Raw genomic sequence first — 72,089 nt, forward strand, 5'->3', positions numbered from 1 at the left:
GTAAAATTGTGAAATATTATTACAATTTAAAATAACTGTTTTCTATGTGAATATCTGTTGAAATGTAATTTATTTCTGTGATCAAATCTGAATTTTCAGCATCATTACTCCAGTCTTCAGTGTCACATGATCTTCAGAAATCATTCTAATATGCTGATTTGACACGGAAGAAACATTTCTGATTATTATCAATGTTGAAAACAGTTTTGCTGTTTCATATTTTTGTGGAAACTGTGATCCATTTTATTTTTTTTAGGATTCTTAAATGAATGAAACGTTCAAAAGAATGGCATTTATTTGAAATAGAAATGTTTTATAACATTATAAATGTCACTTTTGATCAATTTAATGCAGCCTTGATGAATAAAAAAAGTATTCTTTTCTTTCAAAAAAAAAAAAAAAAACAGTTGAATTGACCCCAAATATTTAAATGTCAGTATAAAAAAGACAGACTTCACCTTTAAGATGATGCAAGCTCATATAAGTTTACGAATGAAAGCACAGCAGCTGGTGTTTGATTCGCAACACAAATCTCATTATTTAGCATTCAAGCATTCAAATTTACTTTGGGTTTGCAAATACAAGCAGTCCACAAACTGACTTCATCACCCAGTCATCATACAGTCGAATAGAAAGCATTGAAAGTCACACAGACTGGCCTCACATGCCCCTTATTATTGACAATAAACCATCATAAATGACAGAAAAAAAAAAAAATAATGATAATGTGCACCGAGCTAAACATATATTTTAGCAAGTGTTTTGTATTATCAGTCATTCTGGTAAAAAAAAAAAAAAACAACCAGCGTAAATGTCACTGAGTCTTCATTATGGCTCAGACCTCATTTTCCTCAGACGTTTGTTTAATTAGTTCAGGGGAATTTCTGTCAGTGAAAGCCTACGCCTCTGACTCAGTTCATCTTCTCATTCATTTGCTGTGCTTCCGTCATGTGGTCAGTCTGAGGCCCTGAGGACTCACAACCTGTTCTTCAGCACTGTCTCACCTCTCTGTGGTGCACTAGATTATGTACCATACAAGGTCACATCAGCACAAAAGCCTCAAAACTTAAGCTAAACCCACTAATTTTTACGTCACAGTGTGGCGACGTGTTCCTCAATTATGGCCGTTAGATGATGAAATCGCAGCGATTCCACGTAGCATAGTGTGGTTGACCGATCAGCCCACGCTGCTGATGTGACGGTATGCACTTGTGAAGACCACAAACATGAAACCCAGTCGAAGCGGAAGGAGGTGGTTTGTGTCAGACCTCTTACATTCTGCTGGTGAAGTCCAGCATGTGGTCTACTACTGTAGTGTTATCTAACACTAATGCAACGGATGCAGTGAGACACAAAACGTCCAAACAAATTTAAGGGTAACAATTTCATTGATGTTCAACAAAAAAACCCACATATAAATAAATGATAAAGCTTGGCTAAATGAATATTAGATCCCTTCTTACAAAAGCGCTTTTTTGTAACTGAAATGATCACAGATCATAACTTAGATGTGCTCTGTTTGACAGAATATTATGATACGGCTGTAAATAATTTTTTTGTATTTATCAGAAAGGTATATTCTGTTCTAAATTAATTCTGTAATTAATTTTTGATAGTTTTTTTGGTGCACAGATAATTTAGCCAATTTAATTTGATTTGCCAGCATTTGAAATGCTAATTCTGCTGTTATTTATTTGTTCTTTTTTAGTTTTATTGATCCAAATATACATTTTCTTCTATATCTTTGTGTGACGTTCTGTACATCGTGGCTTCTTTTAATCATTTTACGAATGTTTTACAAATGTTACGAATCCACATTGCTTTTAATTTCAACTTTAAAAAAATTAAAAGGCTTTGTCTGTTTCCTGAGTCATTTGACAGGCACTTTTGGTCGCTTTATTAGAAAGTTGTTTCTGTGTGCTGTGTGTGACACACACACACACACACACACACACACACACACACACACAATTTGACTATCAGTCGACTATAGACAAGACTTGTCAATTCTTCTATAACTATGTAAATCTGTAGTCAGGGACACTCCTAGCTGGAAGAATGGTGGATCTGCACCTAGAGACCAGCCCTGAATGTCAGCAGAGACCATGTCAACTAGAGACAGATCCTAGAGTCTAGAGACTAGAGAAGTCGGCCATCGGCACAAGACCACAGGAACCTGTCGAGTCCTCTGCACAATCTGACCTGTGTTGCAGCCTGGAATTAAACCACGGCATGCTGGTTTCTTCTGGCCAGAGGAGAACCAGCCCCCCGACTGAGCTTGGTTTCTCCCAAGGTTTTTTCTCCATTCTGTCACCGATGGAGTTTTGATTCCTTGTCACTGTCACCTTTGGCTTGCTTAGTTGACTGATTGCACAGACACTATCGGAAGAGAGCTGAAGTGGATGAGGATATCACTGAATCATCAACACTGACTATTGCTGTAAAAATGACTGTTTGTTATTGTCCTCTTGCATTATCAGCACACGTTTTTCCTGTTTGACTCTGTAAAGCTGCCTTGACACAATCTGTATTGTATAAAGCGCTATCCAAATAACGGTGACTTGACTTGACTTTTCTGTGACATTAGATTATAGCATGACATAGACACATAAAATATGAAAAACAACATAGACACATAAAATATGAAAAACAACATAAAGGTGTATCTTAAACATATTTTCATGTGCTGTGATGGTTGAGATTTCAAACAAAACAAAAATCAAAAGAAAATATTGTAATATTTTATTCTATTCACCGTGTCCAGGTTTTATTTCCACAAAATCAAATAAGAATTTATAATTATATTAATATCATATTTTATTTATACTGAAGATAATTTCTTACATTTTTTGATTTAAAGCCTTTTTTAGTTACTTTTTGTTTTTTGTTTTTTGTTTGTTTGCAGTGCATTTTTTTCTCACCAATTCTTGACATAATTTGAAAAATATATTTCTCATTACTTATTGCAAAACAATAATGATATATTGTTTGTATAGTGTTAAAATTAAAAATAATAATAATAATAATAATTGTGCAAAAGTATTTTTTACTGCAGTACAGTATAATATAATCAGAAAAGTCAATTGTGACAATCAAATTGTGAATTTTAAAAAAGTAAAAATAATAAAATAAAATAAAATAAAATCTTCAGATGCACACTGTAAGGAAAAATCCATAGAAAAATCCGTAATTGTTTGTCAGGACATTATCCGTTGAGTTTACACGCATTTCTTTTAACCCTAAAACACAATGCAATGCTTAATTCAAAATACAGGTAAAATACCTGTGCAAGAATTAATACAGAAAATTCCTTCATATTAATACAGTACATTGGCCCCTATTTTTACAGACTTTTATTACATTTACATTTACATTTAGACATTCAGCAGAAGCTTTTATCCAAAGCGACTTACAAATGAGGACAATGGAAGCAATCAAAACCAACAAAAGAGCAATGATATACAAGTGCTATAACAAGTCTCAGTTAGCTTAACGTAGTACACATAGCATGTTTTTTTTTTTTTTTAAAAAATCATGTAATAATATAAAAATAAAACAGATAGAATAGAAAAAAGCTAGTTTTAGAGGCCTTTTTTGCTTTTGTTAATTGAATAATAAATAAAAAGAAAACAAAGATAGTATACAAAAAGATTAGAGAAGCAATCTTTTTTGTTTGTTTGTTTTTAAGAAAACAAGCAATTAGTAAATAAATAGAGTGCAAGTAAGGGGCAAGTTTTATTTATTTATTTATTTATTTATTATTTATTTTTATAAAGAATAGAATTAGAATAGAGAGTGCTAGAGTTAGAGGGTCAAATAAAGATGGAAGAGATATGTTTTTAGCCGATTCTTGAAGATGGCTAAGGACTCACCTGTTGGGACTGCAGGTCATTCCACTCAGAGTGCGTTTATGAGAATATGCATCACAATAATATTGTTATAATACAATAAAATGTTATATATGCTTTATTTTATTTATTAGATTTGCTTTATTTAATAGTATTAGTTTTCTCAAGGCAAAATATAATTTCATTTGATTTTGGGGTGAAATATGACATTTGTTGCTCTGAGACTATATGCATAGTTGTTTAGACCATGTGACGATGCATTAATCAATCGCTAATGAAGAATTAGTGTGTGGGTGTTTCCATTTTCATATCTATAAATATGTTGGGGTTAAGTTTCACAGCATGATAAACACAGAAGCATCTAGAAGGGGATTTCTGTACATCTTCCCCTTTCTAATGGTAAAGTGGAAAGATCTAAACTTGATCTTAAGGCTGCACAAAGCAAAGCAAAATATCACAAAGATTCCTCTAGTTTATGTAAAGCATTTCAGATTTACTGATGAGCTTTCTTCCTGATGTGCTACTATTCACATGTTTTAAAAAAACTACCCAGAACACCCTAGCAACAACCTAACAACCACAGAAACACCCTGGCAGCTGCATAGCAACATAGCAGATAAATAATATAAATTGCCATGTTTAAAAGTGCTAAACTGAGTAATAAATATCTGGTGTGATGTTAAATATGAAAATAAATGTAATTTGGTTCTATTGATAAAATACATGTCTAATATATGCAAATTATGTTTATTTTCATATATTTTCTTATATCTGATGTATGTTTTATCAGAAAAAAAACACATTTAATATATTATAGTTAACTAAAACTAAAATTAAAACCATAAAAAATGTGTTACTTGAAATAAAGTAAATGTTAAATAAAAATAAATATAAAAAATCAACTATTTACCAAGCCAACCTTTGTCATTTTAATTTAACTTGATGTACTAAAATAACTAAAATTCCAACTGAAATGATAGATAGATAGATAGATAGATAGATAGATAGATAGATAGATAGATAGATAGATAGATAGATAGATAGATAGATAGATAAACATTTTTGTTACTTTAAAATAAATGTTAACTGAAATAAAATAAAATATTAAAAACAACATTAACAACATTTCTCATTTTAATATAGTTTAAGTTCATGTACTAAAATAACTAAAACTTAAAAGTGAAAGAAAAAAATTATAAAAACTATATAGACATTTTTAAACCACAAAACTAAAACTTTAATTTAAAATTAAAATGAAAAATAGAAAAATAAAAACTAATGAATTAATCAAATATAATAGTATCTCAGAGATAGTAAAATAACAATGCAAAACTCAATTTTAAATATGACAATTTATATGAAATGAATTACTATTTTAATATTTACTTTATATCAACGTAATAGGACCGGAATTGAGAACTAAAACATCCTAGTAAATGCATAGCAACACAGTACAAACCTCTAGAATTATGGTCTTTTCGCTATAAAAGCTCTTAAACAATGTGCAAACCTGCAAGAAGCCCATAGAGACGGCTGGTGCTTTTTAACAAGTGTTTATGCCGTTAACCTGCAGCAGTTTCCCTTTGACCTGTGAACACTGATTGATGAGTCCAGGAGCCGGTTAGTGGATTCGTGACCTCTGATGCTTCCGCCATGTGAGGTATGGCAGCCCGAGTTAGAGTGACCTTTGACCTTTATGTAGAACATTCTTCCCTTTGCCCGTTTCAAAACTTAGGAGTGTTGGAGTGTTGGACATTAGCACATTGATAATGCTCAAATAAGCATAAAATTACACAAATATTGGGTAAAATTGAGAGTTCTAAATTAGAATTTTAAATTTTAAATGCTTTTGCATTCTAAAAATCGAAGGCATTCTAAAATGCTTTAGAATTCTAAAGTCTTGATGGTTGCTATGATGCCTTTAAAATGCTGTCTAGGTAGGCAGCGCACTAGGTTTGGGAACGGAGCGTGTGTGAGTTGATTTATTGAAATCATCATGAGTGTTTTACAGCATGCAAAGCAAGTGAAATATTGAAGTTGTCACTGGCCTTTTAAGGCTTTAACCAAAACATGTCATGGTAGAGAAAATAACCGTGATGCTATCCAGAGAGGCCCGTTTGTTTGGGAGTTTGACAAAAAGCCCCATTGGGTCAGCGGGCAGCCCGAGCAGAGAGACCCATGGTCCAAGCAGGGGAATGTGATATATTGTGGCAGGAAGATTAAACCAGACCAACGTGGCCTCAAGCCCAACCGACCAGCAAGAAAAACAACGGCCAGAGAAGAACATACGATGGGGGAGGATGAGAAACACACAGAAATCTTACAGTCACACTGAATACACGGCCTGCCAGTCTTCATTATTAGCACCGTCCACATTTTAGAGTAATAAAAGTCAGCAAAACTAAAAAATAACAAATATTGGAAGTATAAAACCGATTGTCAAGCATTTAAGTAGCTTTTAAATCAAAAAAGTCATTTAAAAAAGTTGTTCATCCAATAATAAATATTCAGCCTGCATGTTGTTTTGAACCCATTTGCTGTTTCTATTTAACAGAAAAGCAATGTTAAACCTAGCACAATGCATTATTTTTTAACCTGGATGCTAATCAAAATGAGATTTGAGAGCTTGATTTTTGAGATTTATGGCATTAAAAACTTGGAATATATTTATATAAAAGTTGGGGGTTAATGAGTTTTTTTTTTTTTTTTTTTTTTTTTTTTAATTAATGCTTTTATTCAGCAAGGAAGCATTAAACTGATCAAAAGTGACAGTAAAGACATTTATAATGTTAAAAAATATTTCTGTTACAAAAAAAGAAAATTCTGCTTTGATCATAAGAATAAATTACAGTAAAAAATATGTTCAAATACTAAACAGTTATTTAAAGATTAATATTCTAATATTAATAAGAGATTTCTTTCAAAAGCATAAAAACTATATATTAACATTGAATTATAAATATATAATTTCACAAGATTCTAATATTAATATATATATATATATCATTATATATTATATATCTATATATATAATATATATATATATATATATCTATATTAATATTAGAATGTATAATAATATAATATATATACACAATTTTATATTAAATGTATATGTATATAATATTTAATGATGCTGTTATATTGAGTTTTGTCCTATTTTGAGCTTAACAGACAGTAGTTTCCTACTTAAAACTTTTGTTTTATAAGATTCTTTATTTTCATTAATCACGTTTATTTATTTTATTTTATATATTTTAAATATATTTGTTTCATATTTCAATATATTTTTAAATTCTGGAACAACATGTTGGCAAGTATATAATGATCACATTTCTTATTTTTGGGTGATATAACAATTATAAAAAATAAAATAAAATCATACATGACTGTCTGTTACAGTTTAGCACAAAGCCTAATTAAACTTGATGAAGTGTCACTTGTTCTGAATAAGTCACAGAAACAAGGACAACTCTTGTGTTGCCATCAGTCTCATGACCTGGTGTCAGATCACAGTGATTTACCATCTTTTCGCTTTCTCTCGTTCTCCTCTGTTCCTCACAGTCTGTCTCTGTGACAGTCGCAACGTCCCTCCGCCGGGACACGTCCTACATGCTGGACCTGCTCCCGTAATCTGCTTCCACTGAGCTTGTGTCTGGAGAATAGGAGACACCATTGTCCTTCTCCTCCACCCATAGTGAAACTCATTTTAGCCTGGAGAGATGGGCTGTTATTTGCTGTCCTGGTTTTTCAGTCTGGTGTGCATAAGTGAAATAAACAGTGGTGGCTGGCCTCAATAAATGTCTCAAAATGAAGTCTGATCTGTTTGTTAAATGACTACACAAATATCTTTTAACTGCATTCTTAATGACTACACAAATATCTTTTAACTGCATTCTTAATGACACATCTAATTGGAAACGTATTGCATCTAATGCAGTGCTACGTGCTTCTGCAGAGACTTCAGTAAAAGCCTTTTTCTTAAAGCTATAGTACACTAATGAAACATTCTGCCATCATTTCCCTGTTTGTCATTCCAAATGATTTGTCTTTCTTCCATGGAAATACAAATGAGAGTGAACGAGGACAGGTGACATTAAACTCCAACAGGGACAAAATGCATCGTAAAAGAGATTCATGCAACTTATGACCTTGAACTTGGACATTCATCGTAAGAATCCTGAAAAACAAATGTATGATGCTTTCCACAAAAATATGAAGCAGAACAACTGTTTTCGACACACACACAAAAAAATGTTTCTTAAGCAGCAAATCAGCATATTATTATGATTTCTGAAGATCATGTGACACTGAAGACTGAAGAGTAATGATGCTGAAAATACAGCTACGCATCACAGGAATAAATTACACTTCAAAATATATTCACAAAGAAAATATTTTAAATTGTAATAAAATTTCACAATATTACTGTTTTTACTGCATTTTTTTAAAATCCAATATTTAGATTTTTTTAGGTTGTGTTGTAAAGTAACCAAAATCCAACGTTAAAACAACGTCAAGTTGACGACAAATACTGATGTCAATCAAAAATCAAAATTCTTAATTAAATTTGGCGCTACCTTGATTGAGGTTAATTAACTATGGAAGCCTGTTTCCGCTACTGAATAAAAAAAAAAAAAAAAAAAAAAAAAAAAGGTAATTGCGACTTTTTATCTCAAAATTCTGACTTTTTTTTTTTCAGAATTGTGATATAAACTCGCAATTCCGAGTTCCGCAATTCGGTCAGAATTCTGAGATAAAAATTCGGTCAGAATTCTGAGATAAAAAGTCGCAATTGCCTTGTTTTATTTTTTTATTTAGTGACGGAAACGGGCTTCCATAATTAACAGATAAAAACGGTAATTGAGGAAAAAAATAGACTTTTTTTTCTCGTAATTGCGAGGTTTATTTAGCTCATAATACTCAGAACTGGGAGAAAAAAGGCAGAAAGCCATGTACTCTTCACTGTTTAAATTCCTCCCTTCTGCAGAGATGTTTAATTCAAGCCCTGCCAGGTTTTTACTCAACAACCTCTCATTCTTACACAGAAGAATAGCTCACGGGTAGCATTACAGTTCCTGCTCCTCCTCTGGTACAGTAGGCTGATCTCAGATCACCGCTCGTTGCCATAGCGCTGCCTGACTCAGTTCGGGCTCACATAGGTGGGCGTTCATCAGTCCCTCTTTCAAAATCACTGCAATGAACAGCAATGAATGCCGTTTCTTGCGTCGCCGAGCACCTTTAAGGGATAATGCGCGGACGGTGACCTTTGCGCGACGGTACAAGACCGCGGATGCCAGACACGGAGCGTCACCTGCGCGTCCGATGCGTAAAAGCGCTCAATGACAACAAAAAGAGCGCACTGCGGTTCCGCCGCGCTTCATCTGAATCTGGAAATTAGGATTAGGAGGTTGTTAGGTGAAGCGAATCGCCCCCCTCTGTTGGCTCGGATGAGGGTCTGACGTGTTCCCGGGGGATTTTCAGTCGCTGTACAAACGCTGGAGACACACATACACGCGCTCTCAATGCTGCTATGACTTCCTGCATGCGTCCATACTGTGACCTGATTGCTGTTCGCATGCTGCTGCTGCTGCTCGTGCTCGTGCTCGTGAGGTCCGATTCGGGTGAGTTTTGCTGTCGATCGTAACCCTCTCACAGCGCGTTTCATTGTTTTTCCCCTCGTCACGGTGTAGCCGGACGCATCCTAAAATCGCGAACTCATGCCAATGAATGGAAATGTCAGTGTTTACACGCGGGGCAAGTTGTCACGCGGTTTATGGCTCAAGAAAAACAAGGTTTCGAGTCAAAACTTTGCTCTCCCATAGAGGTTTTTATGTTGGTTTAAAACATATTCCAGTATAATTTTGGGTAGTTTGGTTTGGTGACATGTGAACAACTTAAACCACACTATATTAGGCTATACATTGAAAGTACATTTTAACTGAAATATTGTCCCAAAAAACAGTAATTTTCATAAATGTCTAGGTTTTTATCAGTTTTTATTGTTGGCTTTTATATTGTTGTCATTTTTCCCATTTAGGCTGTTTTCCAGCTGCTGAAAAGCATTCATTTTCTTATAATACATTTATATGTTGAAGATGATGCCATTAGTTTTGTGTTAGTATTTCGTAGAATTCAAACACAGGTATTTTACTGAAATCAGTGTCAGTAACCAGCAGGTTCCTACTGTGACAACTTGCCCCATATTGTATATAGTGACTGTAATGGGATTTTCCTGCTGAAAAAAGGAAGAAAAGAAAAAAAAAAACATGGTTTAAAAATTGCTTAAAATTGATATAGCTGGTTTTAGCTTATTGACCATCTGGTTTCCCAGCCTTCCCAGCTAAATAATTGGTCAAAACCCCTCTTAAACCAGCTGGATCCAGAACAGTCTGGAAAACCAGCTAAAACCAGCCAACCATCTTTTTTTCCCGCAGTGTATAAAAGAAAATTTATCTAGCATTGGTGCACATTGTGCACATTAACATCTTCCAGTTTTATCTATTTATTTTAGCTTCTCACAATTAATATTCTGATTGACATTGACGTTCAGTGCCATGATTTGTTCATCTTTCTGAGACAGTTTCTTTCCAAACAGTGTGCTGTTCTGTCCTGACAGGGTCTGTGTTGGACACAAAGGCCCGCTGAAGATGTGAACGCTTGCTCATTCATGTGTAAATCTCTGTCTCTGTGTTCAGCGGAAAACCGATGCTTGTCTTCCCTCATCTCCACATGTGAAGACTGTTTGAGACGCGGCCCTGAATGCGCGTGGTGCTCTCAGGAGGTAATGTGTGTGTGTGTGTGTGTGTGTGTGTGTGTGTGTGTGTGTGTGTGTGTGTGTTTGTGAGCTGCTATTGTTGTACCTCGGCACACTGCTCAAGGTTTATAAGTGTGTGAAGTGCTCATGTTTAGTCTTTGAGTGATAAAGCACTGAAGCCCTAATCCCCAGAATGCACCGGTGATCGTGGGAACCCATAAAATAGAAATGCGGAAACTGCTGAATTGCCCATACACTCCCAGAAAAAGGTACAAAAGCTAAATATTACACATCTTTGTACCCTATTTACCCCTGAATGTTACATATTAGTACACAAAAAGTACATATTAGTAAATAAAGTGTGCATATTATTACTTTTTAAAGGTGACAATTTTGTACCTTTTTTCTGAGCATGTAGGAAAGACAAATTGCACATGAAATCTCTGTAATATCTCAGTTGGATACCAATGAGGTTCATCTATTATTAATTTGTGCCTATTTTTTTTATTAATGTCATAAACATCTGAGACCAAGTTAATGTTAATGAAACTGCATTTAGTCTCTTGAGCTATGAGTGAATACATTCTGAGCAATTACAACTGTTATTTTTAACCCAGTGTTGTTAAACTAAAACACAATAAATAAATAAATAACAGATAAAAATAATTGAATTTTTTAAAAAAAATTGAAAAGTTGGCAATAAACTGAAATAAGTTTAGGTACTATTAATTAAATTAAATAATATTAAATAATATTAAATAAAATAAAAATATATTAATGCTATATAGAAATGTTTATAAAAAATAAATATGGAAAATAAAAATATAGAATTAAAGCTAATTCAAAATATTAATGAATTCATTTAATAGTATATAAATAATAGAACGAATATTCAAATAAAATAAAGCTAAATATAAATCTAAAAAATATAAATGATAATCACATAACAAAATTACTAAAAATTAAAATGAAAACTGAAAAGATAAAATTAAAAGCTAATTGAAAATATTAATACATACTACAATAGTATGTAAATAATACTAAAGTAACACTGGTTTAACTGGGGCAAGTATTTGAGAAATATTTACGTGATTATGTTAAACACATTCCTTTGTGTTTGACATTAATTTTTTAATTTTAAATCAAAAGGGAGTCCTTCCAAAAACGAGTAAATCAAATACTATATTGCTTGTTTTGGTTTAGTCGAGCCTGCAACTAAAATTTTAATAAAATAAAGTTTAAGCGTAATAAAAATAAAAAAAAGTAAGGTTGCATAACAAAATGAATAAAACTTAAAATTAAACCTAAAAAGACTTGTCCATTAAAGTATGGTTTTGTTTGGTCAGGCGTTAGTCAGTCAGTTTATAGAGTTTTAACTTTCTCTATCACTGATGTGTTTATTTTCTTGGGATGAACGATTAATTTAAATGCTTTCTTTGTAAAGAAAGTCATGCGTATTCCTGGGATTTAAGGATTTAAGAATTATATCCTGGTTAAGAAAATAAGTTAATTAAGTCAATGCAGTTCTCGGCACCACTCAGACTAATCCCTGAATGACATCTCAGCAACAATCTCTGAGCTAAAGAGCTTTTGCTCGCTCTGTGTACTTTAAACAATGCCACCCTACACAGCAGTCTCCTTGCTTCTTTAAGCAAGCAGCATTTGCGGCGACCCTTGACCTGCTGATGGTTTGTTTACCCTGACAGAGGTTCCTGGACGGGGCTCATGTAAGTCAGCGATGTGGATCTGTGTCTGACCTGCGAGTCCGGGGCTGTGAAGAGGCGTTCATCGAGAACCCAAATGTGAAAGTGGAAGTAAACGCCACTATCAGCAGCACACAGGTGTCACCGAGAGAGATTAACATCCACCTACGACCAGGTAACATCTGACCTCTGTAAACCACTAAACTGATAAACAATCGGCCTAGCAACCACCAAGAACACTTTAGCAATGCCTTAGCAACCCCAAACACCTTCAAACGACAATAACAACCCAAAACACTTTAGAAGCCTATTAACAACATGCCAACATAAATGCAGAACACCTTGACAACCTCATAGCAATGCCATGGCAACCACCAAGAACACTGTTCCAACGCAACCCAAAACACCTTAGACCCACATAACAGCGTGCCAACATAAATGCAGAACACCTTAGCAACCGCATAGAAGTTCCATGGCAACCACCAAGAACACCCTAGCAATGCCTTAGCAACCCAAAAAACACCAAAAACAACAAAAAAACCACATAAGGACGTGTCAACATAAATGCAGAACACCTTAGCAACCTCATAGTAAAGCCAGCCATGGCAACCACCAAGAACACCCTAGAAATGCCTTAGACCCTATCAACACTGTAGCAGCCCAATACACCTTAGAAACAACAACAACCCAAACCACATAACAGCATGTCAACATAAATGCAGAACACCTTAGCAACCGCATAGAAATTCCATGGCAACCACCAAGAACACCCTAGAAATGCCTTAGCAACCCAAATCACCTTAGAAACAACAACAACCCAAAACACTTTAGAAACCACATAACGACATGTCAACATAAATGCAGAACACCTTAGCAACCTCATAGTAAAGCCATGGCAACCACTCAGAACACCCTATCAACACTGTAGCAGCCCAATACACCTTAGAAACAACAACAACCCAAACCACATAACAGCATGTCAACATAAATGCAGAACACCTTAGCAACCACATAGAAATTCCATGGCAACCACCAAGAACACCCTAGAAATGCCTTAGCAATTCAAACCACCTTAGAAACAACAACAACCCAAAACACTTTAGAAACCACATAACGACATGTCAACATAAATGCAGAACACCTTAGCAACCTCATAGTAAAGCCATGGCAACCACCCAGAACACCCTATCAACACTGTAGCAGCCCAATACACCTCAGAAACCACAACAACCCAAACCACATAACTGCATTTCAACATAAATGCAGAACACCTTAGCAACCGCATAGAAATTCCATGGCAACCACCCAGAACACCCTAGAAATGCCTTAGCAACTCAAAACACCTTAGAAACAACAACAACCCAAACCACATAACAGCATGTCAACATAAATGCAGAACACCTTAGCAAAGAAAGTTCCAACGCAAACCAAAACACCTTAGAAACCTATCAACACTATAGCAGCCCAGTACACCTCAGAAACCACAACAACCCAAACCACATAACAGCATGTCAACATAAATGCAGAACACCTTAGCAACCACATAGAAATTCCATGGCAACCACCAAGAACACCCTAGAAATGCCTTAGCAATTCAAACCACCTTAGTAACAACAACAACTACCCAAAACACTTTAGAAACCACAAAACGACATGTCAACATAAATGCAGAACACCTTAGCAACCTCATAGCAACGCCATGGCAACCACTCAGAACACCCTATCAACACTATAGCAGCCCAGTACACCTCAGAAACCACAACAACCCAAACCACATAACTGCATTTCAACATAAATGCAGAACACCTTAGCAACCTCATAGAAACAGAAATGCCATGGCAACCACTAAGAACACCCTTGCAAAGCAACCCAATACAACATAACAACGTGCCAACATAAAAGCAGAATACCTTAGCAACACCTTGGTAACTGCCAAAAACACCTTAGGAACCAGAAAACAACGTGCCAACATTAATGGAGAGCACCTTAGCAACGCCATGGCAACCGCCAAGAGCACCCTAGAAAAGCAGCCCAAAACACCTTAGAAAGTACATAACAATATGTTAACATAAACGCAGAACACCATAGCAACGCCATGACAACCAGAAAGAACTTTGTCATTAAGTGTAAAATTCTACATATAGTATTGTGATGATGTAACTTCCTGTGGTAGGTGGCGAGGCGACGTTCGTGATTGAGGTGCAGCAGCTGGAGCGCTATCCTGTGGATCTGTACTATCTAGTGGACGTTTCGGCATCCATGCAGGATAATCTGGACCAGCTGAAGACCGCGGGCCTGGCTCTGTCTCATCAGATGAAGGAACACTCCAGCGACTTCAGAGTCGGCTTCGGCTCGTTCGTGGATAAACCGGTTTCTCCGTACATCGACGTGCACCCCTCCAAACTCCTGAACCCCTGCAGGTGAACACACCCGACATAAAACTGCAGCAAAGCAGCCCATAGCAAAGAACAAATGCAAACAACTCTATATACTAAATACACTTAATTTTTGACTCGTATGCATCTACTTTTTATTTTGGAAAGGGATTTTAGGAGAAGCATGAAGTTAAGTTGATACTTGAGACCTTGAGTTCTTTTGTAAATATTATTACTGAGTATTGCTGTGCACTTAATGCTTCTAAACTGAGATTGGCGCAGAATCACGCAGCTCAGTTTTTTGGATGAGAAAAGATTATTTTGTCCACATTGTCCGGATTACATCTCTTGTGAAACCTTTTGTTGTCTTTTTATAAAGGACATCATTTTTATATCTTTGTTCCCTGGAAGTTCTTGACCTTAAAAACAACTCGCTGAAGTGACACTGCCAACAGAGGCATCCAGAATGTTAAAACTATATATTTCATTTTCTATTTTTAATAAACTGGTATAAACAAAATATGCATGCTTATGACAGTCGAGTTACAGTTGAGTATTTACTTTGTCTCATATGTTTCTCTTAAAATTCTTTCGAAAGTAAACAGACAAATTCATCAGCTATGACGAAATTGAAAAATGTTTGTGCTCGATTGATCACAGTGTTGTTTCAGTCTTATTTATATGCTATTATAGTATTTATTCATTATTATTGTTACATTTTCTGTTTTTATTTTAATATAAGGTAAGCACATTTAAGTACTAAAATTACTAAAACAAAATAATAACTAAAATAAAAATAAACAAAGAAATAATATAAATACTAAAAATTAAAAATTATTAATATTATTTACTAATTTTTAGTATTTATATTTTTATTTTAGTAATTTGTTTTAGTAACTTATTTGCTTAATAATAATAATAATAATAATAATAATAATAATAATAATAAGTTTTTTGTTTTGTTTTTGTTTGTTTTTATATTTTAGTCAGGTAAGCGGTTTAATATTATTAATAATAAAATAATAAAAATAATTAAAAAAATTATAATTACTAAAAAAAAATTACAATTACTTAAATAAAATAATAAAAATAAATACTAAAAATAACAAATAAATAATAAAAAATAAAAATAATTAATATATTATTATTTACAAATTTTTAGTAATTATATTTTTATTTTAGTAATTTGTTTACTAATTTGTTTTTATTTTTAGTATTTCAATACAACTTTATTTAATTTCAGTTTTTGTTTTAGTAATTTTAGTACTTATTGTCATTATTTTTTTTTTTTTTTGGTTATTTTGTTTTGTGCTTTGTGTGTCATTTTTATTTGTAAATATTTATCTGTAGCGCTCATTTCTTTTTATTTCAGCTTCAGTTTTAGTAATATTAGTACTTCAGCTAATTTTATTTATCAGAGAGTTCCCAAGACAATGCATCTAATATTTGTTTGCATTTTTTAAGTTTAAGTTTTTTATCATATATTTACGTTTTATTTTATTTCAGCTTTATTTCAGTTACCAAGAACGATTTTTAACAGTTTTAGTTAATATCAAGACGGACTGATCTCTTCTGTAACTCTAGATCAGAAGCAGGAGACAATACCAGCTTTCTCTCTGTGTCTCTGTTCAGCAGAAACAGATGAGATATTAGAGCGATCTGATGTGTGATTTGTTTTTCCTATGGGAAGCTCTGAGTGTTCTAGTGTGTCCCAGGAGGGTAATGCCGTCCAGGGTATCCCGGGCTGCATTCGGCGGTGATCTCATTGTGACTCGTGTGGGAATCTGCAGTGGATGACGTGCTGTAAATCTCTCTCTTTCTCTGTCTCAGTGATTATGAGGTGCACTGCAGGCCCGCTCATGGCTTCATCCACGTCCTCCCCATCACCCAGAACATGACAGAGTTCACGCGGGTCATTCAGGAGCAGAGGATCTCCGGGAACATGGACACACCGGAGGGAGGCTTTGACGCCATGCTGCAGGCCACTGTTTGCCAGGTAAACACACCCGAGTGATGCACTGCGTTTATGATCATACCAGCAAAAAATCACCACCACATTGATAAGAGATTGGTTCATTTCTATATATAAGCTTGGCAGTATTGGCTGGTTGCCAGGGTGTTGCTATGCAGATTCTATGTGTGTTTGTTTTTTTTAGCATGTTGCAGTTTGGTTTCTAGGGTGTTGTGGGTGGTTGCCAAGGCAATGCTATACTGTTGCAAATGAGTGGTTGCTAGCAGTAGCTATGGTGTTGTTAAGTGGTTGTGGGCCATTGCTATTAGGGATTGACATTTTTAAAAAATACTGTATTTGAATATTTGGGCTCACAAAAATGAAGATTCAAATAGTCATTTATTTAAAGAGAAAGACGTTATTTTTTTAATAATCAAGTTTTTTCTGAACAAGCTTAAGACTTGAAATTATACACAACAATGTTCTACAACAATGTTACGCTATATCTCAAGGTTTACTTTTAGTTAAAAACGTGTAAACAAAACAAATATATTATTACATTACATTATTATAATATTACAGTTCACTTTTATGAGTGATTATATTATTATTATAGTTTATTTATTTACTTGATTATTACATTTTATTATTGTTTTAAGTTTTTTTTTTTAAGTATTTCTAGTAATTTTGTTATGTATTTCTTTATTATGTGTTTTCAATAGTAGTATGTATTAATTAATTTATTATTTCTTATAAGAAAAATAAATAATATATTTGTTTTTGTAAATGTTGTTTTTATTTTTGTTACTAGTGATTGCTTGGTTGTGTCTATTTATTTATTTATTTTCACCTATGTTAATTTATTTATTTACTTATTTTTCACTTTTAATAATTTATTTGTAATTATAATTTTTTATTAGGTAATGTAATTTACCACAAGATCTAAACAACAATATGTTATGTGTTATGTGTTATATGTTAGGTTAAGTTGGGTTACGTTAGGTTAGGTTAGGCTAGGTAAGGTGGTTTCTTACTGGCTCAAATCACCCTAAAATCTAAATGACAATATGATATTATAGTTTGTTTATTTGCTAATTTATTTATTTACTTATTTTTCACTTTTAATAATATATTTGTAATTATTATTATTTAATTTTTTTGTTAGGTTGTTTCTTACTGGCTCAAATCATCCTAAAATATATATGATAAGATGATATTATAGTTTGTTTGTTTATTTGTTAATTTATTTATTTAGCTTTTTTACAATTTATTTAAATTTTTTATTTATTTTTTTTTGCATGTATTTTCATCCTCCAAGCAAAATTCTAAATCAGCAAAGTAACATCACTCTCCTCCTCAAGACATAATTTGAGCAGTGATTAATGAAACAGCGCTGGGCGATTTATTTTACACACTAATTAATGTGTGACACTCAGTGTTATCAGATCCCACACTCATGCCTTCACACCACTCATGATTCCAGAAGCCCGCTCTCTTCCCTCTGTGTTTGTGCAAACATGGTCTCGGGAAAGATTTTTCTAAAACCTTAGAAACCCGGTCCATTAGCATGACTGTTCCTGTGTCATCAGCACATATTTCTCTTGCGGTCGCTCCAGAGTCAGCATGTCTCAGGTCTGGGAAAGGGAACGATTCCTGAAGAGTCTGTAGACCCACAGCGAGAGAAAACAGCGCATTCATGAAGCACGAAGCGCTGAATCAGCCGCATCTCTAACTCGCCGCTGTTTGCAGAGCATGATGTCATTGCTCAGCCATGAGAGAGGCGAGTTTCTCAGCCTTCATACAGTCATTCGTAGTGGAAGCGTGAGAGCTGCCCAGTAGGACGAGCGGCTTTGCATCAACAAAGCCTCTTTATGGTCTCTTTATCCGGCTGCTGGGATTTTTCCCGTGAATGACTGCGATTTGATAAACGAATGCTTTCTGAGCTGTATGCATGAAAGGTTGTGCTCTGGAAAGTGACCTTGAATGAGTTTCAGTCTTCATCATTTCCCTCCGTGCCTCCCGAGAGTCAGAAAGCGAAACGAAGCAGCGTGAGGGAGGTGTTTGCTCTGGCACAGAGCGCGCTGACCTCCAAACATACAGGCCTCAGGTGGAATTTTAGTTTCCTGTCCTTCCGTCGTCACGCATGAGTTACACAGACGTCTTGCTGTTCGGTAACTACCGCTTGTTGCTTTAAAAGATAGTTGTTCCTGTTGGCATCTCATCTGGGTTTTTCAGTCAAACGTTACTCATTACTCCAGGCAGCTAAAAACACTCGACTCGTGCAGTTTGTGTTCAATTAGTAACAGGCTCATGTCAGAAGAGTCCACCCACAAGTCTATTATGACTGACATTATTTTTCTTATGTTTTGTTCTACTTTTAGTATTTAATATTATGTTTTATTTTTATTGTTAATATTTGTTTATTTATTTATTATCTGTGAAGCAAAAAATTTAATAATAAGCAAAACATTCTTTCCTAAAGACATGGTTTAAGTAATGATTCATTAAAAAATTACTCATCGTGGCAGGTAAACCCTCAATAGTGCACTTTCTTTTGTATGAGTAACACAGACTATTAGCCTATTTTTAGGGATATTATGATGTTGTATTTTAATTATTTATTTTCATTTTGTAGTATGTTTTTGTATTTATTTATTTATTTTTACTATTTATCTATGTTTTAGTTTTGTTTCTTTTTATTTGTTATTTTAGTTATTATTTTTACTGCTAATTTTCATTTATTTTTTTAAAGTAGTGTTTTTAGAATTTTTTTATTTTTAATTATTTGTTTTATCTTTTATGTTTAGTTAATATTATTATATATATATATTTATTATTTATTTACATGTATGTATTTTTATATATATATATTTGAATATATATGTATATTTATTATTTATTTACATGTATGTATTTTTGAATGTTAATTTTTTTTGTATTTATTTGTTTGGTTTTGTTTGTTTGTTTATTATTTTACTTTTGGTTATTTTATTTTGTTTTTGTTTTTTCATTATATTTTTACTGTTTTTTATATTATTCTTTTATTAAGTAATTTGTTTGTTTTTATTGTTGTATTTACTGTTTTGTTTTTATATTTATTTTTTGTATTAAATTTTCATTTATTTATTATTTCATATTTTATCATCTGTCAAGCATAGAGTCTATTATAAGATTATAGTTTATTTATTTTAATTTTGTAGTTTTTATTTCTTTTTAATTGTTTCTTTGTTTCATTTTCAGTATATGTTTTTTAATATTCATTGATTCTTTTTATTTTTTTATTTCAGTATTTTATTTTATTTTTATGCTCCTTTTTATTTGTTTTATTTTTGTATTTATTTATTTATTTATTGCCTTTATTTTTGCATGCTTTGTCATCTGTCTAGGAAAATGGTAAATCATCAAAGTAACAGCACTCTTCTTCTCAAGACATGATTTAAATGATGATCAGTTCAAACGTTACTCATCTTGGCAGCTAAACGCTCGAGCAGTGCAGTTTGTCTTGTGTTAGTAACACAGGACAGATGTACGCTATGAAGAAATTCTCTGATTGCTGAGTAAGCTGTATACTAAACACACACTCATGCAGATTTGTAAATCTTGATTCATCTCTGCAGAAAGACATCGGATGGCGTCCCGAAGCGAAGCATCTGCTGTTGGTTATGACAGACCAGCCGTCTCATCTGGCTCTGGACAGTAAACTGGCCGGTATCGTGGTTCCTCATGACGGCCGCTGCCATCTAGAGGATAACATCTACTCCCAAACCACTACTATGGTACGATTAACCAAACCGAAGCACTTAACACACAAAACCTCAGATGCGAAGCTGTGGAGTCGTTCAAATTTGGCCTGCGATGTGTCCAATTCCATCTCTCTTTTCCTCAAAAATGTTTTCCTTTTTATGCTGTTTCTTTAAAATGGGTAAATACTGTATAAAACATGCGTATGGATGGGCTTGCAGAATTAGTTCTTCCATTACAATACCTTTGTACTGTTTTATATACATGCTGTATTCCATGGTGCTGAACAGTGTTATTTTAGGATTATTTATGTACCGTTATAGTATTCATTAATATTTGAAATAGCTTTTATTTTTATATTTTCAAGTTTTTAGTTTGTTTTAGCGCATTTGTTATGTGCTTTTGTCATTTCTATTGTTATTTTTTTATTTAAAAATATTTCTGTGAAGCTTTTTTATTTTAGTTATAGTCATTTTAGTACTTAAAAAAAATAAAAACTTATTTCAGTTAGGTGCCAAGTCAATGTTAAGTTAAATATCCATATAATTTTTATATTAATACTAATAATACAGTATTTATGTACTATTATAGTATACATATTTTAAATTAGCTTTTTTATATATTTTCAGTTTTCACTTTAAGTTTTAGTCATTTTGTTATGTGCTGTTTTCATTTTTATTAGTTTTTTATTATTTCTATTTAGCTTTTATTTTTATTTCAGTTTTGGTAATTTTAGTAATTCAATTTTTTTTATGTAATATAATAATATAGTATTATTTATATTTGGAATTAGATTTAATTTTTGTGTTTTCATTTTAGTTTAACGTTTAGTAATTCTGTGTGCTTTTGTCATTTTATTAGGTTTTTTATATATATTTCTATTTAACTAATTATTTTAAATTTTTTGTTTCATTTTAGTTTTAATCATTCAGCTTAAACTTATTTCAGTTAGCTGCCAAGGCAATTTTTTAAAGCTTTTAATCTAATATTAATATTAATGTTGTTGTATTATGTACTATTAGAGTATTAATTAATTTTTGGAATTAGCTTTTATTTTTATATTTTACATTTTTATTTTTATGATTTAGTGATTTTTTTAGTGCTTTTGTCGTTTTATCAATTATTATTTTGTTTTTATTTTTATATATATTTCAATTTAGATGTAGATGTAATTTATTTTATTTCAGTTTTAGTCATTTTGGTACTTCAACTTAAATGAATGTTGATGTTAATGAATGTTAATACTTTTTTGTTGATTATCATTCATAGTACTTTATATAAAAACTTCTAGTACCACGCAAGCATGTCCAAAAGTATGGTTGTTTTTTTGTACATGTTTCTTAATATCCTGTGTTTGCATTTATGTTTGTCATGATGATTTATCGATGGAAAACTGCACACATATTTATCTCAGCACTGCAGTCTGTGATTTCTCAATAATAAACAGCAGATTGTGTTGTTGTTTTTTTTAGGAGCACCCAACAATCGCTCAACTGGCTGAGAAACTCCTGGAGAACAGCGTTTACTCCATCTTTGCGGTGGACCAGGTGCAATATCAGTGGTATGAGGTAATTTCACCGTGAGTTTGGGTGTTTCCTCCAACAGAAATCAGTTCGTTGTGCAACAGTGATTTCAAGAACACAGGCAGTGATTTATGGGAACACACACCGCGACTTGTTCAATTAGTGATTGTAGTGCTGGTTTAACAAATATGTGCATGTAAGATTGAGTTAATTAAATATTCTGGATTGAATGCAACTTCTGTGGTAAAAAAAAAAATGCAAATACAAAAACGTGCACTTACAAAAAAATGCGAAAAATGCTAAACTCCACCCATAAAATAACCAGAAGTTCATGCAATAATAGTACCACCCCAAAATGATTATAAGTGATGACTTTAGAAACTCAGATTAACTTGTTTTTACTCATGCATTCATATGTTTTAACAAAAATACTATTGTAGCTTCACATCAGATCACTTCCATACTAAGTGTACAGAGTGTTGACCTCCGGAAGTAAAAACTCCATTGCTTTTCTCCATAGAAAGATTGATTTTTAACAATAACTCCTAAACCTATCAAGACAGAACTACTATGAGCTCTGGGGTTGTAAATAAATGGTATATACTTTTGTTGAAACCATCTGATCACATTTTCATCTTATTTTAGTATGAATCCTGTTTAAAAGCAGAATTTGTGGTGGAAAAACTACATTACCCATGATGCTGTCCAGACAATTTCACCAATCAGAGCTCGGCAAGGAACGCTGCAAATGACGTAATCAAGTCAATTAATAGTAATACATTCTCAAAATGCTTAGAAAAAAAAATATATATATTTTGCCATATGAACTTTGTTTTTCTCTAATTTAAATAAAGATATTTTCATACAATGAAAGTTCATTTTGACCAGTGGCTGTCAAAATAATTAAATAAAATAAATATATATATATATATATATATATATATATATATATATATATATATATATATATATATATATATATATATATATAAATATAAAATTAAAAACATAGTAGTAGTAGTAGTAGTGTATTTTTAATATGATTTATTCATTTATTTATTAATTTTTATACAATGCAAGTTCATGGTGATCAGTCGTTGTCTAAATAAATAAATACATACATACATTAATACATAAAGACATAAAAGTACTAGAAAATTCCACCAATCAGAGCTCGGCAAGGAACATTGCTCATGATGTAACTAAGTCCGTCTCAATGTGATTTCAAAATGCTTAAATATTTATATATGACCGACGACTTTAAATAGTTTAGTATTTCACAATCGTGTTATATTCAGTTGTCTTTTGCAATGCTTTATGTGATTGTAGTTCAGTTTAAGTACAGTCTTGTCTTCTTGTCCAGATTTTCAAAGGATTTTTTTCGCTTCAAATAAAAGTTCATAATGTTGTGATTTTCCTCTAAGCTGGTTAGTTTGGTTCATGACTCATTACGCTTTAACAAAGACATTTTTTATAATCTCTTTGGGAAAAAGTAATAGAAAAAATACTTCCAGAACCACCGGCGCTGAAAAAGTGGGCGGCACTAAGGCTCTCGATAACTATAAACACATTTTTGCTTTCAACATAATTTTTTAAAACTGTAATTTTTAAAATGCTTCATCTTTCCTCTGAACAGGATCTCCTGGACTTGATTCCTGGAAGTTACGTGGGGCGCCTGTTTCCCAAAGCATCTAATCTAAAAGACTTAGTAGTGCATGCCTACAAGGTAAACAGCTTTACTTTCTCTTTCACGCAATAGAAAGTAAACACTTTAATCTCTCCATCCGCTCGAGGACAATTAGATTAGAAGTGCAGAAGGTCCCAAACATTTCAAAATGCTTGCTTTTGGTTTAACGGGGAAAAACACAGGCTGTAATGCCAGGATGTGTTCCGGCATGCATTTAAGGAGAGGAATAATCTCGACGCAAGTACAACAATGCATTGTCCTCCGCAAAATCCACTGATCCTGGTGAACAGAAGCCTGCATTATAAACAGCCTCTGATTCCTGGGCCAAAAATGCTGCGAGCTCCAATCAGAGAGCTGCTATTTTTACCCCGGCCTTTTCCCCCGTGAACCTGCTTATACAAGAGCGATCATAGGTCCAGACAATGGGCTCTTTCTGAGCTGCTCTCTTTTCTTGATTTCTGCTTCTCTCCCATCCGTTTCTCTCTTGCAGAAGCTGCTGTCGGATGTGGAGCTGCAGATCGGGCTGGAGGACGCACAAGCGCCGCGCTTCTGGGTGAACGTCACGGCCTTCTGCCCCAACGGATCCACTGTTTCTGGAAGCACGAAGTGTTCCAGCGTTCAGCCCAAACAAACAGTACGAAAGCCTTTAATGTAGATGCGTCTGTTTTCAGTACGGTGAACAGAGATGCTGCGTTTGATGTCAAGTCACCTTTATTTGCATAGCGCTTTATACAATACTGATTGTGTCAATAAAAAACATAAACATATCAGCTAAATAAAGCAAAATGACAAAAAAACCCAATTCATCTCCACTTTTCAGCTAAAGTCAGTTCAGTGATGTCATCATCCAATTCAGCTCTCTTCCAAAAACTGCTCGAATTAAGCAGAAAAATAGTTCCAGCCAAAAATATTATTTCCTCACCTGCATGTTGCTCAAAGCCATATGATTTTAATTTCTTCTCATTTAAAAGGAGTTCATTGAAAGTTCATGGTGACCAGCGGCTGTCAAGGCCAATAAAGTAACATACACTACCTTTTTTAATTATTATTATTATATTTTTTTTATACAATGTACGTTCATGGTGACTGTAACGTCATTTCAAAATGCTTGCTTTTATTTAACGGGGGAAAAAAAACACAGGCTGTAATGCCAGGATGTGTTCCGGCATGCATTAAGGAGAGGAATAATCTCGACGCAAGTACAACAATGCATTGTCCTCCGCAAAATTCCACTGATCCTGGTGAACAAGAAGCCTGCATTATAAACAGCCTCTGGATTTCCTGGGCCAAAAAATGCTGCGAGCTCCAATCAGAGAGTGTGCTATTTTTACCCCGGCTTTTCCCCCGTGAACCTGCTTATACAAGAGCGATCATAGGTCCAGACAATGGGCTCTTTCTGAGCTGCTCTCTTTTCTTGATTTCTGCTTCTCTCCATCCGTTTCTCTTGCAGAAGCTGCTGTCGGATGTGGAGCTGCAGATCGGGCTGGAGGACGCACAAGCGCCGCGCTTCTGGGTGAACGTCACGGGCCTTCTGCCCAACGGATCCACTGTTTCTGGAAGCACGAAGTGTTCCAGCGTTCAGCCCAAACAAAAACAGTACGAAAGCCTTTAATGTAGATGCGTCTGTTTTCAGTACGGTGAACAGAGATGCTGCGTTTGATGTCAAGTCACCTTTATTTGCATAGCGCTTTATACAATACTGATTGTGTCAAAGCAGCTTTAAACAGATTGTCAATAATGCAAGAGGACAAAAAAACTTTTTTTTTTGTCACTTTTCAGCTAAAGTCAGTTCAGTGATGTCATCATCCAATTCAGCTCTCTTCCAAAAACTGCTCGAATTAAGCAGAAAAATAGTTCCAGCCAAAAAATATTATTTTCCTCACCTGCATGTTGCTCAAAGCCATATGATTTTAATTTCTTCTCATTTAAAAGGAGTTCATTGAAAGTTCATGGTGACCAGCGGCTGTCAAGGCCAATAAAGTAACATACACTACCTTTTTTAATTATTATTATTATATTTTTTTTATACAATGTACGTTCATGGTGACTGTAACGTAAAAGTAACATAAAAGTAGTACATTATTTTATTTTATACAATAAAACATCATGGTGAATAGTGGTTGTCAAAGCCAAAAAAGTAGTACATGCACTACTGTATTTTTTTATTGTATTGTATTAAAGAAATTAATACTTTTATTCATCAGGGATGCATTACACTGATCAAAGGTGGCAGCGAAGACATTAATAATGTAACAAAAGATTCTTTTTTAAATAAATGCTGTTCTTTTGAACTTTCTATATTTATCTGTGAATCCTGAAAAATAAAATGATTCACGGTTTCCACAAAAAAATATTGTGCAACACAACTTCTAAAAAAACAGGTAACAATGAATACTTAAAAAAATATACTTAAAAACAAAATAATTACTAAAATATCAATAAAAACTTAATACACAACATTACAAAATTCTTAAAAAAAGCAGCTTTGCATCATAAAAATAAATTACATTTTACAGTATATTCACACAGAAAACATATTTTAAATTGTAATAATATTTCACAATATTAAACATTTTACTGTATTTTTTAATCAAAGAAATGCAGCCTTGCGTTTGAGTAAATTAAGATATGGTTTGTGAAGTTGCACACAGCAGCAGGTTTAGTGTCAGTGAAGCTTGTTGTGCGTCTCATATAACCAACTTGTGCTATTTTTGGAGCTTGACAGCATACTCCAAGTACATTTGTGTCATGGAGAGCAACAACTTTCTTTTACGCATCTCTTTTTGTGTATCAAAGAAAAACAACATTATATGTTGTTTGAGTGGATGATGGTAAAATTGATGATATAAGGGTGAGCATATGATGATATAATAATCTTTATAGCATGCCTTGGAGATTTGTAGCGTAAAGGTTTGCTGTATTTTTGTTTTGTTTGTTTTTTTGTTCCATGGCAGCGTCCCCATGAGAAAATACTACAAGCTGATGGAAGTAATTACTCTGTGCTGCACTGTTTATAATGCCACAAATTTATAAGCTTTTTTATATGATCATGTGACCTGTGTTGAAATATCCAGCACATTAGGAGCATAGCAGAGAGACCGCACATCCAAATATAATACTGTTGCACCACAGCTACAGCTAGATTTTGATATTTTCTGCAGAAAATACGAGAACTCCCTTGCTTCATGGTGGCAGGTTTTGCACTGGAAAGCACAAATCACATATTCTTCAAAAAATATTATATATTAAAAATAATAATAAATAAACCATTTTATGTACAGTACTACTCAAAAGTTTTGTTTGCTTGTTTGTTTTTAATTAAATGAATGCTTTTATTCAGTAAGGATGTATTAAATTGATCAAATGTGACAGTAAAGACATTTATAATGTTGCAAACATTCTTTTAAAATATAAAAAAATATAATTTTGTGTATAAATAAATAAAGTTGAAATAAAATAAAAATATTATATTAAAAACTTAAATGAACATTAAAAATGTTTAGCTTGCAGTACTAAAGAACATTCATAAAAAAAAAATAAAAAGAAAAAAAAAATAAAATAAAAATAAATATAAAACAAAAAAAAAACAAAAATAAAACAATAAAAAAAAAAACAAAAAAAATGTAATTGAAATTTAGATTTTTTTTTTTTTTTTTTTTTTGCTGGCAGTAGTAAATTAACACCATTAATAAAATAAAAAAATAAATAGAAATAAAGCTAAATATAATAGAACAGAAATAAAAAATAGAAATAAAAGGAATAAAATAAGAAACAAAAATAAATAAAATAAAACTGACATATAAATGAAAGATAAATAAAAAATATTAAATAAAACGAATAAAAATGAAACGACAAAAACAAAAACACAAAATTACTAAAATAAACTGAAAATGTAAAAATAAATGCTAATTTTAAATATTAATAAGTACTATATACACAGTAAAAGTAATGGAATAATGATTTTGTTGCTTTGCACAACATAAATAAATTACATTTTACAATATATTACAATAGAAAATGGTTATTTTTAATTGAAATAATACAACACAACAATACCTACTTTAACTTTAATCAAATAAAATAAGCCTATGCAACCATAATGAGAAAAAAATAAAAAAATAAAAAACATAAAAAATCTTCCTGACCCCAAACTTTTGAACAGCAGTGTATATATAAAACAAAACACTGTAGCACACTGGTTTGCTTCAGAATGAGATATTATATGAACAAAATGTCTGTTTCTGCCGTGTGCGTCAGTGGTGTTTGTTCTGTGTTTGTCTCGTCTCAAGGTTTTCTTCAAGGTGACTGTCGGGATGAGCTGCTGTCCGGCGGAGGGCGGCGATCAGGACGTTCTGATGAGCGTCAGGCCCGTGGGATTTAACGAGTCCGTTACCGTACGGATCCGTCAGGACTGTGGGTGTGGCTGCACGGAGACGGGCCGTTGTCATGACGACGCCGGTCCCTCGGCCTGTCCCACGGAGACGGACGTCTGTAGAGCGGACCGCAGCGAACCCGTCTGCAGTGGAAGAGGAGCCTGTAAATGTGGGACGTGTGTGTGCGACTCTAGCAGATTGGGAAACATTTACGGGAAGTTCTGTGAGATGGACGACTTCTCCTGTCCGTATGTGAAGGGCCTGGTGTGTGGAGGTGAGTGCTGAGGTGTGTGTGCGTGTGTGTGTGTGTGTGTGTGTGTGTGTGTGTGTGTGTGTGTGTGTGTCAATGTTCCTCGGGTCCGAACAGAGATGGGAAAACAGATTTTAAATATAAAGCTTCTGTTGCTTGGAATAACCTGCAAAATCTAAAAATCCTTAAATGAGTTCAAGGCAGATTCTTTGGTTTATCCACAGATAAGTTGTTGTTGCGACTCATGATTGTGTTGTGTTTTGCTGTTGTAATGTAAATTTTGTATATGTTATGTTTTTTGTTGCTGCTCTCTTGGCCAGGTCATTCTTGTAAAAGAGATTGTAATCTCAAATCTGTAATCTGTGTGTGTGTGTGTGTGTATGTAGGTAGGTATTTTTTTAAATAAATAAATATATATATATAGATATATATATATATCTATATATATATATATATATATATATATTATATATATATTATATATTATATATTGTAATAATAAAATATAAAATATGTATATTTATATATAAAAAAACATTAATAATAAATTTGGAATTTAATAATGTTTTTTTAAGTTATATATAATTTCAAATTTATTGTATTTTAATATTAATACATTAAATAGTAATATATTGAATACAAATTTTTCAATAAATATTTATTTGATAATTTTTTGGGGATGAATTATAATCTTGTTAATATTTCAAGTTTTAATGTTATAATATAAATCTTTTTGAATTACACATTTTTTATATTTTTTATATGTAGAAATATGTGCGTAATTAATATGAAATTAAAATAAAAATTTAATTAACTTGGTAATTCCTATTTTTAAATCATATACATATATAGAGAGAGAGAGAGAGAGGGATAGAATTTTTATACGCGAGAGAGAGGAGAGAGAGAGAGAGAGAGAGAGAGAGAGAGAATTTTGAAGTTTTATATATTTTTTATACATTTTAATATATCAAATCATTAAATATTCTGATTAAATTTGGAATTTAAAAAGGTTTTATATTTTAAAAATTTATTTGATTATTTCTATTTTTGGATAAAATAGAAAATTTTAACACATAATTTGTTTTTTAATATAATATTTATGGTAAATATACTGTATATTTATCATTCCATAATACCTATTTTTGGAAAATCCTAAGAAATAAATAGCATACAAATGAAAGGTAGTCAATGTCATTTTATTAAAAAATCTCTCGAATGGACACATTTATACTGATATGTACCATTGTACAAATACCTGTGTTTTTGTTTTCTTTTTCACATTTCAGGACACGGCCAGTGTGTTTCAAGTGAATGTGTGTGTCTTCCTGGCTGGACGGGTGAGACCTGTGACTGTCCCGCCTCCACCGAGAGCTGCGTGTCAGACGACGGCTTGATTTGCAGCGGCTGGGGAAAGTGTGTGTGTGGCGAGTGTGTGTGTGACGACAGCCGGCGCTCTGGAGCCCTCTGTGAGAAATGCCCCATCTGCGACAGCTCCTGTCAATCACACTGGTAACCGCTCGCACTGATTGGTTAGAACAGCTGTCAATCACACAATTAAAAACTCACTGAAGCTGCAAGGGAGTTTTTATACCTTTCTAAAAAAGGTGACACACTACACTCTGCCTTCTATTCACTTTCGTTCATGTGCATGTAAAAGCAGGAATGCATGTGCAAGAGTTTTGTCTTTCACTGCATACAAAGTTAAACCATTAGAGGATGTAACTCTTATTGAACTCTTATCTTAAAACAAACTTTAAAAGTGTTGCAGAAAAGTGGAGTAGATCAGATATATTTATTAAATTATTTTAATAATTTAATAAATTAATAATTAATCAAAGATATAATTATAAATAATTATATAAATATAATTAATTATAATCACATTAAATAGTTTTTGTAATTCTTATAAATTAATTTAATAATAATTTTAATATTATTTATTAAAAACAGAAACCCTGGAGAATGACATCATATCCTGTTGCCCATATTCTTTTGTACAAAATCATTTTAAATACTACGTTTCATGTGACTGACACTTTAGGTTATGTTCTCAATGGAAAACAAGCATACTGTATACTGCACAGTTTATACTACATACTATTTTTAAGAGTTGCATGTAAAATAGTGCAATATTCAACAATAAAGTAACACAATCACAACACATTGCTCGTGTATTTCCAGTTCTGAAATTATGCATACTTGCAATTTTGCATACTTGCAAGCATGCAATTGAAGCATACAATCTTTTTTAAAGTATACAGTACTTTTGAATACTTGAAGAATACAAGCATATTATTTGATGCATACTGCACAGAATATACTGTATACTAGTTTCAAGAGTTAGTACTGTATGTGAAACAGTATGCAGTATTCAGCAATAAAGTAGTATGCTGCACAACCTCATCACATTGCATGTGTAATTTCAGTACTTAAAGCATGCAACATTTTTGTATACTTAAAGAATACAAGCATACTGCATACTGCACAGTATGTACTGTAACTCTTTTTATAAGTTATATGTGAAACAGTATGCAGTATTCACCAATAAAGTAGTATGCTACACAACTATGTTGCATGAGTAATTTTAGTTTTGAAATAATTTTGCATGCTTAAGTTAAGCATGATCACCTATTTAGACAATCTTCTGAATGGAATACAAGTGTAATGCATACTGCACAGCATATACTGTATACTAGTTGTATTGATTTTAATAATTTTGCAAACTTAAAAAAATATATTTTTTTAGCATTATTAAGTTTAGCATAATCACCTGTTAGGATATGTTTGGAATGAAGTACAAGCATACTGCATACTGCAAAGTATATACAGTATACTATTCTTAAAAATGCATGTAAAAATGCAAGTATTTTTAAAATGCATGTTAAGTGTTTCAACTCTTTGTACTGCAACCAAATAAATGAGTCAAGATATTGATAGCATTTCTAGTTCATTCCTCACACTGGAAATGGAAGATCAAATCAAGTGCATTGCATTGTGGGATGCAGTTTTCAATGCAGTGTGCTCTTGTTTTATATGTAGTAGAAATAGTAGAAATAGTATAAGTAGTATGCCATTCTGGACATTGCCTAAATTTCGAACATAACCTAGTGTCGGTCACACGAAAATAAGTATGTGAAATTATTTTGTACAAAGAATATGGGCGAATGGGAAATTATGTCATACTCCAGAGTCTCTTTTTATATTCATAATATTAATTATTATTATTATTATTATTAAATGAATTTATATAAATTCCTAAAATTATTTAATTTAATTATAATTAATTATATTTAATTCAGTGTTGTTTTAGTATCATTGAGATACTATTATAGTTTTTGATAATATTTTGAATAAGTTTTTATTTTAATATGTTCTAATATTTAATCAATTTTTAGTTAAAGTTTTAGTAATTTAGTTGTTTATTTTAGTACATTTTAATAGTATGTATATATATATATATATAGTTTTTATTTTACTTTTAGTTATCTAAGTACATAAATTTAATCTAAATTATAATGTATATAAATAAATGTTAAAAATATCTATTATTTTTATATATAGTATTATGTACTATTTACGTATATTTTATTTCTTCATTTGTTTTTGTGGTCACTTGTAAGCAATTTATTTATTTTTTAATTATATATGTATGTCTATTTAGTTTTTATTAATTTTTATTTCAGTTTAAGTTTTCTTGGTACATCAGGTTAAACTAATTTTAAAAGAGAAATCTTGCTTGGCTACTAGCTGAAATAGAAAGTTTTTTATATTTTATTTTATTTTATTTCAGTTAACGTTTATTATTTTCAAGTAACAAAAAATGTTTTTTTTTTAACAGTTATATTATACCTTTGATTTATATAATAAGTAATAATTGTTTATTTATTAATTTAATAAGGTTATTAAAATAATTCAAATAAATGTTAAATAATTAGAAATATTTAATTATAATTTTATAAATGTATCTGATCGACTCTGTAACACTTTTCTGTAACACCTCTAAAGTTTGTAGTTTTTGTACTACACTAAGAGTTCAGTCTGTGACGTTTAAATCCTCTGTTGACCACTTGTCCTTTAGTCTCCATTATAACGATCGTAATCATGTGATCTACCAGGAGCTGTGTGAACTGTCACCTGTCTAACGGACTCGGATCAGACGCGTACCAGCTTTGTAATCGCAGCTGCGCAGCTTCATCGGTGGAGTATGTGGACGACATCACAGGTACTTACAGCCCCAAACATTAAACATCGTCCCAGATAGAAACAGTAAAGCCGTCCTGTGATCTCTGAGCTGTTCTGAATGGCCTGTTGTGCGTCTGAATGAACTGTGGTGTTGTTCAGAGCTGGTCCGGGGGAAATACTGCCTGTATCCCAGCAGTGAGAAGTGTCAGTACCGCTTTCTCATGGACTTGGCTTCAGAACGACCTCAGCTGCACATTAGTCGGCATCCTGGTGAGGAAATGAATTCTTCTCTTCATCTTCTCCTCCTCCTCCTCCTCCTCTGCCTTTCCCTTTTTCGACCTCTGCTCCACAGTGCTGAAAAATGAGAAATTATATTTTGCTTACAGAGAATGAAGCATATTTTAGGACATTATTTTCAGCACGTTTTCTCCACAAATTCTGAAATTCTGCAATATGTCCAGATGTTTTAGTTTTGAGTGTATTCTCAGTGCTGATTCTCATTAGATTTGTATTACTGGAATAGTTGTATTATTATTATTATTATTATTATTATTATTATTATTATTATTATTATTATTATTATTATTATTATTATTATTATTATTATTATTATTATTATTATTATTATTATTATTATTATTATTATGTTGTTATTAAATTTTGATCATATAAACTTAATTTAAAGGGATAGCTCATCCAAAAATGAACATTTACTCTCAAAACCTATATGAATTTCTTTCTTCTGTAAGTAACCAAACATTTTCTGGTCCCCATTTTCTTCCACTGTACCAGACACAGTTTGTAAGTTTTTGGATACTTACCAACATTCTTCCAAATATCTTCTTTTGTGTTCAACAGAAGAAAGAATTCATACAGGTTTTGAACGACTTGAGGAAAAGATGACCGAATTTTAATTTTTTGGATGAACTGTCCCTTTAAATTAAACGTAAACCATTTAAAATGCATAAATTAAATGCAGTTCAACAAATGCTGCTGAATCATGATGTATAAATACTTTACAGTTTTATATTAATATATAAATATTTCACAATGTTTTATTATTATTATTTTTTTTTTTTTTTGCATTGCGTTGCATTGCAGTAATGCAATTTTGTTATGGAACAGTTCTTAATTGTAGTGAATTGTATAAACTATTTATATAGGTTATATTATTTATTTTTATTTATTTGATTTTGAGGTGAATTGTAAGCTATTTCTTATTTTTCTTATTAATTATTATTTTACTATATTTTATTTATTTAGTTTTTTTATTATTTATTTATTATATCATTTGCTAGTTAGTTAGTTAGTTATATAAAATATGACCTTGATATTCTTGACAGATTTCAGGAGATTCACTTTTTCTGTTTTGATTTCTTTCCAAAAGGATGTTTTAATTCTCTTTATGAATATATAGGTCTCAGAGGTTCCTTCTTGAATTCCTTTGGAGGAATAAAAATACATGTTCATAAACACAAGTCAGAAGCTGTGATACAATGGAGAGCAGCTCAGATCATATTCATATTAAGATCCTTGTCCTTTGATTGTAGACTTTGGCATCTCTGAGAACAGTTTGAGAGTTTATCGAATCTGTTTTTCACAGTCCAATCTAAAATGTGCTGGTTGGATTGTGTCAAGCGGATAAAGCAATTCAGGGAAAGGGTTTGTTTAGGACAAAAGAATCCAGTAATTCCTTCATAACCTAAACAGCAGCCAGATGTTTCTGTTAAAACATCAGCAACAGCTGGAGAAGAAGCTCCCTCAGGCCTCACGCGTTTACTGAAACCAGTCAATATACAGATCCATTCTTCCTGTTCTCCGGCGGATCGCCGCAGGTTTGGCTCGGATCCTGTCCGGTCCGAACACAAAGGGCATGAAGTAGCATATTGACATTTTGCAGGTTTCCATGGTGATCTGGAAGCAGCACACACACACACACACACACACACACACACAATGGCTCATGCTGTTTCCATGAAGCAGTGAGGGGGCGTGGGGTGTGTCTCAAACGCCATTTGGATGAGTGGCTTTATAAGAGAGAATGTGCAGGAAACCAAAACAACCCGCGGAGCGAAAAACACTACTGAGATCTCTTTATTATCTCTGTTGCTTTGCCTTGACAGTAATGCGATTAAACGAAGAGACTGCTGCTTTATTCAGCCTCGTTCACACCAGCGATGATAATTATAACCTTCTAGTGCTGCTCGCGTCACGGTCAAAAATAACCGAATTTTACTTCAATGAAATAAATGTGCTATTTTAGTTGATCATGTTTTTTTAAATAATATTTTGTATTTTTAGGAGATTTTATAGTACTTAATTATATTTAGTCAGAAGTTATAATCCGTTTAATACCTGTTAACCACTTTTTGAGTATAAAAAAAATGAAATTTCTATCTTAAATGCACAGATTTAAGTTTGGTTTCTTTTTAAAGAAGACACTTGGCTTCTATTTTCAAGTTTTATATGAAATCTATATTTTCCCACATTTGAAGTTGATAAGATGAGATTTCAGTAAGGTTTTATTTGGGTGTAGTACCAAATATTTCCACTAAATGAAATTCATTCACAGTCTAGTACCAAATATTTCCACTAAATGAAATTCGTTTCCAATTGTTTTCTTTCTATCTTTTATTTCTTTTTTTGTCCCAAAGTCTCAAACTGTTCTCAGATTTGCCAAGATACATTATTCATTTTCAATTGTTTTTAAGTTTCATATTTATATTTTATTTCTATTCTATTTTATTTAGGGTTAATTTTAGTACTTCAGTATTGCCACCAAAACATTTTTTTTTTTCATTTCAGTTCAATCACTTATACATAATTTTTTCAAATACATTTAATATAAATTTGTGTGTTTTTGTCTTTTTTCAAATGCCTTTATAAAATGTTAGTTTTTTGTTTTAGTTTAGGTTTTATGTTTTTTATAAATTAGTTTTTTTTTTTTTTTTAGGTTTGTGTTGTTTTTTAGTATTTCTATTTATCTCTAATTTATATTTTTGAGTTTTACTTCTATTAATTTTAGCACTTTAGTACTGCCAGCAAAACATATTTTCATTTCAATCACTGGTCGTTGTAGTTTTTATTAATATTTTGAATTAGATTTTTTTTTTTTTTTTTTACATTTTGTTTTCATTTTCATTTAATTTAAAGTTTTAGTCATTGTGTGTTTTTGTCTTTTTTTCAAATGTTTTTATAATTTTTATAAAATGCTATTTTTTTGTTTTAGTTTAGGTTTTATGTTGTGGTTAGTATTTCTATTTAGCTCTAATTTATATTTTTGAGCTTTACTTCTATTAATTTTAGTACTTTAGTACTGTCAGCAAAACATTTAAAATTTCAATAAAGTTTCGTAAGTTTAAGTAATTTAACATTCATATTTTATTTCAAATAATTTTATTTCTGTTTTGTTCTGTTCAACTTTAATTTAACTGTATTATTTTTAGTATTTTGGTACTGCGAGCAAAACAATACATTTTCATTAAACTTTCAAAACATCTGATTTTCATTTAAGTTTTGTAGGCGTATGTTTATTTAAGTTTTATTTTATTTAGTTTTCGTTATTTTAGTACTTAAACTAAATGAAAATGATAAACGTTCCCTTGGCAACTAAAGCTGAAATAAAATAAGTTCTTTTTATGGTTTTAATTTTAGTTAATAGTAATAACCCCAATATGAAGTCAAGCATTTCTAATGAAATCATCTGATGATCTCCACATTCGTTTATCTTACTGTATTCATTTCTTACTGTACTGTATGTCAGCTGTTGACTAAAGAATTTTATGAGAAACATCTGAGAAAAATTTGATGCTTCAGATTATCCAGAAGACTCTTTGAAGAGCAACATCTGAGCTCCAGTGTTTCCTGTGGGGTCTGGTGAAGAATTTGGGGGTTTGTGTTGTTTATAGTCTGGTCTCTGTCGTGTAACAGTGTGTGTGTGGAGTCGGCGGTACTTTAAGACGTTCCTCAGCGCCTTCCTTCTGACCGTCACGCTGGGAATCGGCATGCTGGCCGCCGTCAGACAGCTGCTGAGAGCCAGAAACTGCTCGTGGCGCTCCAACCCTGAGCAACAGTTTGAGCGCAGCCCTAAGGAAAACAACTTAATATAAATGAAAAAAAAAAAAAAATAATCAAAATTTAAATGCTCACCCAAAAAAAAAAAAAAAAAAAAAAAGTATTCTAATAATATTCAAGTTAATCTATTATTATTTACTAAGCTTCATGTCATTCCAAATCAATGTTATTTCTTTGTGTGTACTTTATTTTTATTTTTATTTTTATTTCTTATTTTATTCCTTTTATTTCTAATTTTCAGTTAATTTTTGTATGTTTACGTTTATCTAATTTATTTTATCTCTGTTCTTTTCTTTTCTATTTAGCCTTATTTTTATTTCAGTTTGTTTTATTAATTTCGTAAATTTAGTACTGCCTCAAAACATTTCTATCTTTTTATGTAATATTTATATTGTATTTTTTCTATTCTGTTTATTTAGCTTTAATTTATTTATACTTCAGTTTTAGTTTTATTAATTTTAGTTCTTTATTAATGCCAGCTAAACAATTCCAATTTTCATTTAGGTTTTTCATGTAATATTTGTGTTGTATTTTATTTCACAAAACTCATATAAATAGTTTTAGTATTAGTTGTATTTAAAAAATAACAGCACTAATCTGTATGTCTTGTTTTTTTTCTTCTGTGGAGCACAAAAGGAGATTTTTTTTATGTTTTGAAAGAAGTCTCTTCTGCTCACAGAGGCTGTATTTATTTGATCAGAAATACAGTAAAAACAGTAAAATTGTGAAATATTATTGTGATTTAAAACAGCTGTTTTCTATGTGAATATCTTTTAAAATATAATTTATTTCTGTGATGCGCAGCTGAATTTTCAGCCTCATTACTCCAGTCTTCAGTGTCACATGATCTTCAGAATTCATTCTAATATGCTGATTTGCTGCTCAAGAAACATTTCTGATTATTATCAGTGTTGAAAACAGTCGTGCTGCTTCATATCTTTGTGAAAACCATGATACATCATATACATACTAAATGATTCACTAACACATATAAACAGAAAAAAACCATCATCTATAAAAAAAATAAATAATTTCAACAAAAAAAACAATCTTACTGACCCCATTGATCACTTTAATGCATCCGCGCTGAATAAACAATGTATTTCTCTTTCTGTCTGACTGTAGGACCCATCATACGTCCCCACGACCAACGAGAAGACGATCACGTACAGAAGTGACCGTCTCCCGAACCACCCGGTGGAGATGCACTCACACATGCCCAAGATGCTCCTGAGCGACGCCTGGCAGTGATGAGGGTCAAAGGTCGCTCTAGAAACCAAGCACTACCAGGATGAAAACACAACCTTTCTCTTTAAGCACTTACTTCACAAGAGCAAGCAATAGCCTGTGTGGGTTTTCTGAGCGTGTTTTTCATTCCTTTTCATTCCGTTTCTAATTTATGATGTTGAATGGCATTAAATCTCTGGTCCTGAAGCCACACAGAAAAAGAGACGGTGCGGTGAATGCCTGTTAAACCCTTACTGATGTGGTTTAGACGCGTTCACCCCAACAGGCCAGTTTTCAGTGTGTTTGTGTCTGTGAGCGAATGTGAGAGTGTGTTTGAGATGTTTTTGCTTGTTGTATTTTAGTCGTCAATACACTACAGACTCCGGCTATGTTCAGAATAGCATACTGCGCATACTATTTCTGCAGTATACATGCACAAAATACACAGATGATAGCAGTATATGAAAAGAGTACTGTCCCACAATGCAATGGGCTTGATGCTTCCAGTACAATGATGCAACATTTGGAATTAATAATTATATTATTATTAATAATTTTATTATTAATTATTTATATTATCAATAATTTAATTAAATTATTGGGCCATAAAGATTTAAAAAAAAAAAATACCTTTTTTTATTTTTATATGTTTTATTATTTCCATTTTATTTATATATATATATTATTTTTTATTTTATTTTTCATTCTTAGTTTTGTTCATTTTAGTACTTTAAATTCTGGAATGATAACTTGAGCAGTTGTTTATTATATATATATATATATATATACAGTACAGACCAAAAGTTTGGAAACATTACTATTTTTAATGTTTTTGAAAGAAGTTTCTTCTGCTCATCAAGCCTGCATTTTATTTGATCAAAAATACAGAAAAAACAGTAATATACTGTCTGTACTGTATATGTATATATATATATATATATATATATATATATATATATATATATATATATATATATATATATATATATATATATATATATATATATATAATAAAACTCAACTCTGTTTATGATTACTATAATGCATTAAAATAATATGATAAGCAATAATATCAAACGCCATAATGGCCTGTTTTTGTACAGCTAAAATAACTGGAAGCGAATAATACTGGAAATCTCACATATTCAAATTATAAATGATGCCAGTGTGCTTTAACAGTGTGCCAGTATTCAACTCTGAACATAGTGTTTAGAAACAACTTCACAAGCTGACTATTACTAAACTACCACCTATAGATCAACAACACCTAAACCACATTCATTAATATTAAATGTGTTAATATTTAAGCAGAACACTGCATTCAGGTTTATTAAATATGTTAATATTTAAGCAGAGATCTCAGAACAGTAAGTTATTTTCCAGCACTTTTCACAGCTCAAGTGATTCCCTGATACAACTGGAAGTTTCTTCCTCCACTAGTTTACTGTATGTGCAGATTTGCGCTTTGAGTTGTGTGTTAATTATTTACCTGCTGGTCAGTATTTATATCTGTTGTCGTGTACTACTGAGGGTCCGTTTTGTCGCGGACAGCGGGCCCGATATCGCAGCGATGGTACGTACTCTTGTGGTCAGCATAGCATTCCTGTGGCTCTAATGAATCTAGTTTCAGCACTGTGTTTACATTGGGAAAGCATCAAACGATATTTATTTTTAGTGGGGGGTTATATTCTGAACATACCTTTTACATATCAATATTTTCTTTTTTGTATAGTGTGAACAGATCTTGTACAGAGCAATATTGTTAGTCTGTGTAGCCACACATTTCTGACTGTTATGTGAATATACTTGTTTCAATCAAAAACCATCCTCACACCAGCTATTCTGGTTATGCTTTGTAGCCAGTTTCATCAAATAAATAAATATCATAATAACACAGTTCTTCAGCTAAATTGTGTCATAATTTAAGATTTTGTGAATTTATTAAAGTATAACGTAATTAGAATACAGATCTTCAAAAAATTAGCATATTGTACAGAAGCATTATTTTCCATAAGTGTTAGTCATGTGCCAACTGAAATAGTTCCACACATTTTGGCATACAAGCTCATGAAAACCCAAAATTCCTATCTCAAAAAAATTAGCATATTCATCCGACCAATAAAAGTGAACCTTCAATATCAGTTTGCACTCAATACTTGGTCGGGAATCAAGAAAACTGCTTCCAATGCGGCGTGGCATGGAGGCAATCAGCCTGTGGCACTGCTGAGGTGGTTATGCCCAGGATGCTTCGTAGCGGTCAGTTAAGCTCATAAATAAATCCTTTGCGTCTCTCAATTTCTCATAATAACCCACAGTTCTCTATGGGGTTCTAGGGAGAGTTGGCAGGCCACTGAGCACAGTAATACCATAGTATTTAAGATTTTGTGAGATTTATTGAAAAACGTATAACGTATTTAGATTGGAAGCATACATCTCCTGATAGCTGTGCATTTTAAATGCCAACACCAGCAGCTGACATGTTTGATTTTGGGTACTTTGACACTGGACTTCAGGCATTTGGCATTTCTTCTCCCCAAGACTCTGGCACCTGATTTCCGAATGACATGCAAAATTTGCTTTCATCCGAAAAAAGAGTACTTGACCCTGAGCATTCCAGTGCTGCTTTCTCTGTAGCCCAGGTCAGGCGCTTCTGCCGCTTGTTTGTTCAAAATCACACGCCTGTGCACGGTGGCTCCGGATTTTTCTACTTCAGTTGCTTCCGCAGGTCCCCCCAAGGTCTGGAATCGGGGTCCTTCTCCACAATCTTCCTCAGGTCTGGTCACCTCTTCTCGTGCAGCGTTTTTTGCCACACTTTTTCCTTCCACAGACTTCCCACTGAATCAGCACATCTGCAGCCTATTCGTTCAGGTGTTCTTACCCTCTCGCTTGATTTGTCTGATCACATCAGGTCGGCAGTCTATTGCGGTTTTGAGCCAGGCTGGGAGAGCCTCAGATCTTTTGTGTAGAGTTTAGTGCTGCATTATGTTAATAGCTCTCATTTTCATGATATGCTTCCTTTGGATAGGATGGGTTTTCAAAGCCAAAATCATCAGTATTTAAAACAATAAAGACCTGATTCATTCGGCAATGAATCTAAAATATATGAAAAATTTTTATCATTACATAAAAATAATTTTTCCTGAAGTCGAAAAAACTGAAATACATAAAATTTTTTCGTAAATGCATTCCGTTTGTTTTTGGCGTGTAGCTTAAGTAATACTGAGATTTTTATTGTTTGTAAAATCCTGTTGCTTTTGCCCAACTCCAATCATTAACACCAATCATTATCACTTCAATCAGGATTGAGCTAGAGTGATGTTATTTATACTGCACATGCTCCCTCATCCTTCCTGGATGAAAGCAACCACGTGACCATTCATTCGGCAAAAAAAAATAAAATAATACATTTTCATGCTACAAAAAAAAGCATTTTTTTATGATCAGAGATTGTAGCATGAAGCAACCATATCATTGACGTTCAAGCTGAAAACCATACTTGAGTAAAAGTACAGATACCTTGCAGTGAAAATTACAAGTTAACAATTTCAAAACAACTTGAGTAAAAGTCTAGAGTAGCTGATTTTAACAGAACGTAAGTATTTTACTCATACTGAATGTAAGCTTAAAGATGCACTAGTCAGAGACATGCTAGTGAAAAACAAGAAAGAGCTGATTTGTGAGGAGAGCAATCACGTTTAATTTATAAAACCAAAATAAAACTGAACCTCAAAAAAAAAGAAGCTTTCAAAAAAATGTCTCCTTGATATAACTGATAAATAAAAGTGTTATTTTTTCATTTATTGAACTTTTACAATAATAAGAGGATAAGAATAAAGCAAAATAGTGAAAAAACAATGTTAAGTAAAGTTAAAAAGTCAATGCATTCTCGCACTGTATGAGTTGGTTTCGGCCTCATTGCCGTTGCTAAGGAGCTCACATGCACGTAAAGTATAGCCTCGTTTGGCTGAGTAAAAGCAAAACACATGAGATCTAGTGCTTTCAGTGTCCTGTAGTTCTTTTGTAGCAGAAATAAACTGCTGCAGAAAAAGCTTGGTGCCATGCTAAATGTAATGTGTGATTGCAACATTCATTACAAATGCAGTGGAGTAAAAAGTATAAAAAATGTAGTGAAGTAGAGAATAAAAGTTGCTAATATCTTTGATACTCAGCAAAACTACAGAGTATCCAAAAAGATACTCAAGTACAGTAATTAATTACATTTAATCAAATACTTTACACCTCTGGTGTTTCCTTCGCTTCTAACAGGCATGTGTCAAAGATATTGTGTCAGGTTTTATCATGGCAGTGTTGTTGTAAACGTCCCACACATGCTGTCTCATCACATATTTGACATAAAAGCTTGCCATAGCATAACAAACTTGTAATTTTATGGATTAATAAAGAACACCTTTCAATACTCAGCTATCTCTCTTTTTTAGGTTAAAAATCAGTTTAATTAGGACTAATTTCCTTCTCTCTCACCCTTTCTTTGTCTAACACACACACACACACACACACACAGTTACATTAAAAGTACACACACACACACACACACACACAGTTACATTAAAAGTTATGCAACTGGCCCCAGTCTTTCACTGAAGATATTACATTTCCGTCTCTTGATTTTGATTAATATTCTGTAGTTCAGATGTATTGTAACAGTTAACCAGAACATGGTTGTTACTTGTTACTTTTTTCCTCCCCATTTGCACAAATAAAATAACTGCAAAATTGTATTCAAAAATGATTTTATTAGATTATAATGAATGAGTGGACTTTGGCAATACCACCTTATTTATTTTAGCATTTTTAACTTGAATGTGCTATTTGTGTTATTTTACCTGTCCAAAAACAGTCCGTTATGCTGCTCGACTTTTTGCAAACTAGTCCTGTTTCTTATGTTATTTTAATGTATTATTTAGTTTGCTCGTTTACTGTGCTTGTTATTCTTAGTTATCCACCTGTAGCATCTATATACTTCCGTGTTGTGAAATAAGGTGGGAAATAAGATGAATAATGTCCCATAATATTGCTGCTTAACAGTTTTCATTGGTGTTCTGGTGAAGCAGAGGGTCAACAGGTGAACTGGACTCTGGAGGATTTCGTGTTAAAGCTGCAGTTCCGCTCGTGACCACTTAGAGGCGCCAAATTCTCATAATAGCGCTGCTTCGATCACAGATAAACGACGGAAACTAAAACTTTGATCTTGTAAGGAACTGATTTTATGTACGAAATTACTGCAGTTATGACTGTAGTGTGAGTTTGTTCTGAGATAAATCAATTACATATACACAGTTTGTGCCAGACTCTTTTAAAATCCTTTTAGTGATTTAGTGATCATTTCAAAGAAATAAAACTTGGGTAGAAGTAGATCGTAATTATAAATAAATAATTAAAAAATTATTTAGTATTATATTTTATATATATAATATTAATTATATATATATATATATTTTTAAATATATCATTTTTATAATATATACATTTTAACGCACCTCATTCACATGTCCAATCAAAACCTTCTGATGTTTTTAGTTAATTTCTATTTATTTCTCTTTAATGATCAGATACTCTAAAACAATATCACTAGTTTGTTTCTTATACAGCATAAGAAGCCGTCTTTAATGACCTCATACAGATTTTAATATGTGCGCATGTCAAAACGCATTGAACACATATAGCGACTATTTTTGTGTTTATTATAATTATTATTATCAACCCACAAACTATACTTTCCCCCAAAAACAGTCCATATAGCCAAGTCAAATGTGACTTTATTACCTTTAAGTAAACGGTCAGTAAATACAAACACATATGTTCAATTAAATAATAATAAATGAAAAGATAAACAAACTGATCGAGTCCATTCGATCCTGAAATTATAAATATAGATTCAAAGTGCGACTCTGATAGACTTCAAACCACAAATCAAACTCGATGATAAATAGAGTTTCAAGACGATCCTATGTACAATTTCACTTTGCATTGAGAAGAGTTCAGATTCACTGTCAAAGATAGATATCAACTGCACGACTAATGTACAAAAACGCACTTCATCTCCAAATGAGGCGTATTAATATAGACTTGCTGGGTTAGAGACTTTCAGTTTCAAAATCAAGAAGCACAAAATAAAACAGTTCAGTTGGCAAATACAGAATAAGACATTTGTGCAGCTGTTGAGGAATAAAATGCTTGATTTTCTTACGTAATAAAGTGCCTCGATAGACGTGAGTGAATGGAGAAGATGCAGCGCACATATGAAAGTTCAGCAGTTTCTTTCATCTTTATCTGTATTAAGAGGTTATATTTGCCACTGTATCCAAAAAGAACTAGTTTAAATATTCAAGAACACCTGAGATAGACCTTCTGCTGATTTACAGTCAAATATGATCAAACTTGGCGTCTCTTGGCCTTTGCGTGATTTTACTGCGCACCGAGATTTAGTGCGTTCAAATGTGAACACTCTTGAAAATAAATGTTCTTTAATAAACATTCCTGGTTCTTTGAAGACCAAAAATGATCAAAAAACACTTTCTGTATAGAGTTCTCGAGCTACAACACTCAAAAAAAAAAAACTTCATTATCATCAACAATTCCACAAAAAACAACTAACAACAACCACTAAAAAAAAAGAGTTCTTTAGATTTAAAAGAGTTCTTTAGATTAAAAAAACCTTTAATCAAACAAAAAAAAAAATAATAGTTTTAAGAACTTTAAGCTGAAAGGTTCTTTGAGGAACCGAAAAACACCATTTGGAACGTTTATCTTTAAGAGTGTTCTTTGAAGATTAACTTTATAGGTTCTGCAGATCAGTGTTTTACGTTCTTTAAAGTACCAGACTGGTTTTCGAAGGAATTTGAGAATAAAAAGTCATGGTTCGACTCTGTTTAGAGCCTTTATCTTCAAGAACGCATGTTTTCAGAGGCCGTTCTGGACGGTTTCTGTGTTGTGGATCATTTCCGGTGACTGGCAGGCTGGGCTGCCCGGTGCACTCTGTTCGCTGTCGGTATCGCTGCCCTTTTTAACCCCGTTGGAGCCGGGCTCTTCGGCGCTGTGCGTTTTCACGTGTTTACTGAGATGGTCGCTGCGCATGAAGCGCTTGTTGCACACCGGACAGGCGAATCTCTTTTCCCCGGTGTGTGTGCGTAAATGCCGCTGGAGCTCGTCGGACCTGGTGAAGCGCTTCCCGCAGAACAGCCAGTTACAGACGAACGGCCTCTCGCCGGTGTGCCAACGCAAATGCGCTTTGAGGTGCGATGTCTTCCCGTATACCTTCCCGCAACCTGGGATGTGGCAGCTGTGGAGCCCCTTTCTGCGCAGACTGGCCCCCGCGGGCCCCAGCCGCTCCGCCTCCTGACAGTTCGGGCAGTCGCAGGTCGCTCTGCCGGAGTACCGCCGGGTGGATGAGCGCGGAGACCCGGCAAGCGGCACCACTGGAGGCCCGGCTAAAACTGCGCTGTTAGCACCTGGGTTGGTTTCTGGGTATGTGGCGGATAAAACCGGTTTGAATCCGTCCATCAGGTGCTGGCCACCTGTGAGGAGATGCGGAGACGGACTGGCGCTGAACGCGGAGTGAGTGAGGGAGGAATAGTCTGAGTTGTACCCGCCCAACGGTGAATGCAAAGAGGTCTGGAGCGCGGCGCCGTTCGCGCTTTGAACATCTATCCAACCGGTGCCCACATCCCACCAGGAGGACCCGCCACCGGCGCTCACGTCCCCGGCGGAGATGCCAGCGTGCGTGGATTTGAACCACGTCTCATACGGGTGCGCGACGCTCATCCTCGGGTAAATCCCCTGCAGAGTGTCCACTTTCGAGATGAAGACCGACTGCGCGCTCGCGTCCTGAGAGCTGTTGGCGACTGAAGTTTGAAACACAGGATAGTCGTTTCCAAACGGACTGGTGGAGATGTTGGTGCCCGTTAAGGAGAACGAGCTGTTGCCGCTGAACGAGTCGTTTCGCTGCGCGCCGTACGGGGAGAGAGAACAGCTGCTGGGCGATGCGCGTTTCCACGGGTGAAAACCTCCTTTTCCAAACGAGCCGCTGTCCGAGGAGGGACTCGAGCTCCCGATTTTGTTACAGGTCGCTGCTAACATGGCCAATGGAGTGGATCCAACCCTCGGTTCCTCCTGTGACCACAAAAACATTTACATTTACTTTCATGCGTTTAGAAGACGCCTTTATCCAAAGCCACTTCCAAAAGAAGATCAAAAGATCCAACAATACAAAGCAGACAGGAGATCAAGGACTTTTCTCTTTGGAACATATCAAAATATGGTCAAGCATAACGTGAAATAAAGAGCTGCAATTGTAACGCCGCCCGTTTTGCAAATTTTCCCGCAATAAACTTTTTAGATACAATTGATTTGTTCGTGGGAATAATGCAATCGAAATGTAATCACGCACATTACCTTTTTGCATCTCACTGATTTGCTTTGCGACAATTTAAGTATAGTTCTACAAAGCAAAGAGTTGCAATTGTACTAAAAACTCAATCCATTGTACTAATATTCTTGCATTACACTTTTCAGAATCCGTAATGCCGTCAGATGTTCTTTTCATTAAAAAAATAAAGCTTTCAGTTAAAGCCAGAAGGAGTTTGACAGTCTTATACTAGAGGAGAAGCTATGCCATCTGTGTTTTTGGTGATTTTAAAGAACACAGGAACCAAAACAAAACACCGATCTGAAGAATCTAATCGAACAGCAGAAACTTTTTAATTTTTTTTTTTTATATATATAATTACTGGATTCTTTGGTGAAAGTCTTCAAAGGAATGTTCAACGAATATTATTTTTAAAGAACACTTATATTTAGGATTGCTATATTCTCCTGCACTCCGAATGCAGCTCGACTACATTTCAGCATTACGCAGATTTGCGCGCAAACATGCTTGTAGCCTAATGTAAATACACAGCAAATCAACTTTAAACAACCTTAATCTGTTCTCATTTCAGCTGAAAATCCACTCGAGAGCGGTACCTTTACTCACCCCAAGAAGTGAAGTTGCCATCACCTGTGAAAGCTCTTCTCATTTATAAGTCCCTCGGCTGTTTTGGAGACTTTCACCGCCCACCGCTGCACAAATGCGCTCGGCTCGGGCTTTGAAGATCCGGCAGAACCCGCGCGACCAATCAGATCGGCCGAAACTCTCGGGAACGCTGCGTTCGGCTATGATATCATCGGCGGAACTCTCGGTGACGTGTTGCCCGGTAGAGTGGGAGGGGCGGGAGGCCGAGTGACCCTTTTTTTTTTAATTGTTGGGGAAACCCATGTAAGGATAACTAATATTTTATGCTAATGAGATGCGTGTGGGTATTTCTTGATTTTTTTTTTCCGCTGCGCAAAATTCATCACTAACTTTAATAATCTTAATATGAAAAAAAAATGAACAGTGCATGGTTTATTTTTTATTCTTCAGGATCTGTGTTTTCAGAGTTTGTGCGTGCATTCTGGTCGGAGGGCGTGCTGGGAAACTCGAGGGAGTGTAAGTGGGTGTTACACGCGCAGCTTCACAAACAAGAGGAGATGAACTTCATCCACGAGCTCTTTCCTCTTTCATCTCATTCACAACACAGATTCATGTGTGCTCCAGTTCTGATCTGATTTACTCGTGTTTATGTAGATCATTAGATAATTTTAAATATTCTATACTGTAATTGTTGTGCAAATTTCCAGTTAAACACAATCACAAGCGTTGCGAAGTGATTTCCAGTAATGCTTGCATTAAGCATTATTTTCTAATTCTAATGCATGCATTGCAGATAATTTAATTTTAGTGTAAGAAGATGTGGATTTGAGATTCACTGCATGATTTGAGAAGGTCACAAAGTGCGTTTTGGGCTTCAGGAAGCAAGAAAACCTATCCATCCGTAAAATACAGTTTTGATCTCGACCACAAATGATTTTACAAAACGTTATTTAATTTTTTTTTCCTCCCTAAAACTTTCTATTTATTTCCAGGTCGATTTTTTGACCAGGAAAACAAATGCACAGAAGTGATCTAACAGCGTTTCACACGAGCGCGCATCAGCATGCAGTGCACGTGGATATCATGCGTTTAATTTGACTTTCAAATTTAATAAAGAGGTGAGCTTTATTTTTATTTGTTTGATATTAATGTTCGATCATAACAGGACAGAGGGAAAAGTTGATTAAAGGCACGCGCGTGACCATTGCAGTTTTAGGATCATCACAATTATAGAAAATTAATCAGAACGCGAGACTCGGTCAAAAGCATCCCAGACTCGTTTGGTTGCATAAATAATCACGCAAAACATTTATCTAGTTTTGGCAACCATTATTCATAAAATGTTAGTTATTTTCTATGTTTATTTTTCTCTACATTTTTTAATTTTCAGGAAACGCGACTTATAAATGATATATATTTTAGTAAAATATGTTTTCCAATGAAAATGCGTCTTGTTATTCTGTATTCTATATATATTGTATATTCTTTTTATATTTGTAAAATATTTTATGTACTCTCAATTGGAAACACTAGATAAATAGCCTACTAAATAGCTTATTTTCTGTTTTCCCCGTATGACTCTTTTCTCCTTTTATCCAAATACAGCGAAACCAGTCAAAAATATGTCAGCCGTTTAAACTGATCGCCCTTTCTATATAGAATTAATTTAATTAAAATATCTGTGCGATCATTTCGCAGTCCACCAGTCTTGGTGAAGTTAAGAGTTCAGAGGTCATGATACAGTAGACCTGCACATGTGTGTGTACAGAACACACTCCCCCCCCCCTCTCTCTCTCTCCTCTCTCTCTCTCTCTCTCTCTCTCTCTCTCTCTCTCTCATTCTTTCCCACAGTATATGTGCAGAAATCTCGTGAGGAACCTGTTCTCATAATAAGCGCGTTAACACGCACCACCGAGCACCGACAAAACGCACCGACCGAGAGAGAGAGGGGCGTGGGGGGGTCTTTAATTGTCTGCTTGTTGGTTTTTGAGAAAACCTAAAATATGCACAGAGGACCCGTTTAATATCCTGCAATTATGACAATTAAAGCCAATCACGAGGAATCAAATTTGTTGAGTGGAAACCCAGAAAAAAAAAAAAGAAAAGTATTTTGCAGTTTGTGATCAGATATAGGCTACTTAATTTAAAACTGAAAAGAATGAATAATAACAATTAAACACACAAAAAAATGTAAAAACAAAAATGGATATTAAATGATTTGTATGAGGTTTATATTAAGCATTTGATCAGTGGTTGAGATCCAATTTCCTGCAGAGTTTAGCTCCAACTTTGATCAAACTCACCGTCTATAACTCTCTAGTGATCCTGAAGACCGTGTGTTTGACCAGGGTCCGGGCTAAACTCTGAAGAAAAGTGGATCTCAAGCCCCTGATCTAGTGCCTAATATAAACCTCACATGGATCTCGAGGGCCAGAGTTGGTTTCAGGTAGCACCATATTTACTTTCTGACAGGAAATGAGCATCAGAATCAGAGAGAGCTTTATGTATTTACACACACAAGGTATTTGTCTTGGTTTCTAGTACAGAAAGTACAGACATAGTGCAGACATACATATAATTTAAGGTAATAAAAACACTTATAAAAAAGAGAATAGACAATAAAAAAAAAAAAATAACTATATAGTAATAAAATTTAGAGAAAAAAATTGTCCATATGTGCTATTTACAGATGAAAAGTTTTGATTCATTTAGTTTGATACGTTATTTGCATATGTACAGTTCTGAGATGTGTTATGCTCGGCAGACAAAACCTACATAAAACAGGTCTGAAAGTTGGGAATTGTGAAAAAATTGTGTGCCTTTGTAAAAAGACTGTTTATTGTTTATTCAATATGGGGTCAGACCTGATTACGGTCAAGAAGTAATAAATAAAGTAATCTACTTATTATTCCGTAAAAGTTCGTTTTAGTAGGCCTATATTTTATTTTTCTTATAAGCTTGATTTTATTCTAGTAAATTGAAATAACTTCTTTTCAGAATGCATCTTTATAGTAACATATATGATATCTATAATCTCTATATATAACTCTGTTTCAAGAGCTGTTTTTTCTATCCTCATTGTTGACATTGTTGTGATCAGAGATATGTTGGAGCCAATTCTATGACACTTCATCTGAACACGGCCCATCTGTCAGTCAGTGTTTGTGTGGATTGTTAAACAGGTTCGACGGCTGTGTGATTTTGTTTACGTATTCACGCAACCATGAGTTTGCGTACTGTAGCCATACATATTTATCTCCAGAAGTGAGGTAAACCTGAAATCTCTTTTGATCTCTAGTTTGATGATGTCCTCATTTGGACAAAAGGAGGAATAAATACCTTTTAAATGACTTTTTCTTAAACATTTGTAAAGTGTTATTTGAATATATATTGAGAAAGTCTTTTAGGGTTAGGATTTGAGTTCGTATGTAGTGTTTGTGATTGACATTATATGGAAACAGTTGCAGGTATGTCTTCAGTTAGAAGGCGAGTAAATGTGTGTGTGTGTGTGTGTGTGCGTGTGAGGGTATGTGTGTGTGAGTGTGTGTGTGTGAGTGCGTGTGCGCGTGCGTGTGCGTGTCTGTGTCTGTGTGTGTGTGTGTGCGTGTGTGTGTGTGTGTGTGTGTGTGTGCAGTATCTGAGCAGGATTGACAGCTTCCTCTTATTATCCTCTTGAGAGGGAGTGTCTCGTCCTGAGGACATACTGGTGGAAGTTATTCACTGTCATCATGAGAGAACGAGTGTGTGTGTGTTTGTGTTTGTGTTTGTGAAGTTTGTGAGATGACAGAAAAGTGTTGCAGTAACAACAAACTCTGATTTATAATGTAAACATAACTTGGCTTTAAGTGTCAAAAAGGAGACTGAATATTTACACTGCTCTTTTCCATATGATAAATATTCAAGGCACATGATATCCAAGAGGAGGATTTCCTCACACAAAGCCTTTTTATTACTTTAGAAGGCATTTATGACATGTGTATGGTGCTTTTAGAGCTTGGTAGCATCTGTCCTCATTCACTTTCCTTGTATAGAAAAGAGCAGATGTCTAAAATTTGAGTAAATGATGACAGGATTTAAATATTTGTCTAAATGAACACTTTAATTACAGTCCATTGTTACTTTGGTATTGTTTAGATACTATTACATTTTTTATTCATATTTTGAATGGTTTTATATTTTGAATGGGTTGATGTGGTTTGTATTAATTTTTTATTTCAGTTTTAGTTCAACTAAATGAAAATGAGAAATGTTGTCTTGGCAACCAGCTAACCAGCTTTTAAATAAAATATTTCATTTAAAATCGTGAACATTTTTCGTTTTCGTTAACTATTATAACCAGTCTGAAGTGCCACTTTCATTAGATCAGACGAAAACTGTCGCCTTTTTTCCCTCCGTCTGTCTCACTCCCAACATCCACTAGAGAGCCACAGACGCTTCATTAGAGCTCAGACCTGCAGATTTCCCAGAGGAATCCGGCTCTCTCTCTATTAGGCTGATTTGTCGTACGCTAAACACACTCTGCATTGTTTTTAATCAACCTGTTGTCCATCAGCAGATGTGATAATTTATGCCCGATCGACAGAAAAGACCGAGACGGATTTTGCGAGCATTCCGGAGTCCTTGAGGTCACAGAGGTCAGGCGTCATCATCATGTGTCTTCCTGAGTGAATTCTGGGTAATGTAATTAGTGTGGCGGAGAAGTCTAGACTCTAATTGCGTAAGTTTATTTATGTACAGTATATTTAAGCATATGTACACTTGAGATTGCATGATTACGGATTGCTTTGAAAGTCAATGGGGTCCAATGTTGTGTGCACTATATATATGTGTGTGTGTGTGTGTGTGTGTGATGCCTAAGTATCTAAATAGTGCTCTGTTGTAAGGCCTGTTAAATCCTGAGTGAATCTAAGAGAGAGAAAGACAGATCTGCAGGGAATCGTAGAGACGACAGGTTGAATTATGGGTCAGCGGCGACAATCACATCCCCCATCATAACATGATCATCTAAATCAGGAGCCCTGATACCACTTTGAGTCAATCGCTGCCTGCGTGCTTCCACGACACTAAAGTATGTGGCTTGTGGGAGTTTATTATTATAGGTATGTGTGTGATTTGAGGCTGTAGTCTATTATACTGTGTGTGTGTGTGTGTGTGTGTGTGTGTGTGTGTGTGTGTGTGTGTGTGTGTGTGTCGCTCTGGTTTAATCAAAGCTCTCTTATTGACAATCATTCTGTGGATGTTGTAAGCAGTTGCTGTCCAAGGTTAAATGAAGTTGCAGTACATTGGATTTTCTTTGTGAACGGAGCAAAAGAGAAAGATGGATAGACGGGTAGAGAGTAAGAGAGAGAGAGGAAAAGGCGATAGATAGAGATGGAGAAAGTGACTCTTCCTCTAGCGTGATAAATGTGAACCCTGATCAACACTAGAGCGCCATTAAGTCGTTCATCACAGGCATAATTTAAATGGTCATCACATCTGCGGGCTTGCACACATGTAGTGCACACGCATGTTCGGTAGTGTGTGTGCTGTGTGTAGTAAGGAAAAATCAATAAAATTTCAGATTCATTGTGTCATTGGATAAATAGTCAGTATTATGTAACAGGATTATGCAAAGGCATAATTAAATTGCTGGCTGCTTTGGCAAACAGTGCAATAAATATGCAATAAAAAGCTTGAGTGAATGAGTGAGTTGTAGTGGTTTTAATAATTAAGGAAACCAAATGAAGTTATAATTATAAATTAAGGATATTAAGCAACCAAGTTTGCAGGTTTAATCTTGTGTATTTATGACTCAGCACAATTGCCTATGAAAGAATCATTTAACAGCTGCTGTAGAACTTACAGTAAGTTTAAAAGTGAGAATCAAAGTTTGTGTGAATGTGTTTGTGTGATTAACATTATTGCAATTTCTACAGGTAATTTTGGGTCGTGTTTTCGGACCTATACACAGTTCCACAAACATCTTCACAACTTTTAAAACGAAACATTAGATTTTCATACATAACTGAGACATGTAACTATAATAGTTTAAGGTACTTTTCTTTTCTCGTTGTTACATTTGCTGACATTTGTCACGCAAAGCACTCAGCACTGTGCTGTTGCTATAGTTACCGGCACACGTGATTTCTATTAGCGAGTGTTTATTTTTTTGTTTGTTTGTTTTTTGGCAGCGCACACTATGTAATAATCTAACAGTTTTTAAATGATAATGAATGAATATGCTGTTGGAATATGTAAATTTAAAGGTTTTTTTAAGAAAGGTATACATTTTAATTCTTTCTTTTAATTCTTTACTGTTGTTCGCTGAATTTTCACGGGCGAAATCCAGTTGGAATCCACCCAATTGGGAATTTCGCATGAGTACGACAGATTTCCACTCAAAGATTTCGCTTTGGGTTCGTGGTTACACGAATTCGCCGCATTGATCAACACAAAGCAAATTGGTTTTAAAGTGACTTTCCATTACAGAGATGCGCAAAACCTTTGCAATATTTTATAAATGTCAATTAAAAACTCTGTCGAAATGATGGCATATCCATTAACCGATGTTATGAACTAAAACATACTTTTTCCTCTTGCGATAAATCATGGCGACGGATCTTGGTAGGTTTACGTATATCACAGCCACTGCACTAGCCATTGTTTTTATTTGGAGGAAATGTAGGCATGTATCTTTAGCGAAGCAGCACGGAGAGCCACTTCTGGGACTTTTACGTATGCCATGTGACCTGTAAATGCAAAAAAAACTGTTTCTATTGCCTGAAAAACCACCTCATGCGAGTGTACAAACTTTTTTTGCAATATATGGGAGTTTTTGCGAAATTGACGTGTTTCCATTTGGCGTATTTACAAATAACCAATAGAACTCATTCACCATTTAAACCACTCACAAACAACATAACTAAGATACAAGGCAGGCAGTCTTTCTACCAGGTAGCAACACCATAACTAAGATACAACTCAGTCAGATATGCTGTTCTGACCAGATAGGAGTCACAGTTTTTGTCTTCCAGACTTCTTGATGGAACGTATATAAGTTCTGTGTGGATGCAGGAAATGAAGTCATCAACATGAATACTTCATGGAACTAATATGCTGCAGTTAAGTGACATCATTGTTTATAAATAAGAATTAATAAACAGTCAGAATCAGTGTTGGGAGTAATGCATTATAAGTAACGCGAGTTAAATTATCAGATTACTTTTTTCAAGTAACTAGTAAAGTAACACATTACTTTTTAATTCACGAGAAAATATCGGAGTTACATTTTCAAATAAGTAAGCCAGTTACTTTGTTTTCCCATGTATTGACTGACAGCTCTCCTGTCCTCATGTTGAGAGAATATGATGCTACTGTAGATCTAGACTAAATGTCAACATGCATTTATTCGTCTCACTCTCACAAAAACAGATTCAGTATTCTCAGAATATGTAGCAATCCTGCAATAATGAATTATGTTAAATAACACTAATATCCTTTATTAATTTAATCCCATTTTTAAACCAGTGTCAATTTTGGTGTCAAAGGGCTTTTACATTTGCCAAAACAATTTTTGTATACTAAAAAAAAAGGTGGGGGGGGGTCTTATTTAAAAAGTAACGCATAAATAGCGTAATGCATAACTTTCCATAACATAAAAAGTAACATAATTAGTTACTTTTTTAGGGAGCAACGCAATATTGCATTGCATTGCTTTAAAGGAAAGTTTCCCCAACATGAATCTTTGAAATGACTACAAAAAAGTGTCCCAATCAACCTGAATTCATTATGTATGTACATAATGCTGATGCATCAAAATACATTGCGGCTCTCAGTGCCAAGCAGATCTCAGCCTCTCTGTTGACAGTGTTATTTACATCGCAATAAACCTCATCTCATTGACACCTAAGAAACACTTTCAGATTCATGGTGGAGGCCTTTTTGTTTTCTCACACTCTTAATTAAAACTTATTGAGAGGATGAGTTGAATTGAATCTTATTGATCTGATACAAGGTGCCTTCAGTGTCTGCGTTGAGAGACTGTCGCTCTTTATTTTATTTATTCTAGGATGAATTTATGGACAGTCTAATCGATGAAAGGATGGATTAATAGGCTGATTGAAACAGTTCTTCCCGTCACATTCATCACCTCGTTTCACTGTAACATCAATGCTGGGTGGTTCATGCATAGCTAGACACATCTAGGGTCTTGCTGTCAAGTTCCTCAACCAATAAACTCTGCCTGAGGTCAGCAGATGAGGTCGCTTAAACACATCTAAATTAGCCGGAGCCTTTTATGTGTCTTTATTTGTCCTCAGGGATGGTTAGGACATTGTTTCGGACAGTAGTGGACAGTTAGTGGACAACAGTCCCTATGGGATCTTTTTACCCATTAATACAGCCTCTACTCTCCAGTGACCTCTGGACAATAAAGCAATATTATCTGTCAGCAGAATGAAGGTGGGGGGCAATTAGCAGCTTTTGTCCCAGCGGCGTGTTTAGAGACGAACCCTGAGAGGTTAAAGTCTCTGATTAAAGACCCAAATGAAGACGACCGCTGCCTGGTGCTTGCATGCGGCTTTTAACGTCTGTCCGCTGGCGAGTGTTTATCCCACCCGGCTGTGTTTATCAAAAGGGGTTAAATGACATAAGTGGGTTAATCCGAGAAAGCCTTTGGTTTTTCACATATGTTCTTTGTCGGTGTGGCATGTGAAGGCCTCGGTATTAGCCTCATTCAGCTCAGGGCGGTGAAAGGAAATGCTTATGAATAGATGCGATTCTCACACTAAAGAAGAGAATGCGCCATCTGAAACCCTGATATTAGCCGCTTTTGTGGTTAATCCTCTCTAAGTGTGTGTGAGGGGAACGGACGGGCTTCTCAGGTGAATGTTCTGGCACAGGTTGACATCGATGTTTCTCAGTGCATTTCTCCTGAATTCATTTTCTTTGTTAGTCGATGCATGTGAAGTTTTACATGTGAATGCATGTGTTCTTCCATTTTTTAGATCCTTCTATTCTCATTTCCCATTTTTGCCCAATTGCAACAATCCACTTAAAAGTTTTTAATTGTATCTTTATTAGACGTTTTCAGCTAGTGTTGTTTAGAACAGTGACTGTGTTTGGAATACAGTAATAGTGTGCTGCATACTGCACAGTATATACTATATTGCATACTACTATATAATGCGATATGCAACAATGAATATCTCAAACAGTAGGGTGTACGCCATTTGGAAATGAATTGGGAATTCCCTTTAAATTACAATTCAGTTCCTACAATTCAGTTTGAATTTGATAGCAAACAAGATTCAGAATTTGACTAAGGAAGCAGAAATTAAATAAAAGAACTGTATTTTTTCCACTAAAAAGCAAAGTTTAAAAAGTGTGTGTGTGTGTGTGTGTGTGTGTGTGTGTGTGTGAGTGTGTGTGTGTGTGTGTGTGTGTGTTTGTTGTCTCGTCATTTATGTTTGTCTGTCTGTCAGGTTGATGGAGAGATAGAAAACCAGAGATGAGATACAGAGATGAGAGATAAAGTGCAAACACCGAGTGTCTGGATTGAGGAGCATTAGATGGAGTGTGAATGTAAATCTCCTCAGTCAGGAGTTGTTCTAGCAGTGATTGTGTGAGTATGATGGAGACTCTCTCTGCTCACCAATGCCTTTCATAAATAGAGAAGTGGACAGCAGCACTTTTGTTAACATTTACTCGCGCTGTACCACATTGGCGCCCTTGACTTCCACTTCAGAAAATTGTTGCCCCATCAGAGCACAGCCAGAGAAAGCTGACAGGTAATGGTTAAGGTGATAACTGCTCCGATTTCATCAACTGTCTGCTCCATCTCTGTCGCTCCGTCTTATAGTGGGTGTGCTGTTTGGAGGGAAACTCTCCGAAAGATTAGAAATCAGATGAAAACCACGCTCACTTCTCTGATGGAGGAGAAAAACAGCGATATTTAGACATCAGCCATCACAGAGCGAAAGATTAAATGATGCCGTCCAATCTTGCAGAGCAATTGCACTCGCCGCTCTCACATTTTTAGTAGTGTAGTAAAATAGATCTCATCAAACCACAGTATTTAAGCGTGATTTACGGTGCTGTTGGAAATCTGTGTGCATGTCAAGTTTACCCGCAGAAGCGCCCGTCCCCGTGTGAGTGACAGCTGCTCCATCGCCATGGCAGCGGAATCTCGCGGTGCTGATGCTGGGCTGCGCGGTTGTCATGGCACCTGGAGGAACACTCAACTTTTCAAGCAGGAATGCTAAAATTGAAAGGTGTCTAAACTGTTATTATGTGCTATTTGGCAGTTGAACGTGTGCATCAAAGCGTGAAGAGAAAAACACGGGTGGGGGGGAGCAGATAGCATGTGACGGATCACACTGAAGTGCTTCAACCATGCTAAAACCATCACACCATAAACTATAATGATATTAAAATAATATGATTATTGTTGTGATTGTTGCTATCTTTCAGAAAGATGCCTTATGAAGCTCACAGTCAGTTTTATTGTTTACAAGGAAAAAAGCACGATTTGTCTTCCTTTTGAATATGAATAAAATTTTATTTTATTTGTGTTATTTTAGTATCAGTAAGATACTATTGCAGTTTTCATCAATATTTCAATGTATTTTATTTTGTATCTTATCCTTTCATTTTAATTAATTTAAATTTTAAGTTTAGTTACAATGCATGTATATAAACCTTAATAAAAAGTAAAATAAAAAATGTAAAATATAAACATAAAAACGAAAAAAATATATATGGTGATTTTAATGTATATCCTATTATTAGGGCTGGGTATCATATGAAAATTTTCGATATCGATACCAATACCTTGACTTTGATATCAGCTCCTGAATGATACTTTTTCAATACTAATTTTATAAAATCCATGTTAAATAGTTTTGATTAAGTTCAAACAGTTTTCAGTTTCCACATCTTTTAGGCTACATTTACACAAGCACGTTTTTGTTTTAAAACACGTAGCTTAGACAGAATAATAATTTCTATTCATTTTGCACTGATTTACTGATGAGCATTCGCACCCACAAGAACCTCATACCTCAATCATATGACACACTCAGAGGAATCTCACACAGAGGAATCACATAACACATATGTCACTCATATTACGAGTTCATAACTCGCCCAGTCTCCGACAATAGATGTCCATTACACTTACATGTTCAGTTCTGTACATAAGAAGCCCAGAAAAACATTTCTATGAATGAAACATGAAGCTAATAAACACATGACTGCGAGAGTATATGATTTTCATGAGATTCTGCTTACACTTACTGGCTCACTGATGTTGACAAGATTAACCCCTTAGTTATCGAAATTTGGTACCAAACTACATTTTTCGATACTCAATGGTATTGAGGCAGTTCGGTCGGTGCCTAAAAAGTGTCTCAATACCCAGCCCTATCTATGAGTTTTATGTTCTTTACTTTGTTGAAGGTTGAGAAATTATTGACAGCTGAAGAAATTTGGAGTTTAATCTGTGCTGATTTTCAGCAGAAGTGTAGTGATGTACAGCAAAAGAGGCTCTTTGATTTCCTCTCCGGGAGAAAAGCACTTTGGCAGATTCATGACAGATTCCACACAGTGATTATTGCATTAGAAACACTCTGATAGAATCACATAAAACATGTCATTTTAAGAACATGAAGAAAAATGTCAAGAGGGTAAAAGAGACGCTGAATGACTGTGTGTGTGTGTGTGTGTGTGTGTGTGTGTGTGTGTGTGTGTGTGTGTGTGTGTGTGTGTGTGTGTGTGTGTTTTCAGGAAAAACAGCTGTGGGAACCTTATAACGCGTTAAGTATTCCGGCGCTTTCAGATGGTGAAATTAGGCGTATAATCTCTCTGGCACACTTTTTTATTTTAACAGCGAGTGGATTGGACTCATCACAAACATCTGGTCCGGCTTGATTAACACTCGTTCACTTCCAACAGATATAACTTACCAAAGACTTGTTGGGCATTTTTTTTCTCATGATGATTTCCCCCCATCTCTGACCTTAATGTGCGATGTATATGGAAATGACCTCTGTTGTGATTAGCTAATACTTACCTAAGCATGGGTTAACACTTTTTAAATCCCAAGATAAAGCCACTTTTAACTCTGCAACAAGCCATGTTTGACTCTTCATTTTTCATTTGCTTACTAGGGTAAAATATGAACAACGAGGTGGAAAAATAACCCTCAATTACCTAAACAATTAAGTGTGAAAAACCCATTACTTATTATAAGTACTTACGGCTCTCAAATCTCATTTGCATATTTAAAGGGCCACACCTGAATTTTTTAATCATATGCAGATTATATGCACTTTTGAGACCTACAGCAAAGGGAAATGCATTGACTTGCATTTTATGAATCACCAAGGAGCATGGCTTCAGCTCAAAATCCTCTTTATTGTTCTATTGAAGAAACAAACTCACCTACATCCTGAAAGGCCTGAGGGTGAGTAAATTAGCGACATATCTTTGGTTGAAATAGCCCTTTATATTTAAATCAGAAAACTTGGTAAATAGTGCATGAAATTGAATGAAGGGAACTGCATTTAAAACTACTTTAAAAATGTCCATTTTATTATTAAAATACAATTTGTTTAATATCTTTTTTTTTTTTATTTAAATGCACAATTTGAAAATGTATTGGCCCACTGAAAGGTTAAAGTGGAAGACAGAGAAAAAGTTGAGCATCAAAAGGCACAGGGAAACTTCTGATCATGGTCATTTTGCTTTTTTTGAGTGACGTCAAAACTACAAACTGTCTGGAAAATGTCAGAGCAATTGCCATACATTCAGTACCAAAGGTATTCTGGGTAATTTCAGCAGTCCATATCCATACATACATCCATTTGCACAGAACCAGAGGCCTTCTTTCTGCTTTCTCTGTCTCTCTCACTGTCTTTCTGTTGACTTTTTCCCTGTGACATTTAAGGGCCGTGTGTGTCTAGCATGGACTGGTATTTTCAACTCTGTGTCATTTGGTCTGTGCTGAAGTCAACTCCATGTGGGTCTAAAAGCAGACAAATTGCACACAAATTGCATCAGATTGCCAACATGTTGAAAAGGTAAATTGCTTGCAAATCTATTAAGAGCAGCTGACCAGCTTCCCGGAGCGGTAGAACTTCTGGAACGGTCTAATTGGTCAGCGGCTCTCCGTTGTGTGGCGATAATGAGAGCAAGAGAGCACTTACTGGACCGGTTATGCCTTTGTCCAGTAGATTTAGTCTTTTCATATGTGGATGCTATTTCTGTATTGTCATCAAACGCACAGTGAGAGTTGCTTTTCATGTAGTGCAGCCATTTTCTTTAAGTCTGACTGGTGTGAACCAGACGTTTTTATGAGCATATGCACATATCTAAAATGTCTCAATGTCTTTTAATTAAATATTCTAGGCAAACAATCCTGAATATTTTGTTTGGGGTCAGTAAGAATTTTTAATGCTTTTGAATGAAGTCTCTTCTGCTCATCAAGGCTGTATTTATTTGATTAAAAATACAGTAAAAACAGTAAAATTGTGAAATATTATCACAATGTAAAATAGCTGTTTTCTATGTAAATATCTGTTAAACTGTTAATAACTACAATGTCTTCAATTCAGATTTAAAAATTGAACTGGAATTTAAAAGACATCTTACCTTAACTCTGAATGGTGCACAATCCTCCAAACTATCACATTTTACTTTTACACCATTTTTTATTTATTTATTTATTTTTATTAACTCACTATGAAAAGCAAGTTAGTAAGTTGTGATCACTCATCAGACAGTGATGCAATTATATGCTGTCTCTGTGTATTTAATCTGAATTGAATTCACTTTCTTCTCCTAAACCCTCAGATCTAGAAGTTCAGATCCCAACTGATCTGGTTCGTGTGTGTGTGTGTGTGTGTGTGTGTGTGTGTGTGTGTGTGTGTGTGTGTGTGTGTGTGTGTGTGTGTGGTTGGGTGTGTAGTGTGTGTTGTGTGGTGTTGTGGGGTGTGTGTGTGTGTGTGTGTGTGTTTGTATGTTGTTGGAGCTGAATTGATGGTTTAAAGCAGCTCAGAGTAATCAAGCCTCAGAAACGCTCGTTTTTATCTGTCTGTCAACTTGTGATTTCATCACAGCATACCGACTGTGTGCATCTATGCATGTGTGTGTGTTCGTCCAGTTTAATACCATTTATCTCTCCCATACTTGAGTTGGCCGCTGGAGTCTGAGGTTGTTCTGCATCATTAGTGAGACACGCTCGTCCCTCGAGAAGCGGATCGACCCCGGACTGATGACATTACCTATACAGGTCAAGAGGTCACAACACAAAATCTGTTACATGAGCGTGTGTGTGTGCGTTGAGAGAGCGATGCAATTTATTTTAGCCGAAGCTGCATGTTTAGATGCGGAATGCAATTGAAAGGAAAGCTGAACTTGCCTCGTCTTCTCTGTCTGTGCTCAGTAGCTCGGTTCCTGACGGGAGAAAGAGAGCCGAACCGTTCAAAAGCCGCTTGAACTAGTGAATCAAATCAAAGACCAGAGACACTGCTTGTGAATTGGCTCCTGGTCTCTCTGGGAGGCGTGCCGGCAGGTGGCTGTCATGTCTCTAATTGGCCTCTGCGGTGTGAAATTGTGTTCATTATGTGCAGGAGGAAAGCACAAGAACCCCTGCGAGCTCTGAGAGAAAGACAGAGAGAGAGCATTCATGAGAAAGTGTGTTTGACGAACGGATTCAAAGAACATGTACGGAAATCACATGTGGGAAACTTTTGAACTCTGCAAAAATCATTTCGTTTTCTGTTAGAAATATCTAAACATTATTAAATCAAGATACAGTTAGTTAAGAAGTAAAATGACTATTAGGTCTATTGGATATTATGTCTTGTTTTCTGAAAAATCTAGCAAAATTGAGTGAGTTTGTTTTTAATACAAGGAAAAGATCAAGTAAGAAAGATGAGCTTCATTCAAAGGCAAATAAGATTATTTTGATTTTGATACATTTTTCAGAAAACAAGAAATAAAAACAAATCTATAACAAAAATTAATAAAAAATTTGTTGTATCTCTATATGAAAATTTAAAATTAAATATTCTATTCTTACCACACTTCTTTTTATATGAAAAAATAAAAAATAAAATAAATATCTGGCAATGGGGTCAGAAAAACAATCTTGTTTTCCATTTCAGTTGTCTATTCTTACCACACTTCTTTTAAGCTTAAACTCACTAAATTTTAATCCTTTTTTTCTGAAAACAAGACTTGATATCATAAGTCATTTTGCTTCTCAAGTAAATGTATTTTGATTTAAGAATGTTTAGATATTTGTAATGGAAAACATGACAAAAATACCAAGTTATAAAATAATTTTTACTATGTGATTTTTTTTTTACTTTAATTTCTAAATAAAGAAATTATGATGAAAGAATACAATTTTAAGCTCACCACTGAGAAATATTTTTTACCTCAATTTATAAACATAAAAAAAAAAAAAATAAATAAAAAAAAAAAATCAGTTACTTTTTTTGTGTTTTCTTGTTATATTTCAACAGTCAAGATGTTCCTCGTTATTAAGTCTCTTTGGATAAAAGCATCTGATAATTGAATAAATGTAAACATGATTTGAGAGTGTATGCATTTTTGCAGATTTTTGATTATGTTCAATGATTTCTTTGTCATTTCTGAGCTTATGAATTGATTGAACATAATGCTTAGGGAAGTGACTGAAAAATAAGAGGGATTTGTGGCATCAGCTAAAAAGGAATTCAAAATCTGCATTGCGCAATTGAACATGAGCAAGAAATGGATTTAAGACAATAAACAGTGTCAGTTTTAGTTTCATGTTGACTTGAACACAGCTGTGAGTATATAGCTGTCCTAATGCTGTGTTCCATTCAAAGATATTCATGAAATCCCAGAATTCAGCCATCAGCGTTCTGCATTGTTCGAAGCTCAGGAGATGATGTTTATGTCAATAGTACTGTGACGTTTGCAGGTGTTTGATTGTCAACTAAGAATTGCAGAGGACAGATGATGCTATGCTACACTAGCAGTAGTTCTGCAGGTGTGCTGTGGACAGGTGTGACTTCACCTGTTACACTGATGTCTATCAGGAAGTTTTTATGACGTATTCCAGAAAAATCACTGACATATGTACTATTTGTGTTTTGTGCAATTGCATGTAGCTGAGCTGCAATTAAATCTGCATCCCAATTAGAATCTGGATAAAATACATGTAAAATATTGTTTCATTAATATTTTATAGTTTTTGTAATAATATTTAAATTCATATTTATTTTAGAATTACTATTTAAAGAGTGTATACACTTTATGCAAAAATATTAATTAAACATAATTTTTATATATTATATGTATAAATACTATATACAATAATATATATATATGTATATACATATAATATATATATATTATATATATATATATAGTATATATGGTAATTATCTAATATATTATTTATATATATATATGATATATTGTATATATATATATATATGCAATGTATATACTATAATATATTCTAAATATATATATATATATATAGTATATATAATATATATATATTATATATATGGTTTCTCTAATATTTATCTATGCAATTTACATTCATATGTTTCTAAAAAAACTTGGCATCTTAAAATATATATATATATATATATATATTATATTTACAGTATATATATATAATAAACATTGTGTGCCCACACATACACACACACACACACACATTTTCAATATTAACAGTAGTTTTGTTTAAATGTTTTAAATTTGTAAATAATAAATAAAAAAAAATTTGGTTTCATTAATTTTTTAAAGCAAAAAAGTTTTGCTTACATTTTGAAAATGTAAAAAAAAAAAATTATTATATTTAATTATATTATTTATTCATATAATTTTTTCCCTGTGGCCACTGAATTAATATTTTATGCACTATATATATATATATATATATATATATATATATATATATATATATATATATAATATATGTATGTATGTGTATATATATATATATATAAAAAAAAAAATATATGTATGTATGTGTGTATATATATATATATATATATATATATATATATATATATATAATATTATATATATATATATATATAGTGCATAAAATATAAATGTAAAATATATGTATTTATTAAATGTTTTTGAAATGTTTTTCTTTTGAAACTGTGTACTTTTGAAACTGTACTTTTTTTAGATCCAATGCAATGACATTCATAATGCGTTTTGTGGCCTGTGAACAATGTTTCTCAATTCTTTGCTATAGTGAAGACTCTTGTCCATCGAGAGGGGAGCAGCGAGCTCATGGAGAGGGAGGCGTGACGGTAAATGTTCCACCTCACTGCAGTTTCCATGGCTGGAGGGTCAGGCTGCTGGGGCACTCGTGGCCAGTAACTTGGGAAACAGGCTCATTGAGTGAGTTTTGCTCTTCAATCTGAAGGTTTTTCTCCTTAAACACTACCTTCCTCCATTGGTGGCTTTCAAAGGGTCTCCAGAAGTCACCTCCTCTCCTCTAGTTCACTTTATTTGTCTTTTGCATCTTATCAGAGGGTCTCTGTGATGCATGCCAGTGCGGCACAGGAAGTGATGCGTTGGTTTAAGCTGAAAGACAAGAGTAGGAAATGGACACAAAGACAGCAGGGAGGGACTGTGAAGGATTAGGACGTTGTTTTGATGCTTTACCGTTTATGAGGAGACTGGATGGATGGATTGATGGACGGGACGGAGAAGCCAAGGAGAGCTAACGGCCCGCGCTGGGCTCATAGGGTGAAGCCTGAATGAACCGCAGCGCTCGTAATGGCCACAAATTGTCCCTGCGCTGTGTGACTAAACGCTGGAGTTTAGAGCCGTATGGAGGCTTTTGTTCAGGGGCAGTAATGAGTCAAAAGCCCTCGGGGGGTCAATAAAACCAAGGAGGGGGTGGTTGTAAAAGAAGCCAGGGAAGAGAATTTATCAATCACTCTTCTCTCTTCTTCTCCCGCATGCGATGAATGAAAATCTGTTGCTGAAAGTCCTCAGAGTCCTTCGTGCCGAGTGCGTCCATTCATCACCAGCGACGGGGGAGAGGGGCCGAAACAAGGGCCGAAACTAAACCACCAAATCTGATTATCACCAAAACCCAGCACTCAGTGTTTGTTAATTAAATATACTTGACACCAGTGTGCTTCAGTGATTAGAGAGGGACTTGTATTGCTTTTCACATTTCTGGGTTTCTCAGAAGCGGAAGTCATCATAGTTGAATAAACTTCGACATTTGCTCCAGGCGAGGTCTTAAAAGGACTTAATTCGCTTTTCCATTCATTAGAAGGGCTTAAATAAGAGGAGAAAGTCTCATTAAGTCATGGCATTAAATGTTGCATGCACTGTTAAAATTAAACATCGTCCTTATTTTTTTTGTCTTGTTTTCACATAGAAATATCTAAACATCCTTAAATCGAGAAATATTAACTTGACATGCAAAATTGAGATATGAAGTCTTGAAAAACTGAACAAAAGTGAGTTTATGCTTTAAACAAATGATGAATTAAAACTTGTTTTCCCTTTGAATTAAGCTGATTTTCAGGCTCAACTGGTACATATTTGTTCTTTTTTTAACCAAACTTGTTTAATTTTGATCAGTTTCTCAGAAAACAAGACTTTTGTCTTTGTCGTTGTGTTTCTTAAGCTGCTAATGCAAGACATTTACAGAGCGTTTTGACATTGTGTTCCCTTCGATTTATTCCTTAAATTTTCTTTACTTGGTAGGCCTATCAAAAAGTCTTAAGTTTGCCATCATAAAAATCCACAAAAAAATCCACAAACGCACTCACTCACGCAGCAGCATTAATTAACTAATTAATTTAATGTCAAGGTTATAAAAAACAAAGTATATTGTAATAAATATGCATTAAAGTTTTTAAAAATGCAAATATAAAAAACGTTGCTTGATTTACGATGTTAACATCACAGTCTGTGAAAAGTGTCCTACTGTTATTATCTATTATTTAGTATTGGCTGCCACAGTCCTATATGGATTTTAAATAATAAATTGTAATTAAATAAAATTAATAAACATAAAATATATCAAATAAATAAATCAAATATACCAAGGCTGTATTTATGTGATTAAAAAATAAAGTAAAACTGTGTAAAATCGTGACATATTATTACAAATCAAACTGACTGTTTTCTATATAAATATATGTTCAAATATAATTAATTTCTGTGATCAAAGCTGAATTTTCAGCACCATTACTCAAGTCTTCAGTATCTAATATGCTGATTTGCTGCACAAGAAACATTAATATTTTGATCAGTTTTTTTATATCAGCATAAAATCTCAGCAGACACTGTAAATAATGTAAATACTTGATTTATTTATTTGATATATATATATATAATGATTTATTTATTTGACATATTTTATATTACATTTATTTTATTTAAAATTCACTAAAAATTGTGAAATATTATTAAAATTTAAAATAACTGTTTTCGATGTGAATATCTGTTAAACAATAATTTATTCCTGTCATATAAAGCTGAATTTTTAGCATCATTACTCCAGTCTTCAGTGTCACATGATCTTCAGAAATCATTCTAATATGCTGATTTGCTGCTCAAGAAACATTTCTGATTATTATCAGTGTTGAAAACAGTCGTGCTGTTTCATATTTTTGTGGATACTGTGATACATTTTATTGTTCAGGATTCTTTGATGAATAGAAGCTCATAAGAACAGCATTTATTTGAAATGGAATCTTTTGTAACAGTATAAATGTCTTTACGGAATTTTGATGCACTTGCTGACCCTAAACTTTTGAAAGGCAAATAAAAGTCAGTCCCATATTAATTTACTCTGATTTTACTGTAGTAACACTGGTATTTTGGCAGAAACTGTAGTTACCGTGGTAAGTGCTCGTAGGGGTCAGTGCTCACCCCAGCCCCCCGTGTCTGTGTGTGTGAATGGAGTGTTTAATGTGAGCACTATCTCTGCATGAGAGTCTTTCTGCTCGAGCTGCTCTGAGGGACAGGACAGCTGTTCAGAGCCGCGCTGACTCTTCATATGGATATGTATGTTAATGAACAGCAGAGAGAGAGAATGAATCTGCTTCACTGCTGCTCCACAAAGGGACGCGGTCGTGGTCAGGCCGCGTCTGTCAGCCGTCCTGAATATAAGGGAACGTATTAGCTGCTTATTAGTTGATGTGTTTCAAATCTACTTGTTCATGATTCTTGAGCTTTGTCTCTAGAGGTTTGGATGCTAATTGTATCTAATTCAATTAGCAGATGTTAAGTAATCTGTGCGGGTGTTCGGGTCTCTATTTAACTTCAGTATTCACAGTGTCTGCTGAGATTTTATGCTGATATAAAAAAAAATGATTAAAATAATAATGTTTCTTGTGCAGCAAAACAGCATATTAGAATGAGTTCTGAAGAATCATGTGACACTGAAGACTGGAGTAATGATGCTGAAAATACAGCTTTGATCACAGAAATTAATTATATTTTAACATATATTCACATAGAAAACAGTCAGTTTGAATTGTAATAATATGTCACGATTTTACACAATTTTACTTTATTTTTCAATCAAATGAATACAGCCTTGGTGAGCAGATGTCTTCTTTCAAAAATATAAAAAAAAATGTAACCAACCTCCAGCTTTTGAATGATAGTGTACTGTATATTGCCTGTTGATTTACATTGTCTCCTGAGATTTCCGAAGTATATTTTGGCATTTTCTCTCTCAAACACCATCGATTAAACAAATCAGATTCAAAATAAAAAGTGTCCTTAAAATTCTCTTTATTTTCAGAGCTTGTTGCAAACCACGCATGAGTTTTCATCCGATGCACCCCATTTACAAATAGATTCGAGCTATTAGATGCCTCTGTAAATTTGTTAAATGGACCAGAAAAATGCTACAGCGATTTTATGCTAATTAGAAGTCGGCTAATTGTTAATAGATTGCAGAAAGCATCAAGTAAGGATGATTTTCCCCCCTAGCGGTTTTCAGCTATAGATCGATTCTCTTCTTAAACTGCTCCCTACAGACTTTAAAAACGCTTGTGCACTAAACTGTGGGTGTGTTTGTCATTGTGCGTTTAGCAGCAGGTTATGAGATGCTGCGTACGTGTCTGGCGGAAGTGAAGGACAGGAAAGATGTGTGTGGTTCCTGGAGAAATTAGCGTCTTGGATTCAGATGCCAGCATGGGGCGCAGGACACCATTGCCTTTGCTCTGTCACCAGCGCTCGAGCACAATGGTGTAAATTTGTGTGGCTGTGCGCCGTCCTCACACTGAGACAGCAGCCCCCCGTCAGGCCAGCTGTGAGGGGTTAATGACAGCCGATCCGCCCCACCGGGGGCCCGCAGGCTTTGTGTGTCTGAATCTACAGTTCACTCCCAGGAAGGAAGCCAAGCAGGAGAAATGAAAGATTTTTGCTGTTCAGAGTGCTGCACTGTGTTTATGCATAATTCCTATTGTGCATAGACAATCAGCATTATTAAACACATTTAAAGATGCACTACTGTTCAGAAGTTTGGGGTCAGTAGATGACAGCAAAGACATTTATAATATCACAAATAACTCACAATTCAAATGAATGCTGCTCTTCTGATTATCAAAGAATCACAGTTTCCATAAAAATATGAATCAGCCCAACTGTTTTAAACATTGATAATAATCAGAAATGTTTCTCGAGCAGCAAATCAAATTAGGATGATTTCTGAAGATCATGTGACACTGAAGACTGGAGTAATGATGCTGAAAATTCAGCTGCTCATCACAGGAATAAATGATATTTTAACATATATTCATGTAGAAAATAGTTATTTTGAATAGTAATAATATTTCACAATTTTTCTTTTTTTACTGCATTTTTGGTCTAATAAATGCAGCCTTGGTGAGCAGAAAATACTTCTTTCAAAAGTAGAACTATTCATTTATGTAGATGAGTTTGTTTCTTCATCAGATTTAGAGAAATGTAGCATCACATCACTTGCTCAGCAATGGATGCTCTGCAGTGAATGGGTGCCGTCAGAATGAGAGTCCAAACAGCTGATAAAAACATCACAATAATCCACAAATAATCCACATCACTCCAGTCCATCAGTTAATGACTTGTGAGGCCAAAAGCAGCGTGTTTGTAAGAAACAAATCCATCATTAAGCTGTTTTAACAAAATACAATTCCATAATCCATAATAACGCTTCCTCAAGTGAAAAAGTAATCTGGTCTGAATCAGGAGAGAAGTCTGCACAAGCACTGTTTACAGCCAAAACAGCTCTAAACAAACATGTGGGTGGATTTTGATGTGAGAGACAACAGTAAATGGACTAATCCACATTATGAACCAATATTATGGACAAAAGCAAAGGTTTGAGGTCAAAAGCAACAAACACATTAAAAAACAACTTAATTATTAAAAAAAACCTTACAAACACGCAGCTTTTGTCTTCATTAACTGACATTAGCTGATGGACTGGAGTGGTGTGGAGTACTTGTGGATTATTGTGATGTTTTTATCAGCTGTTTGGACTCTCATTCTGACGGCACCCATTCACTGCAGAGGATCCATTGGTGAGCAAGTGATGCAATGCTACATTTCAAAACAAACTCATTTACATCTTAGGTGGCAATGGAAAAAGGCTTTAAACCCATGTCACATCTTAAAGCCATGTTATTTTACTTATTAAATTGCACTACCGGAGTTTATTGAAGTAATTTGAATGGTTTCATTTATAGATCCATTTAGATGACTGTGGCTTCAATATTGGTGTAAAAGGTGAAAGTCTGATCCAACCTTAAATTATTTCCCATTCCTCTCTGTCTGCAGTATTTCTCCTCTGGTGCGCTCAGTGAAGTTATGCTTTTCGCTGTGGCTCCGTGTCGTGGAGGTAATTGATGGCAGAATGAATGGGAGAGTCGCAGGCGACCTGCATGTATAGATGTGGATTTATCGCTCCGGATCCCTCCAACAGTTTCATCAAAAGCCCATTGGCCTGCAGCGCTTCTCCCGTGATAAATCAGCCGGGCGCGGAGCGGATGAGAGACAGATGAGAGACTGGAGCAGAGGTCATGGTCCATCCCTCACCACAACACCACACCAACACAAACACAACTCACACACCGATTTATGTTAATCTGTATCAAACACCTTCATATGTTCAGGAGATCAGCATCACACTTACAAAGTATGGAGTCAGTGAGATTTTTTTTAAAGAATTTAATTTTTCATTCATCAGTGATGCATTAAACTGATCAAAAGTGACATTTATAATGTTACAAAATATTTCTATTTCAAATAAATGCTGTTCTTTTGAACTTTCTATTCATCTGTGAATCCTGAAAAATAAAATGAATCACGATTTCCACAAAAATATTGTGCAGCACAACTGTTTTCAACATTGATAATAATCAGAAATGTTTCTTGAGCAGCAAATCAGCATATTAGAATGATTTCTGAAGATCATGTGACTTTAAATTGTAATAATATTTTCATTTTTTAATTTATTTTTGATCAAATAAATGCAGCCTTGGTGAGCAGAAGAGATTCTTACTGATTCCAAACTTTATTATTTTATTTTCTCTTCTTTTTGAAAGTGAAATTGCAGCGTTGTGCACTGTTTAGAACTGAACTGAGATGCTTTTAAAATTACAATTCAATTTCTGAGTTTATTTGAATTCGTACTGAAGTAGCGAACAGGATTCAGAATTACAAGTGAACTTTGAATGTACGGAAGTTACATTAAAAATGAATTGAAATGAAAGAGCAAAGATTGTCAGGACAAACCTTGAATGCTTGACAAATTTTTGAAGAAAACAAACATAAGTTTTATTTGTTTTATAGGATATAGCTATAGTTATATTTTAAATACCATCTATACAAATGTAAAAAAATAAATAAAAATAAAAATAAAAAAAAATAAATAAAACATTTGGTTGAAGACCACTTAATTTCCCAGAATGCATGTTGGTGGAATGTGGGTGTGGCCAATTTAGTTAAATTTAGTTAAATTCAAAGTCACATGAACTGAAAAGAGGCCAAATGTTCATTTCTGAATATAGCACAATATTTTGCACAGGTTTTGTCCTACAGGGGGCCACAGATGTCACTCATTATGACAAAAGCTTAATTTCCCAGGCTTTTAGTCACTTTAATGACACATAAAACAGCTGGTTTTCACTGCTTTATTATTCAGTGTCAGTGACGCTCAGTGAATCTCAGCCGTCACACAGTAGCTGAGGAGCTGCAGCTCTGAGAAACACTGGGAATGAAGGAGATGAGCTGAAGAGAGCTTGAGCGGCGGTTTGATGAGAGAGCGTGAGCGGCCGCTGATTTACTGTCTGTGTGTGTTTGAAGTGAAGGCTGTAATCGCCCGCGGGCTTCTCTCTGTGATCAGAGCCAACTCAAGAGATGGTAAACACACGCCTGGAGGAATCACACATCAAATATTGACACAACTACTCACACACACACTTCAAAACAAAAACCTCTCAAAAACAACTCACACACACACACACACACACTTCAAAACAACAGCCGTTCACAGACAACTTCAGTCTCCTGCTTCTCAGATGTTTCTCACATGTCTCAACAACGTCTCAAACTGTGCTCACTCTGTCAAAAAAGCAGAATCTCAGTGTGAACTCAAACATTTATTATCAGTTTTTTCTTAAAATTAATATGACCCATTATTGGTATAGCTCTATACATTTGTTACATCAATCATTGACTTGTTTTTATTATCCCGATTTTTAAAAGAGACAAATTTTTGACTAGGTTTTAGTAATCATACATTGCAAAAATAAATAAACAACTTTTACAGATCTATTCTTATCAAGTATTTTTGTGCAATATTTGTGCAAATATCTAAAAATCATTCAAACAAGATAAATTAGATTTTTTTTTTGAGAATGTATATTGATTTTTTTTTAACTGCACAAACAATATTTTCCCTTAAGTATAAATTAGTATAGTGTATTTATTAAAACATATCTTCATACCTTATGCAGTGAATTAAACCAAGTTTTTTTTTTTTTTTGTATTGAAAAATACATAAAACTATGTAAAAACGTTCATAAGAGAGCTCAGCCATGTCTCAAACTGAGCTGCTCAGGTTTTCATAAAGAAAAAATATAAAAAATCAGTTTTTGATTTTGTGCAAATATCTAAAAATCATTATAAATGATTTCTGCAAATATATATTGAATTTGTCTTACTGCATATAAAGTTTTCTCTTGTTTTAAGCATAAAAAATATTACATTAAAAACCATTCTTAATATCTTATGCAATATTAAAGTAAATCTTGGTTGAAGTATTTTTTTTTTTTTTTTTTTTGTATGGAGGAAGCTTTTTTATTGTGACAAATTTTATTGTGATGCAAATTATTTTGGGATTTTTTCTTATTAAATGTAAAGTTTTGGTAATTGTAGCGGTTGTGCTTTAATTAGCA

At 34.1% G+C, this 72,089-nt stretch overlaps 2 protein-coding genes across 2 annotated transcripts; one reads left to right on the forward strand and one right to left on the reverse strand.

Annotated features, from left to right (window-relative positions):
- The first annotated feature begins 8,829 nt into the window (after positions 1 to 8,829).
- itgb8 (integrin, beta 8) lies at positions 8,830 to 38,342 on the forward strand. Its single transcript, XM_042776191.1, has 15 exons — positions 8,830 to 9,472; positions 10,547 to 10,632; positions 12,312 to 12,483; positions 14,482 to 14,728; positions 16,514 to 16,679; positions 20,252 to 20,410; positions 21,848 to 21,943; positions 23,535 to 23,624; positions 24,076 to 24,219; positions 27,875 to 28,232; positions 29,495 to 29,717; positions 32,324 to 32,430; positions 32,550 to 32,660; positions 36,321 to 36,481; positions 37,590 to 38,342. The coding sequence occupies exons 1-15, from the start codon at positions 9,382 to 9,384 to the stop codon at positions 37,713 to 37,715; spliced, it is 2,337 nt and encodes a 778-aa protein (XP_042632125.1). The 5' UTR covers positions 8,830 to 9,381; the 3' UTR covers positions 37,716 to 38,342.
- Positions 38,343 to 44,394: 6,052 nt separating this feature from the next.
- Positions 44,395 to 46,838, reverse strand: LOC109052730 (transcription factor Sp8-like). The gene is made up of 2 exons (XM_019070144.2): positions 46,684 to 46,838; positions 44,395 to 45,821 (listed from the first exon to the last, which is right to left on the reverse strand). Exons 1-2 carry the CDS (start codon positions 46,702 to 46,704, stop codon positions 44,613 to 44,615), a joined length of 1,230 nt encoding a protein of 409 aa, XP_018925689.1. The 5' UTR covers positions 46,705 to 46,838; the 3' UTR covers positions 44,395 to 44,612.
- Positions 46,839 to 72,089: the final 25,251 nt, after the last annotated feature.

Source organism: Cyprinus carpio, chromosome A19 (genome assembly GCF_018340385.1).
Source record: "Cyprinus carpio isolate SPL01 chromosome A19, ASM1834038v1, whole genome shotgun sequence".
Taxonomy (NCBI): Eukaryota; Metazoa; Chordata; class Actinopteri; order Cypriniformes; family Cyprinidae; genus Cyprinus; species Cyprinus carpio.

Coding starts and splice junctions, on each gene's coding strand:
- itgb8 (XM_042776191.1), top strand. CDS start 9,382: ATGACTTCCTGCATGCGTCCATACTGTGACCTGATTGCTGTTCGCATG. Junction 23,625..24,075: donor TAGTAGTGCATGCCTACAAG/GTAAACAGCTTT, acceptor TCTCTCTTGCAG/AAGCTGCTGTCGGATGTGGA. Junction 29,718..32,323: donor AGCTCCTGTCAATCACACTG/GTAACCGCTCGC, acceptor GTGATCTACCAG/GAGCTGTGTGAACTGTCACC.
- LOC109052730 (XM_019070144.2), bottom strand. CDS start 46,704: ATGGCAACTTCACTTCTTGGG. Junction 45,822..46,683: donor TGGCAACTTCACTTCTTGGG/GTGAGTAAAGGT, acceptor TTGTGGTCACAG/GAGGAACCGAGGGTTGGATC.